This window comes from Cryptomeria japonica, chromosome 3 (assembly GCF_030272615.1).
Source record: "Cryptomeria japonica chromosome 3, Sugi_1.0, whole genome shotgun sequence".
Classification (NCBI taxonomy): domain Eukaryota; kingdom Viridiplantae; phylum Streptophyta; class Pinopsida; order Cupressales; family Cupressaceae; genus Cryptomeria; species Cryptomeria japonica.
The window spans coordinates 319,592,116-319,664,204 of NC_081407.1; the positions used below are offsets into that span (position 1 = coordinate 319,592,116).

Here is a 72,089-nt window from a genome sequence, read left to right on the forward strand (position 1 = left end):
TTGCATCAGACAGAGAACTGATAATAGCCTCCAATGCTTGATTGTTTTCTTGTCGCTCTTTCTTTTGATCATCCGACATAGTCCCACTAGGTGCAACATATTGAGTAACAACATGTTCCCAGTATTGACTTCCAAGACTCTTGATATAGATTTTCATTCTATCACTCCATATTCTGTAGTTCTCTCTATTAAACTTTGGACCTTCTTTCTTCATCATGTTCTACAAGATCTTTACCTCAAGCTGTTAGGCTTAGATCTTAGAGGACTTGAAATGCTCTGATACCAATTGATGGTATGATGAAATAATAAGGATCTGGTCAACTACTGAGAGAAGGGGTGAGTCAGTAGATAGAAAACTTTATAGACTTTCACCAAACTCAAAATCAACCTCTCAAGACAAACTCTAAACTGACTGGTTTAAGCATTGAACTTCAAATACAATAATACTGACAAGTTAAACCGGTTGACTGTTATGACTGACTAACAATAAAACGACATGCAACTCTTAAAACCTTTTAACTTAACCATTCAAATACTTTACTGATAGTAGTTAAAACATATTTCATATTGTTGTCGGTTGTCATAACATATCAAAGTGGATTTAGCAGTTAAGCAATTTAACTATAGTAAACATAACCACAAAAGCATTCACCACTTGACACAATATTTTTGACGTGGAAACCCAAATGGGAAAAACCATGGTGGGGATGAATACCCACAAGTATTTTGAACTCTTCTGAAGTTTGCCTTGTTAGGAGTCTAGCTTGTTAAAGCTTTACAAAAAAGTCCTGTTAAGAACATATCTTGTTAGGGACCACCCGATTAAGGGATTGACTACAATGCCCTATTAAAAGCAATACCTTGTTAGTAGTAATCGCAGTAGAGGGTTTAGAATCCAAGCTAATGGACCACTTGGTTAGAGGATTTGAATAACACTAAGCTTGTAAGAGCTTACCCGGTTAGGTGACTGTTGTAATTGTTAGAAAACAACAAGGGTTTGCTGATCTATTTGAATAGCACTACACTTACTTGTACAGATCCTTTTCATGCTCCTATCTGCCTTTACACATACTGCAGATACATTATCAGGTTTGACAACCACTATCTCTTACTCTCAACTACAATTTGCCAACTCTGAAACAAAACAACTCATCGACCTTATAAACAAATCAACATGTCGGTAACACGACACAAACCTAAACATCTCATAGAGATTACAAACAAATCGATTCAAGTATGACTGTTGGATTATATAGCAAATTACATAGAAATCACTTGCACATCATTCAAAATATCCTTGACCGCTCCTTGATCACTGCTTCATCGAACTCTGTAACTCATCACGTGGTTTCCATTACATGCAATGAACTTGCTCATTCCCAAGACAAAAACTATTATCTCTACGTGCCATGAATCATTTAAAACATTTCTCATTCAACATGCATACGTGTCATAATCTTTACCGTTCATCATTTGATCATAATCTGCTTCAACCGATTCACCAAGCTCCATAGATTACGGTTTGGTCTCATCTACAGATAGGGTTACCGGTTCATCTCTCCATTTCATAAGTAATACCGGTTTCCTTCACAAACTCTCATACCGGTTGCATTTCCCTTTATTAGCTCTTCCTACTGGTTGCAAGACAACATTATAACAACATCATTACAACATTATTACCGATTAATTGACATCAATGACAACATAACATTTCATTAATGCAATCTTCATGCAAATGCCAACACACCCCTCTTGCCTACACTAAAGTGGTAGATTTGTGACAAGGTATTAACATACATCAAAGTATTATTGCATGTGGATGTCTTAGTTACAAGTCTTGTGTTACAGCTAGAAATTTCTAGGGTTTTATTACTCTTCATTAATTTCTAGGTGTCAATTATTCTGCTATCACTAATTATGTGGGCATTATTTGTGTTGTGAACCTTGTAGCACTAAAAATTAGAGCCCAAGGACACTAGTAAGAGGTTGAGGATTCAAAGAAGGGACAATATTGTATCAATCTTATATTTTGTTACATAAGTGTTCAACATGATCATTGGTTGTTATCAAATATGTAAATGCTATTATAAGCTTTTGTTGTTAACTTACCATTTTGTCAATTGAACAATGTTTTGTCAGTGTGAAGTTTTTAATCATGAATTTTTCAAGGGGTTCAAATGCTTTTAAATTTCCTTTTATTTATATCTCTTTAATGGTAAAACTTCGATTGAATTTTTCCTTCTCTCTAATTTTGTATGCTTCTTCATTTTGACTATTTTTTTTTGAAGTAAATTGAAGAATCGTAAATGTGGATGCGTCTTTGTTATGTATATAAAATTACTTCCAATAATTTCATTCAAAGCATGTGGATTATTTTCTTTAGCTGAAGAGAAGGCTAAAAGATAACAGTTTTAAGCAAATGTGTGATTTATTACTAAAGGCTTCATTTGTATTGTGATGAGGAGCGTTGAGTCTTTTAAGAACTGCTAATATGCTATTTTTAGATGTCTATTTTGTAGTTATCTATTTACTTGGCTTTAGTTGGCTCTTACTTTAGTTTAGGAGGCAGTTTGTAGGCTTCAGGAAGCAGTTTAAGGAAATTGGTTGCAATTTATCTTTCTCACTCTGATCTTTAGCATTGCTAATTTTGAAAGTGCATCATCTTTTCTCTTTGGGCTACCTTTGACAGTGTCATTCCCTTCACTTCATCTTTCTCTTAGTATCACCACAATCCTTTTGGATAGGATTTGGAATCCTTCTCTACAATTTCTTTTCATTGTCATATCTTCTTCATTTCTTTCACTATCCACCATAACCTTCTTTGGCTTCATCATAATTCCACTTGTTTTTTTTGTGTGTTGTCTTTTCTTCATACCATACTCTTCCAATCTACATTCTAACCTGCACCGTCTTTAGGTAACTATCAATAGCTACTCCTATTATTGACACATAACCCCAAATTAAGTGCAACAACAATAAAGGATGCCAAGGAAGTATTCACAGCTCTCATAACAGTTAAGGAAACAACCCAAAACAAGTACACATCTGTTCAAACAACCCTTCTCATCCTTTCTTTTCCTTTCTTTTCTAAATTCGTTCAGAATAAAACATTTTTTTATCACACTTTTGGGAATGTGCCCTTGATTTTGCTACTTTTACTCTTTGCCCTCTCCCAACAAGATTTGCATAAGCATCCATTATGTATAGTTCGAAGTGATGAATTACATCTCTAGGGTGCAAGCAATTATCAAAATCCTATTTACTCAAGATCATAAATTTACACAGATCTCCAGGGTGCACTATAACTGGTATTTCAACATAAAAAGGCTCCTTAACATCGGCTCTTAAAGATGCTTCAAAACTTGGTCGTGACAATTCCAGGTGTTATTCCAGGTTAACACCGACAATTTTTTTCCCCATTTTTTAACTTGTATTTGAAACTTTAGTTAGGACTTAAAAGCCATATGGTTTGAATATACATCATAACATGATATGTAGTCCAATTTGAGTTCCAAGCCTTACAATAAGTCGCTTCAATTCAGCACCCACTAGATCTAACAATTGCTTGGTTAATATACAATGGCCAACATTGTCTGATGTTTCAACATGCAAATCTATTTCTGCACACAATGGATTTGCATCTGAACCATCCACCAGTGAAAAATATAAATCTGTACAATACTGCCTTTGTGAACATTTACAATAAATTGTATCTTTCCATTGAGAAACAATACAAACCATTCATGCCTTTTCCAGAGGAGGCCTTTCAATGCAAGGTATACTTCACATCATTTCCAACTAAATTTTCTCTTCTCAAGCACATTCATAGTCTCTGGCATCATGAATATCCATCTACATTTCACTGCTTTCCTTGGCAACACATCTCTGATCTATACCACTAAAGCTTTTACCCATATTATCTGTAATAAAAGAATGTAGTCTCATTTTAAATATCTCCAAACCTCTCATAGTTTGCTAGGTGATCTTCACCTCTTGCCATTACCTGAAATACAACAAACGCATGCACACCTATTCAATGCAATTATTTGAATGCTAATGCATTAAGCTGATTTCCAATTCAGGCATAGTTGGCTAGGTGATCTTCACCTCTAGCATTAAAGTTATTAGACCACTCATAAAAGTGGCCCCTAATAAACATTATGCTCTAACAAAGTACTTTCAGGTTGAAGCATTGGCTCGATTAGCTCATCCACAAATTGATGTATATCTCAATCTTTCTCACCTCTGCTCCAGAAAACCCCTACAAATCTCTCCAAGCAATGTTATCTTTCTCCCCATTCTAAAACCTAGGAGTTTCTATTCTTTGCAAACTTTGCGGGAATTTCTTCCAAGCTAATTTCCTTAAAATATCACTAGGTTCATGGTTCATTTTCGTCTCCATTTCCCACTCAACGACCCCTCCTCTCTCCTACATCCCAAGCATGCTAAAGCATTTAGCTAGCCACGAGGGGGGTATCATGGTGTTTCAAAATAAGCAACATTTTAATTCTTGGCAAAGCAAAGAATTACTGTGCAATAAGTTGGCAAGACCTTTTATATTTAGAATTAGTTTCATTTGCAAAAACTTAAATGGGAAGGATGTGTTTAGGCATAGACCAGATGAGATTGGACAGTTTACAACTAGAAACAATTGTTTAAACAAATAATGACCAATAGTTATCCAAGAATAAAATTGACTTTGGCATAAGCCGTTTTGCATAGATATTGTCATCTTCAAAGGGCTTAAAAAATGCTCATTGCTGCAAAAATGATATTGTTTTGTGTATCTGAACCCCTATAATCTAAGATTCTAAGATGATCAATACACTTTTGGGAGGCAAATGGGAAACAAATTTGAAAGACTCTAGAGATGACAACAATCTAATTAGTAACGCTTGAGCATTATAGGATACAGCAAGCAACGAGAGGTTTTTAAAATTTGATTATCAGACTAATCAAAACACATTGATTTGTTCCCAATAGAAAATTAGAGGAGCAAAAATTAAACACTCATTTCTATATTGATCTCTGTAAGAATACTCCCCACAGAAAATTTTCTTGTCAGCGTCTCCTATTTTTGACTGGAAGCTTCAACAACAAGAAGAAAGCAGGGAGAACATGCAGCTCTCTAAACATTAACTAAAAGTCCTAATTTTAGGACTTTTATTTAGCTGTAAACGTGCGAAGTGTTACAACTCAATTTTACTAGATTTCTTTGACTTGGAACCAGGCTTTGATCCTTTATACCATTTCCTTATTTTGTTGGATATTGTGCGAAGGCTCCGTTTTGCACTGAGAATTGCACGGTTACTTTGATTTTTCAAAGAAATTAATGTAGATTGAGCTTTGGAAACTAAGTCTTTCTTCCAATCACTTTTTCCAGATTGCACATATCTTTTAGTATTTGCCTGCACAGACAATTTAGTTATGAATAAAATTAGAACACCAAAATGGACAAGTACAAGGAAATTAACCTGCCATATTTGCTTCCTACTAATAGAAAAAAAATTAACTGCAAAATCCTTTCAGCATATCTAACTCAAAGAAGGATGAAATATTATATACAAGAAGCCTGTAAAAGTTAGCACTTTAAAGTAATTCTGATATTGCCCTTTTGAAGGAGGAAGTATACTTTTTGGCAGTCTTTTAAGAGTGTTTGCTAAAGCCTGTAAAAAATTAGCACTTTAAAGTAATTCTGATATTGCCCTTTTGAAGGGGGAAGTATACTTTTTGGCAGTCTTTTAAGAGTTTTCACTAAGTAAATTGTTTTTCAGTAACTCGTTGGGCTGCAGCAGCCAAAATGAACAATGCCCTACTTCATTTCACTTTTACACTTCCATAAAAAAAATTAGAATGCATAATCTCCTTATTGTGCTATGAACGTATAGATTCATCTGTTGAGGACAAAATGACTTACGAACTTCACTTCACAGTAAGCTAACTCCTATGAAAAACACTTCTAGTCAACTTGAAGGTGGCAATCTTTGCAAAATAAACCCACATCGCTGCTGCCATAATAGGTACGGGCAGAATGCATTGTAACGTACCATTACTCCTGTGTTTTGAACCTTTTTGCTTCTCAAATCAAAGATTTATCATAACGAATATTATGTTTCAGTGGATTTCATGCATTTTGAATTCTCTAAACATCTTTCTTTTGAATGTTTTTTTTCTCTTGTACTGCTAGATACCAAGGTAACATATTACTTGTTTCAATCTGCAGAAACCCTTATAGACATAAGCAATTTTTGCATCAAAGAAGCTAGTATGATTGTAATAAAAGATATGCTCCTCTTTATATGCTCCTCTTTATGCCTCCATTCTGCAAATTTGAACAATACATGAATTTGAAACAAAAATCTTCTCTAGAAGCTCCAGAGCCATGGAAAAATAACCAGCAAAAAAAAATGGGGACTCGGGTGGCGAGCTGTCCCCTACATTTCAAGTTCATTTCTCATACATTTTTGGGGCATTTCTTGGTAGAGTCATGGGTGCCCCTGAATTCCTAGAACATCTCTGTACAGGAACACTTGCAAAAGGGCAGGGAATGCATCCGTATGTACCCTTGCAAAACTTGCATTGTTGTTGTCTAATGACTGAGCTTTGGTTTTGTGACTTCAGTCAAAAACCAAGAAAGATAGCTGATAGTAAAGCAAAGATTCAATCAGGTGGACATGCCATATATCAGCTTCCCACTAACTACCTGTGTAGAGACTCTGCGACCAAAGATGAATCACTATTGGCTACAATCTAGCATCCAAAACCTCTCCAATAGACTTCTGGCATATTTGATTTGAATCATGGAAATGAGATGATCATGTTCCTAGAATTCAACACCTAGGTAACAGTGTGGGAGAGTAAATCAGTCAAGTTAAAAGCTGCACATAATTCTGATTTCACTTGTTGAAGAGTAGTGGCCCCACCCCCTCTGATGGAAAGATTGTCAACATATATAATACAAGTCACAATGTCACCACCATCACTTTTGACATAAAGATTCAAGTTAAAAGACTTCTTCTGACTCCAGAATCTTTGAGATGCTGGTCAATTTTTATATATCAGGCTCGTGGAACTTGCTTAAGCCCATATAAAGACTTAATTAGCACTGTAGACTAGATGATCATCACCAGGTTCTTGAAAACTCTTAGGCTGCACCATGTAGACCTCCTTGTCCAAAGTTCCATTCAATAAGGCACCCTTAACATCTATCTAGTACACTTCCCTTCCAAACTAAGTTGCTATGAAGAGAAGTAGCTAATATATGAGCATCTTAGCTGTAGGAGCAAAAGTATAATAGGCTATCCCCTCCAGTTGCAAATATCCTCTTGCAACAAGATGAGCCTTGTACTTATCCAAAGTATAGTCAGTTTTGCATTTGACCTTAGACACATTTACATTCAATGGGTAGCTTATTGGGAGCAACTCCATCAACTCCTAGGTGTGATTCTTCATCAAGGCATCATATTCAACTTTCATGGCAGCTTCCCTTTATGGTTGTCCCCATGCCTCTGACTACTATTGTGTTTTGGGCACCTGAAAAAGATTAATGAAGGAGTGAAATGAACATGCTCAATTGTTGAACCCATGATCTATTTTGGAGAAAATTTCTTGGGTTTCCCCATGAATGCAAGACTTGCAAGGTACTTGGCAAATTTTTCAGCTAAAAACTCACAGAGAAAACTTGCCGAGTTTTTGTGACACCAAATCTCTCCAAAAACTCGGCTGCATAAAAAAAACAGGCCCAAACATGTCAAAACATTATCTAATTTTTTTTTGATCAAGTTTATCTCATTCTCTTCATTAGAATATATGCATGAAATTTAACAAGTATAATGTCACATTTCAATATGTCTTTTTCCTTTCTTATACTTCAAGTAATTTCATGTATATATTGGCAAGATCATAGATGGAATAATCGCAAAGTACTCGGCGAGTTTTAAAAATCTCACTAAGTTTTTTTGCTCGGCAAGTATTTATGCCATTAACTCGTGCAAAAAACTTGCAAGAAAAAACTCGGCGAGTCTTTGGCAAAAACTCAGCTGCATAAAAAAAAGAGGCCTAAACATGTCAAAAAACTCTCTAATTTTTTTTTCAAGTCAATCTCATTCTCTTCATCATAATATACACATGAAATATAACATTTATGTATATATTGGCAGTAGGATGTTTGAGAGTGGTTTCAGATCTCTAGAAGTTATAATGCAAATTCTAGGTTTTATAAGATCTTTTAAATTTTCATTCTCGATCAAATTTCAGTAATCAATAGGCTCCTATCTACATTCTCTCGTGCTCTCTCTATCTCACTCACTTTATCTGCCCCAAATTTTAGACCTATCTATCTCCCTATCACTCTTCCTTTATCCCCTCTCTCTACCACTCTCTATCTCACTCTCTCCTCTCTCCCCCAAGATCTAGACCTATCTCTCTATCCCTCACTCATCCTTAGATCCTCGTGAGGGTTGCTACCCTCAACCTCATTTTGGCGAGGTGGAGGAGCCGCATTGGAGTCCTAGGACTAGACCCTCTAGTTCTATATATCCCCTATTTTTCACTACAGCTGGGAAGCAGACTTCTAGTTTTACAAAAAAAAAATTGCTATTTCATTTTGTTTCAATCTATCAGACATCAGTATTCCACAAGAGGATGCCATTTTGTACCCAACTTGCATTTAAATCAATCAAATTTATCTAGACTCAGATTGTTTCTTTTGTGTACTCATTTATTGACTCATTAGATGCATCTCCTCATTGAATTTTGCAAAAAAAATGCATTTCTAATTAAATTTAAGCAATTTTTTAAGTTGTCGAGTTTTTTGCTGAGTTATTGCCGAGTTTTCACCAAGTTTTTTTTTCGGGCCTTGGCAAGTTTTTGCTTTTGGCGAGTAGTTCAACTAAAGGCAAGACGTTTGAGAGTCTAGGAGTTATAATGCAAATTCTAGGTTTTAGACCTTATAAATTTTCAGACAGTCATTTTTTTAGTAATCAATAGGCTCCTATCAGCATTCCCTTGCTCTCTCTATCTCACTCTCTTTATCTGCCCTAAATTCTAGACCTATCTCTCTCCCTATCACTTTTCCTCTATGCCCTCTTTCTACCATTCTATTTCACTCTCTCCTCTCTCCCCCAAGATCTAGACCTATCTCTCTACCTCTCTCTCTCACCCTCAAACCTCCACGAGAGTTGCTACCCTCAACCTCGTTTTGGTGAGGTGGAGGAGCCACAACAGACTCCTAGGACTAGACCCTCTAGTTCTACCTCTCCCCTAGTATTTACTAGAGTTGGGAAGAGGAAGATGTAAAATGTTTTGATGTAGTATTTACTTTTAGTTTTACAAAAACAATTTGCTATTTTCATTTTGTTTCAGACCATCAGCATTCCACATGAGGATGACATTTTGTACCCACATTTAAATCAATCAAATATAACTAGATTTATCTTGTTTCTTTTATGTACTCATTTATTGATTCGTTGGATGCATCTTCTCATTGAATCTCTGAATTTCCAGAAGTAGACTCATCCATCTCTATTTGCTTCCTTACATTCTTTTTGTAACATGTGCTAATTTTTTTCAAAAGTCAGTGTCAGATTTTCATCCAACAAATTCATGACTCACAACAGGGTGATAAGCTATTGATGTTCAAAGGCACCATATCATCCTTGTATAGCTTTTTATTTGTAATGGTGAGTTGATCCCTTAAATTCTTCATTTTAAGGAGGTAATTCGACAAAGATCCATTCTAACTGAGTTTGGTAGAAAACAAGTTCTTCAAATATAAAACCTGAGCTTTGAAAGTTTGGTAATTTTTCTTCAAATTATTCCACAGTTTGCTTGTATGTTTAGCATTACAAAATTCTGGAATAATGTCATCAGAGAAATAGTTTTAACAACGACAAGGCTTCCCTACGATGCTTGTCATAATCCTCAGGTTTTATTGCAGGTCCGGTTTCATTGATTAAAATTATTTGAGTACGCATTCAATACTTAGCAATAGCATCTTGTAACTTCAGATATTAAAATTCAATGAATCAACTTCAATGACTCCAGTAGAATTAAATTTTGAATATCTGTCATTTGTGAGGCAAACATGAATGCATACAGACCTTGAAATGTTAAAATTTTCAGTCTTTAAAGCCCCTAGACATACTCAGGCATGAAGATTTACTTTTACAGGCCAACTGTGTTTAATTTGCGAGTGTTTCACAGACCATGCATATTTCTACAGACCAAACCAAAATTTAATCTTTTTTATTTGCATCCTCTTAAAAGCAGTTTGAGACATTCAGAACAAGCGATTTAAGTTTGTACTAAAGTGAAAGACTATTGGATTGCTACTGAAGGCATAGCAGGGTAGGTATAGGCTGGTTGAGATTGTAAAGGATATAGGTTATAATGCAAAGAGTGTCTGCAAGTAGGCTGAATATTGTTGGTTGGGTAGCATAAGTTGGTTTTGTTTCCATAGGTTTTAGAGTCACCCATGGAGCATATAATTTTTTTGCATATATTTTTGAGAAGTTTTTCAATTTCTTATTGCTCTCCTTAGGCTTGTTCTTCTATTGTGTACGCTGGGCAACTGTTGGCCGGCTGTTCATTTGATTCACCATTTTGCCGCATCAACTCTTCTTTGATAATGGTGTGCAATAAAAGGATTTGGCCACCTCCACATTCTTTTGCATATACAGTTACACCATGGTACTCCAGATAATTTTCTAGAAGGAAGGTACAGGACAAAGCTGATGTGCTATCAGGTGAAAACCATAGCATTAGCCAATAGAAGGATCCACTACCCATGCTTAGGTCTACAATAAAATGGGCATGTTTATCCATCCCTCTAAAAATATACCTTCAGCTCTTTTTTAAATGGTTACGTTGCCCCATAGGTTATATTGTGAAGATATCAGTGGATGCATTTTACAAGTTGTAAATCTGATAAAAAAAGTTACAATATGAATAATCAATAAATGATGCAATTGCATAAGAACACCAGTTATTAGCCTAGCTAACTTATATGACCAAGACCGCTGTATTTTCCCTTTGGGTACCTTTTAACACAGCTACTGAATGTTAATCTATGTGGTTACAATATGGAATTATCCCCACCTTGACCATTTTTGTATAAAAGGATAGAAAAGCCTCAAAGCTTAGAGTTCTTTTGATTTTTATCAAGAAAACATGTAGCAGTGCTCGACTGCAACATGATGTTGTTTACTCACCCAAGATTCAGAACAAAATTTATGTAGTACTAAGCTTTACAAATTTACTCATCAATGTTCATACTTACAAAGGTTGAGGCAATGGGATTGTCATCTTCATCATCTTCATCCTCGTCATCACCTCCAAAATTCTGCATATTCATTATATCATCCTTGGAATACATTTTCATATTTGGTGCTCCAGGCATGTCCTGTACCAACAATTTAGCATATGAACAAGATTTCTATCTGAATTTCTTGTCCTAAAAGCAGCTGTCAAACTTTGTCACAAGAAAAATAAAAAATAAAACTATACTTACAGACATAGACCTCAACATCTTTTCCATCTCAGCTTCTTTCGATGACTTTGGAACAAAAGGTTCCCCTGGTGCTCTATCCTGCGATATAAGTAAATGTCTCATCTCAATCCCATGAAACAAGTCTCATCTCAATTTGATATAATATTTCAAAGGATAAGAGTTAGGACCCCTGAAAATAGATAGAAGATAACTTTAAAAAAGCCTCTGCTATCATAATATCAGGTTTACAAAGTAAAATGAATTGGATAGAAAATATGTCAACAAGTCAGAAGGCTACACAAATGTAAGAATTTGATTCCCAGAAATGGATCTAAAGACTATGGATGGGTACAAAAAGTGTTGTGCCCTTCAAAGGACAAAGACTAACGATTAAAAAAGCAAATATCAACCAAAATATGGCAAATACACACAAATAAAGATACGAGCCACAAGCATTTATTTTCCAGCACCAACCATATTTAAATGCTCTGCTCCTCAACCCAGTGAAGCTTTGCAATAACTATCAAATTTGTTGACTATTTAAAGATTAAGTAAAGAGGAAAATATCAAAATATGAACAATGTTGCATCAGGAAATTTTGACAAGACAGGAATCCGAAGTATCAGAATCATGAAACAAGCCAATTTTCCTTACCTTTGGAACAGGAGGTGGCTTGTTTGAGCAAGCTTTAGTAAGATCATTACAAAGGAACTTTGATAATGCAGAATTTTGTGACTCACTTTTGAATAAGAATTCTGCAACATCAGTATCATGATAGCCAATCACCTGCATGGAATTAAAAGGTCAGAGAATCTTGTGCCACGATACCTCTTTGATAAAAATATATTCCCCAAACAAAAAGAAAATTGAAACACATAAGGGAAAAAACAGTGGAAACCATCAAACAATAAATCATCATGTATGTTAATTAGCTAATGAGTCAATGACCTTACTTAAAGTTAAGTACCCTAAGATGGCCTGAGTTTCCAGTGCTGTGCTAGTCTAATGATCTAAAATATAGTTGACCACAAGAATAGGTTCTACTAAAGTTTTACAATTCTTGCCAAAATCACTTTTCACAGAGAACATTTTCTTCAATTCTGTCAAACCTTACAAACCCTAGCTGAATTTTTCCATTTATGATTTTATCTAAGGCACACTTTAAATTCAGGCCTGTCTATGGTTGTGAAAACCCTAAAATATTGCCACCACTTTAGAAGAATCAAGAATAAGAGTCAAATATAATCAAAATTTGACTGGAATAAAAGACGCACAAAAATGTTGCACAGAATTTACACAAGCCTCCGGAATAATTTCAGCAACAGAAAGTGCAATCAGAAAATCAATTTTTTTGCCAATAGTAAATAAATATAGTCACATTCCATTTCGTTGGATTTGAAAGATATAAAAATTTTAACCACAAATAACCTGAAAAAGGTAACTGGGACTTGGGGAGAAAAATAGCATGTGAAGAGGTGGCAAGCACCCCCAAAAAACAAATGAAATCAAATATGAAGCTGAAATACGAGGTTCTATGGTCATCAAAGACTGCCTTTAAGGCTCTAAATGCCAATGGAAGGGCCATGAGTCAATGAGTTCAGGTTTAAATCCAAGCATCTGCAAAAAAATGTGAAAATCATCCAAAGCCAGTGTACTTTTTACTTGAAAGAGCTAAGTCTTAAAAGTTCACAATCTAAAAGGAAGACACAAGTTTTCAATTTGCAGCACTTTTTTAATGTAACAATGCAATCAAAAGTATGCATTAAATTCAATCAGTCAAGATGTTACAATATTTAATCAGGATGCGAAGTGCAAATGATCTCTTAAAAGATATTCATAAAAGTAGTAAGGTTGTGTTGTCTTGGTCCTCTTCTAACAAGAGACGTCCTATCCACTTCAAATAAAATACCAAAATAAAATGCAATCCAATAATCATAAGTCTATATCCTTCTCTAATAAGAGATTTCCTATCCAAATCAAGCCTAGATCGCTACTTCTGATTTCAATGAATGATTAAAGCTTAAGGGATTTTCAAGCTGTGACAATAAGTACCATTTATCCTCTAAATGGCATATAGTACTAACATACAACTCTTCTTCAATGCTTTGACCATATCTAGCACCTTGAGATTACTTCCTCTGAGCCTTGCCTTCTCTTCATCTATTGCATATTCACATTTGAATCATAATAAAGGTCGAGAACTTATCACGTGGTAATTTGTACTCGAATTTGAGGATTTAATCTAGTTAAAGAGGTTTACAATGCTATTGTACAACAATTAAATAGAGTTTACTAATTTATTTAATTAGTTATGCATTTGTGATTTTTAATTGCAAGATGATGTCTTCTCTTATCTTGATATCAAGCTCGGTGTAAGCTGAACTTGAAGAAGCTTTTAAATCTTTCTCTATTGTTCTATTGCTTTCTTGTTTTATTCTTAAGTAGAGCTTGTGGGATTTTATAAGGAAGAACCTAGGGCTTCTTGGTTTGGAACATGCAAGAAAAAGAGATTGCCTGTAAAGCTTTGATTCAGAGATTTTTATACAATTTGATGGTGCGATTTTATGCCAATATTGAATATTCTGTCTTATTTTGTAAGCTTGCTCCAGTAGGTTACATATTTAAGATCCTGTTACACTTATTTATACCAAAAAAACATAGAAAAATTCAACTTAGAAGTAGAACAAACAAAATAGGTTAGGAGACTGCTCAACTTTTTTTGAGATTGGTTATGTCTTCCATTGGCTCATGATTAATTATTGACCAAAAAATATGACACAATGATTCCTTAAAGTATTTAAAACCTAACATGCAAGTACATCAAGATAATCATACCTCTTGACAAGCCCGTTCTATTGTCTTGCATTCTGTATTACACTCTCCCTCTTCTTCTTGTTCAACAAGCTGAGACCACACAATGTACAGCCAAATTTATCAATCTTAATAAACAATAAAAACATAATGCAATTTATATCAAAAAATGCTTATATGTATACATTAAACTAAGAAATTCACTAATGACATCAGATAATGGAGAAATATATACTAATAGGTTAGTGTCCTAAGTTACAATGGGTTTTTCATTGACAACAAGGACAAAAGTCCAAAGAATGACAGCCCACATTTTTAGAGGAATTTTATTATCAGCAAGAAGGCGTGATTGGAGAAATATGGTTTATCAAGTTTAACAATATTACTTTGACTCTTCAAAGATCTTTAACATATCCTGAAATTTCCTTGCAAAAAACCAATATGAAAATATGGTTTATGGTTTGAAATTTGAATATAACAAAAAAGAATTTATAGGGAATATACAAGGCTTGACATGGTATATTGAAGCTTCACATCATAAAGGCAATAATGTATTAAATAGATGCCATTCATGGCATGGTGTGATGGTTAAATCATGATGTTGTTGTAGCCACCAAAGTTCAAACGCTTGCCGGGCCATTATGATTGCAAGCATTGTGCCCTCACTGATCCATTGTGCTCACAAGTTTACACCTTGGCGTTGATACTATTGTCATTCATGCCAAGTGGCTTGGTGCTCCAAACCCTTGTTGGGCTGGTGTGCTTACAAGATTTGTGCTCCTACTGAGCTACAATGCTCGCGGGTTTGGACATTGGACTATTCACGTTAATGTTGTGCATTCATGTTGGGGATAAGGTACCCTGTTTGTGGCTTCACCTGGCTCAGTCCAAGCTAAAACTCCCAAGGTACCATTCAAAAAATAATAATATTGTATTAAATAGATGGAGTGGATTATTAAACTCAATATTCTATTTGACACAGCCCAAAATATGTCCATTTATCAAATATTGTGCCACATGAGATATAAAAAATATAATGGGACCTAAGTTACCAATTGAAGTTTGGAAAAGAGTACAAGGATCCAATACAAGGGTTCAGTAAATCTTTTGAACCCCAGGTTTGATATGATTATACAAAAAATATAACAATTATAGCCAAATAGATAAAACTGGTCATATTATGCATGAAATAAACAAAATTGATCATAATATTCATAAAATAAACAGAATTAACTACAAAAAAATATAAAAATTATAGCCAAATAGACAAAACTGATCATATTATGCATGAAATAAACAAAATTGATCATAATATTCATAAAATAAACAGAATTAACCACAAAATGCTGGTAATAATTGATTTTGAATTTATTCATGAAAAGAGGAGGAATGGCATTGTAGGTCTATGGATTTCCTTGTATTGGGAGGAAGTTGGGACTCGACTTAGTTGTTAAAGTGAGAGATGCAATAGTACAAGGGAAAAGATTCAAAAGACAAATACGAGAAATTAGCATCTCGAAATTAGGCTCAACTCAAAGTAGTTCTAGGGACCACAAAGCATGTTCAACCTATGAAATGAGGATTTAATCTTGAATCATTAGGGGTCTAAAAGCCCAAACAAAAGGAAAGACTATTGAAGAATAAATTGTGAACGAAAAGACTATTGAAAAATAAATTGTGAACGAAAGAGCAGTGTTCATTTTGTTCCAGGAAACCAAACTTGAAGAAGAGATGCTAAAGTAGATGAGTTAAGGGATCATGCCCAAAGTCTATGAAGTGAATAGTATGGGTTCTAGAAGAATGACTATCTTCAATAGTCCCTACAAAATCGATATTCAATGTGATGTTACTCATACATGCTTAATGAAGTTGGCTTTTTAAATTATAATTTACACAGTTAAAGTGAAAATTATATTGGCCAAAATTGGTTACAAATTTAAAAGAATATTATATACAAAATTGCAAAATTTGTCAATATACAAATGGGAAGAGGCAAAATACCAGGTTAAATCAGCCTTTACCTAGTCCAAAGAGGTCATGGAAGGATGCAAGTATGGACTTTGTTCTTGGGTTACCAAGAGCAAGGACTCGAAGAACTAAAGATCGCATTTATATGGTATTAGATAAATTTTCCAAAATGGCATATTTTAATCCATGTAAAAAGTCAAGTGATGCCACATACATTACCACCCTATTCTTTAAGAAGATAGTTCAACTCAATGGATTGTTAACAAGTATAGTCTCGGATAGAGATATGCTAAATTTGTGAGTTATTTTTGGTGCACTTTGTAGAAGAAATTAGACACCAAACTGAATTTCAGCTCAACTTATTAACCCCAAGCCAAAACCAATGGGCAAACAGAAGTTTAGGCAACCTGTTGAGATGTTTTGTTGGAAAAAAGCACAATCAATGGGATTTGATCTTGGCACAAGCAAAAGAAACAATGGGCATGGCAATTGCCCAAAAAGGAACAAAATGAGGTTAAAATAGTAATAGATTTGTAAGTAGTCAAGGAAATGAGAAGAGAATATAAGGTATACTTGGTCAAGTGGAAAAAGGCAGCAGACAAACAACCTAGATGAAACCATTTGAGGTTGTCAAGCATATTTTCAATTCCAAACTTTAAAACATTTCCACTCACTAATCATGTCTAATGCAAGAGCATCTGGATCACTTGCAATCCTGCACTACCACAAAAATAATGGCTATGAACCTACTACAATCATCCAAATTGCAGATATTTTAGGGTAACACCCCATATTTATCCAGGATGGATGGAGGTAACAAAACACAGTGGTACTGGAGGATTCCACTGCAGATCGAGTTGCAAAGCTGCCTGTTGGAGACTCATCAGATTGAGTTAAAGTTCGAGGGGCAGATGGCGCAACTATTGATCAGGTTGCCCGGATAGGGAAGAAGGGGCCCAGCAGCGAAGGGAGTTTATCACCCAGCAGCAGGGTGAGCTACAGAGGCAAGAGTAGAGTCAGGATAGGAAGAGCACCCATAATCACCAGAAATGGGGATAGGTGCGGGGGTAGTGGGAATGGTATAAGAGTTAGCTCCTCGCCCATCATATCCAAATCCAAAGATGAACCCAGTTTCACCCATTCAACACAAGGTTATTACGAAGTAATTGGTAAAATATTTGCTTGATATTAACAGAGATCAATAGATCTTTATATACAAGAAGAAAGATGATGTTTCCTTAGGAAACAATCGTGAAGAATAGAAACATTCTATTCTAGCTAACAGCTAATTAAGTATTTACAAAATATTATAGTAGATAACCATTAACAATAAATAGAAACTATCTATTATCGTAATACTCTCCCTTAATGGTTAATCTATCCACTACACCAAGCTGTCCTCTGAATTTGACAAACTTATCTAGACCAAGTGGCTTGGTGAGAATGTCTACAGTCTGATCCGCTGCAGGAACATACTGCAAGTCTATGATCCTATCTTCAACCAGCTGCCGTATGTAATGACAATGAACATCTACATGCTTGATTCATTCATGGAAGACTAGATTCTGTGCTAACTTGATAACGCCATTGTTATCAACAAACAAGGTGGTCGGTCCTGCTGGTGATATCTGCATATCCCCAAGCATCCGACGAAGCCAGATAGCTTCACAACCTGCCTTAACTACCCCTCTGTATTCGGCCTCTGTAGAGGAGAGAGAAACAGCCTGCTGCTTCTTACTGGTCCATGTGACGGCACCGGATCCCAAACTAAACACATATCCAGAAGTTGACTTTTTATCGTCAACAGAGCCAGCCCAATCTGAATCTGTGAATCCACGGAGTCTAGGATTAGAACACCGAGAGTAGAGAATTCCATAATCAGTAGTGCCCTTCACATAACGAAGCACATGCTTTGCGGCTATCCAATGATCACCCTTGGGAGCTGTCATAAAGCGTGAAATGTAGCTGACTACGAAGTTGATATCAGGTCTAGTAGCAGAGAGGTAGATGAGACTACCTACTAGTTGCCTGCATGTAGTATCGTCAACGGGAGGAGAATCAGACTGGGCTGATAACTTTAGACCTTTCTCCATAGGTGTAGATGCAGTCTTGCAATCCTGCATACTAAACTTGTCTAACAGAGCCCTAGCATATTTAGACTGAGAAATGAATATACCAGAAGGTTGCTGCCAAACCTCAACACCTAGGCAATAATGCATGAGCCCAAGGTCAGTCATGTCAAAAGACTGCAATAAACTCTGTTTGATTCCCTAAATCAAAGATGTCGAACTGTCGGTGATGATCAAATCATCCACATAAATGACCAGAAGGATGATATCACTGTCAGTAGTTTTGATGTACAAGTTTGAGTTTGAAGAACTCCTCTTGAAGCTTTGACCACTGAGGTACTTATCAATTTTCATGTACCATGCCCTAGGGGCCTGCTTCAAACCATAGAGAGCTTTCACCAGTCTAAGAACCTGGTGTTTTTTAGCTGCAACCTTGAAACCTGGAGGCTGCGTCATGTAGACCTCTTCTTGTAGGGCACCATTCCAGCCAAACTGTACTCTTGACGTCCATCTGATGGACCTTCCAGCCAAACTGTGTTGCCATGGCTAGGACTAATCTGATAGTGCTCATCTTTGTTGTAGGAGCAAAGGTCTCCTCATAATCAATGCCCTGACGCTGAGAAAAGCCCTTTGCAACTAAGCAAGCTTTGTACTTATCCAAAGTACCATCAGACTTGTGTTTGATTTTGTAGACCCATTTGCAGCCAATGGGTTTCTTCCCTAGTGGAAGATCAGAAAGTTCCCAGGTGGTGATTCTTCAACAAGCTTTGGTGTTCAGATTGCATAGCCTGTTCCCACTCTGGAATACCTTTGGCCTCGAAGTATGTCTGAGGTTCAAACACACTGTGAATGTTGGCCATGAGAGCAAAATTAATTGTCCCTACAGGTTTGCTCTTTTTCCGAGCAGTTCTCCCATCGATGAGTTCGTCATCCCAAAGATTAGCAAGTGTCTTGGCCCACCATTTAGGCCAAAGAGGAGAAGGACCAACATTAGCATCAAGAGATGCTCTATGATTAGGTTCCTCATCAGAAGAATCCGGATCAAAATCAGGTGAAGCATCTGCAAATCTGGGTGATCCTGCAAGAGAAGTCGGAGGTGTACGTACAGGAATCACCGAGATAACTGGAGCTACTGGAGCTACAGGAGTCCTCCCATCAGGTGGACCTAATGGAAGTCTAACTCCCAAATCATGAGCCTTCATAGGTTGGTCTGCTGAATCAAGAACAGGAGAGACAGACATGAAGGGTCCTCGCTGCTCATCAAAGACTACATCGCGACTATACAGGAGACGAGATGTCTCAATGTCGATCAAGCGGTAGGCTTTGTGAAGACGACTGTATCCAGTAAGCATAAGTTTTTGGCTCTTGGCATCCAACTTGGTGCATGAAGTATCAGGGATCCAAACATAAGCGAGGGAGCCGAAAACCTTCAGATGACTGATTTTGGGCTTGCGACCTGACCAGGCCTCTTTCGGAGTCTTGCCTTTGACCACCACAATGGGTGACCGGTTCAAAAGGTAGATTGCAGTGTTAACTGCTTCTGCCCAAAACTGCTTTGGAACATGTCTGTGGTCGAGCATGGATCTAGCCATCTCAGTGATTGTTCTGTTCCGACGTTCAACAACATTGTTCTGTTGGGGTGTGTGGGGTGTGGTTAACTGGCGCTTAATGCCATGAATATCACAGAAGCTAGAGAATTCATTAGAACAAAATTCCCCCCCCCCATTATCTGATCTAAGAGCAATAATAGATTTCCCAGACTCTTTTTCAACTAGAGGTTTAAACTTCTGAAATACAGTAAACGCTTCTGATTTCTTTGCAAGAAAATAGACCCACATTTTTCTACTGAAATCATCAACAAACAGCAGAAAATACATGGACCCAAGAACAAAAGGAGTAGCCATAGGGCCGCAGATATCAACATGAACAAGCTGAAGTACTTGAGAACTCCACCATGAATCACCACTTTTGAAGGGTGTGCGATATTGCTTCCCAGCCTGGCATGCATCACAAACTCCAAGCTGTTGAGTTTGAATCTCTAGCAATCCGAGGACAAGCGCGTCTCGAGCAAGCTAAGCAAGATAGCGCACATTTAAGTGCCCATATCGTTGATGCCAAAGTGTACTGAGAGAAGACTGTCGAGCAGCCATAGCTAGGTCTTGAGAAACACCAAAATCTGCAAGTCTGAAAAGACCATGATCCTCAAGACCAACTGCAACAACTAACTGAGTCCCCCGATTAGTGATGGTGCACTGATGTGAACTGAAGGTGACATCCAACCGTGGAGAGTGTTGCAACATCTGACTGACTGAGAGTAGATTGAGTTCCATCCCTGGAACGTGGAAGACATCGAGGAAAATGAGATTCCTCCCAGCAGACTGAATCTGAATGTTGCCTTTGCCGACAACCATGTATTCTTCCCTGCCACCAAATATAATAGAATCTGAATAAGGCTGGTAGTCAGTGAACCAGTCTCGACGGTGGGTGAAATGACGAGAGGCACCTGAATCAATATACCAGGTAGACGATTTGACATGATCTGCGGGTCTTTTAGCCATGAAGGCGTAAAAGGCAGATTTTGTCTGCTTAGTGTGCTCTGCACTGTTCGCTTTGGGCTGCGAACTAGATTGCTTAGCTTGGGCAACTAAGCGCTTCCAACATTCAACCTTCATGTGACCATACTTGTGGCAGTAGTTGCATTGAATGTTCTTTTTCTTGGAGCCTTCTGATGCAGGAGCAGAGGGTTTCTGCTGGGAAGATTGCTGAGAATGAGACTTGCCCTTATCCTTGTGAAAAGATTTAGCAGCAAAGGCTTGTTCTGCGGAGGTGGAGATGGAACTGCTACCAAACTGTTGTGTCCACCAATCTTGCTGAAGCAGAAGTGTGCAGAGATCTATGAACTTTAGATCAACACCAGTAGAAGTGATGTTGAGAGTTTCGATAAAATGCACGTAGGACTTGGGTAAACTTTTAAGGGTGATTACCACAATGTCCTCTTCCTCCATCTTGCGTCCAATGGCAAGCAACTAATCACAGATTTCCTGAATCCTATTCAGGTGGTCCTGGAGCGATTTCCGCTCATCCATGACAATAGAAAACAGAGTGCTCTTGAGAAAGAAGGCCCTGCTTTTATTAGAAGTCTCATGGAGGGTTTTGAGATGCGCACATATCTCAACAACTGTTTTGCCGGATGGAATTTGAGGGAGTTGATCATCAGCTACGGATAATTTGAGAAGCATCACTGCCTCCTGATAATGCTGGTCATATGCAACCTGATCAGGACCCGCTGTAGCCGGACGCTGGGTAGTACCCAAAACCACCTAATCGCTGCCACGATATTCGAAGATGGTTAGCATCTGTTGCTTCCACGTGCTATAGTTCCGACCATTGAACTTTTGATTTCCCTCAAGCAGACTATTCGTCAGAGATGCCATGGCACGAATTTATGTGAAAACTAAGAAGGCACGTACTTCGAGGCAAAATGTCGGAGAACCTAGAAAAATGAAGAGGCATCCAGAAGAGAGCTTGAAAAACCCAGAAAGAATATGTTGTCGAAATCTAGATCCGTTGGCTCGAAAATGGAGGCACCCAGAAAAACGAACGATAGCCCAATTGAGCTCTCGAAAAACCCACCACGAATCTGTGCTCAGAAAAAAAATTGACTGAATCTAGAGGGTCAAAACCCTAGCCGAAAGTCAGAAAACGCGGGTTTGACCAAGTTGCAGGTTGTAGAAAAAATGGCGGGTCTGTACTGCGCCGAAAAACCCTCGCCAGACAAACGCGCGGGGTCGCCGCGGCAGGCAGAAGACGCGCAGGGTCGTCGCGGCAGGTAGAAGACACGCGCGGGGCGACGCGCGGCATAGACAAAACCGACAGCGGAAGTATCAAACAGATGTCGTGGGAGGTCGCCAAAAATGCAGGTCGCATGACAGTCAATCGAGCAAGCCACGCAAAAATACTCCGCGATTTTGCAGATACAGGGAAGTCACGCTAGTACGACCCTGCAAACAAGAAGAATCCCGTTACACTGGATGAACACAATCCTAAACAACCTGGCCAAAAACAAATTTCAAAAATAGAAGATTTCAAAAACACGGAAAAAATTCTTCACAAATTTTTGTTTGAAAATCTTTTGAAAACAAAAAATTTCCGAAAATCTGCAGCAAAACCAAGAGGCCCGAAAAATCTCAGAAAAAGAATTCACAAATTCTTTATTCAGGCTCTGATACCATATTACGAAGTAATTGGTAAAATATTTGCTAGATATTAACAGAGATCAATAGATCTTTATATACAAGAAGAAAGACGATGTTTCCTTAGGAAAGGATCGTGAAGAATAGAAACATTCTATTCTAGCTAACAGCTAACTAAGTATTTACAGAATATTACAGTAGATAACCATTAACAATAAATAGAAACTATCTATTATCGTAATAAAGGTTTATTTCCAATTTTAGTTTTTTTTTGTCCTAATTCCGTGTGTTCTCAAGTTGTCACTTGTCTATTTGTGGTTCCTAGCTGATTGGTTTCGGCAGTTTCCTTGTTGGGGCCCACATGCTGACTTGGCTGTTGGAAATTCTATGGAGGTTCCATCTACACTACACTTCTTCTCACATATGTTACTAGGAGCAGCAACTTTCTTTGAAGCAGTTGTAACTTTGTGTTGGAAACAATGCTGTCTTGTGTGGGGTCCACCTCTAATGACATGGACTTAGTTTATCCCTGAGGCATTTCTTCCTTCTTTGTTGGGTGATTCAAATGGAGTTGTGGGTATCTATCACCCACAATTTCTGACAAGCAGATACCATTCCCTGCAACTGCTGACAGGTGTTTCCGATTTGCCTATTAATCATCATTGAATTACCATTCACTGCAGTTTTTTATCAAGCATTTTCCTTCATTTGCCTATTCCCGATAATGGGTAGAGCCTTTTATGGCTGGCAGCAGATATCCTCTATTAAAAACATGTATGAAGATCAAGAGACGAGGAGCCATGGGAATAAGGAGCTGAGAATTATTTACTGCTGACCTTCACGGAATTATGATGAGGCAGAAATGTTGGAGAGATTATTATTTATTTTGAAGATCCCTGTGACTGGACTGCATGCCTGTAGGCAAGTTCTAATCTAAATTCTGATCAAATTCTAGAGTTTGTTGTTATTTCCATGCTGTACATTACAGATTGATTGTATCTGTGTGAAGCTGCTAGGATCAGCTACCTTTCACTGGGATCCCATCCTTGTCTGTATGACCATCAGTCCTCATGATGTAGGTTGTTATATTTTTTCCCATTAGGCACCCATCACATAGGAAGAGTCTCTTCTTCTTCAGCTCACATGTCTATGAACGAAATCATCCTCTGAATTATCATGTTTTATGTGCTTCACATAGTTAATATGGACATACTGTGCATGTGATTGTAGGCATGACAAAGTGCATCCATTCTTTTTCTTTTAATGTATTGGCAAATTTATAACTGGTGCAGTTATATTGATTCATTTTCTTATTTTCATAAGTTTTTATGGGAGTGATGGTAGAGCTATGAAATCAATAAAAAACGGGGCATGAAAAAGACGTTCATAGGGTTGTCTTTATGCTATTAACCAGTAGGAAAAGATCTATTTATTTTAAATTCTATATAAATATCTTAATTTTAATTTTTAAAATTCACAAAATACCAGCCTTTTGATTTGAGCTTTTCTGCTTCTGCCTTATGTGTGATTGAGAGTACAGAAAATATCCCAAAGCAAGAACTACAACGAACAACATTCCATTCAAGTTTGAATCATGACCTGATTAAACTAATAGAAATCTCAACAACATTAGACAATTTTCATGTATATGCTCAACAAAAAAACCACCATAATTTGATGTAAAAAGATTAACTGCTCAATGCGTCTTCCACACTGACCAGAAGCAGAAAAGCTCAAGTTAATAGGCTGGCATATACTGATTTAAACTTAGAATTTATTTATTTATTTGCAACTTTTAAAAGCAGTAAGCACCAGCTTCACCTCGGCTGTCCGGGATTCCTCTACCTGGGTATGAAGTAGGTTAGTCAGTAGCCACATTTGACATGAGACCAAAACCCAATTTGAACAAGGTAAGAGTAGATTTATAGGAAGGTGTTGGGGAAAGAACCCGATAATATAGAGTGGGACTATTCCCAATTGTTTAGTAAATCATAGTAATCACCAAATAAAGGAACAATGAATTTGATTCTAGATTTAGATCTTGGAGCTCATCCAAATCAATTAGCTATCATTTACATATAAACCTTAATGAGGATTAAACTACTCAATGATTATTGAACAATGTTCCCTGAGAATGCGTCCCCTGCCATAAATGCCACCATCCTTTATAGGGGATGTTTTAGGGACACAAGGACAGATAGGAAACATCCCCTCCCTATCTCCCTTTTTTTGAAAAGTAGGAAGCATCCCTAGGACTTCCAAAAAAAAGGGGGATGTAGTGGACAGCTAGTCGTCCCCAAGATGACTAGGGGATGTCCAAATCATCCTAGGGACAGCTAGCAATTCCCTGTGTCCCAAGCTACCCCTCAACCCCATTGGGAGTATTGCCGCCAAACCCCTACCTGAGGTGCTGCCCCTTGACCCTACTAGGTGTGTTGTCCTCAGACCCTTGTGAGGGGTGTTGCCCATCAACCCCGCTGGGGGCATTTCACCCAAACGTCCACCAACTTATGAATATAACCAAGTAATAGACCAATGATTAATATGATCACGACATCTAGAATAAATCTCCTTTGTCATAGATCTATACATCTTCATATTAGAAGTCAAAATCAAGAGTGATTATCTTGTTTCATACAATAATGAGCTTGTTCAATATACAAGGATTGCCACAAACAAAGAAGGCATGTTATAGTCATTATATTGCTAAATACAAGTTAAGTAATAGTCCGCAGGAAATGCAACTTTTAGAATACAAAAGATTAAAATATATGAATCATTCTCAATAGAGGGAAAATTGGAACAAAACCAGTTATCTTTTATTTTATCATTCCTCTTTGTTAGTTAGTTTGACCAGATAACATACAATCTTGAAGGATTCAAGAAAACTTTGAGAATAAATCCCACCTAAACATACACACCAATTAGGCATGTCTTTATTAACTCATGCTCACACACACACACACAACATCATAATTCCTATTCAATTAACCATACTCACAAAGGTTCTATAATGTCTATAATGAATGCTTAATCAATGTTATCATATAAATATTTTAAATTTTCTTATATTTTAAAAAATTTCCTATTTATTAATAGCCATCCCCTAAAAAATGGCCTTAAAAATATCCATCCTAGAAACGTGTTCCCTTATCCCTACCATCCCCACCCCGAAAAATTGGTGGACCACAGCTATTGAATGATTTGTGTTGTGAAATATTGGCATTTGTTTCATGGCTCTTAATCATGGTATGATTAATGGCTCAAAATTCAATTTGACCACCTTGATCAATGGACAAAACTATTGTTTATCATCTTTTATTTTGCGTGATTTACAAGCATGGATCAAGAGAAGACAAGTTCTTCTCCATATTCATCAAATGTATTCCTTATCATTATCACTTGTGATTCTCATTATCTAGTAAGCAAGAGAATCCTATCATTTGGAACAATAAATGTCTGTTTTTCTGTGGTGGAATTGGTTATTTATATTGACTCAAAATAATGAGAACCAGGCAAAGAACTCAACTTGAAAATACCCATAAAAACAAAATTGAAAAGGAAATGGAAGAAGAAATGAGTTCAAAGATGAAACCCAAATTCATTGCACAAATGGAGTAATAAATGAACTTGAAGCATAACTTGGAAAGAAGATAACTTACACCTCAAGACATGGGATGGTTCGATTATAAGAAAAATAATGGAGATAAGCATCATGAAGAAGAGAACAAGAAAATGAGACTTGCATACAAAATTCTCTCTAAGTTGCCGGTTCTGGTATGCTGGCACAAAAACTACACACGCACGCACGCACACACACACACGCACACACACTTGAATAAATATAAATGTCAATTAATAGTTCAAATTTGCAATATTATGTCATATACCATATATGTCTAGGACGATTCAAATGAAAATCATTACAATTACAAAATTTGAAATAAATACAATAAAAAATAGATGATTAGATCGTCTTTGTGCAAGTTATCTTCACCCCTTTGGACTTTGTGATCGGTCTCCTTCGAAAAACAAGCTACCTTTCAACATGCAGAAATAGCTTAGCAAGGGTGTATTTGAGAGAAATGAAGTTGCATTCACAATGAGGGCAAATTTTAAGTGAATGTGCTTTTTAGGGTTTTAGGTTAGTTTTGCATTTAAAAATGTTCTTTTCACCAAAACTCTTGCTCATGATGCATTGGTGCTTGTAGGAGTGCTTGGAGGCACCTTGACTGCCTTGACACGCATACCCACAGGGAACTTAGCGATAGGGGTGTTCTTGGCGCTGCTTCTGCTCTTGAGCCATTTTGGAGCAAGCACAGGACCTCCAATAAAAGAACCCAGTAACATAGAATTCTCTCAATATCAGACTCTTATATCCCAACCCACCATCTTCTCGGTTTGGAAAAAATTGGCAAGAGCAATCGCAGAAAAATTCTTGAAAAACTTATACCTCAACCTACGCTGGATGATTTTGAACATATCTTTCAAGGCAATTGGATCTAATCCACATGAATTGTTTGGCACTGATCAAGCTTTTAAAAGGTTTCAAAATTCAGCAAGATGGAATGCAAGAAATATTGTTCATCTTCAAAGGAGTTATCTTGGAATGTTGAAATTAATCAAGGAGATCAAGAACACATCAGCATTCTGGTGACACACAGAACTGTGGCCATGAACAGCACTCAAGCTATCCCAGAGCTTTACAATGTTTACATCAATGTTAATCCAGCTCATTGCCAAAGTCTCTGACCCTGTAAAATCTTGCTTATATTATCTAGTTTATTTTAATTTCAGTTATGTTGCTTATGGTTGATTTTACAGGTTATGAACATTAATTATTTTAATATGACATAGCCTCCAGAACATCATTGAAATAACCTGTTCGATTTATAAAATCTTAGGCAGTGGTATGTCTCTTTAAATTCATTTCAAAGAGGCAGATTTTGGTTACAACTTAAGCATAGATATGGTCACGATCATTTCCAGGTTGAAACTTCTTTCTGAGATCAGACTTCGGAATATTAAAATAAAAGCCTTGTTCATGAAAAGAAATATTTTAAATAACATTTAATGAATAATATAATTACAAATCCAGCTGTACCATCACACCTTGATACTCAATGTTAAAATAAGCATCACTTTTTGGTGGCACTTTCAATGCTGATAAATTAAATGCATAAATCCAATGGCTTGCAGCATACTTCCAATCAACAAATCCCACAAAATAACAAGCAGAAGCACATGTGGAAGACCAAATGCTAGTTTGGTGGCAGGCAAATTAGCAAATAATCATAAAGCTCCCCATTCAGAGATGAATTTAGCAGATTCAGGTTTAGAATCAGCTTTCATGACATCTATGTTGCCAGTTCAGGTCGAGCCTAGGTTCTGCCACAGTTCAGCCTAGGCTAAATGTGCAGGTCAAAGACAGAACCCAGGAAAAGTGCCTGGGTTCAAAAAAAGTGCAATTAACAAAAAAAAAGAAAAGAAGAAAAAGAAAATTCAACTATGAATGATAATTATTGATTTATAAGTTTATATTGATTTTCCATGTGCAGTTGCACTGGTATTAAAACATTTTGATTTGTCTTTAACAATTATCAATTATTGATTTATAATTTTATATTGGTTTTCCACGTGCAGTTGCACTAATATAAACCATTTTTATTTATCTTTAATATTTTTCATTTGGCAATTGACATTGAATCATCAGTAACTGGTGGTGTAATCAATTCCACATTTGATTTTGTACATTTTGTGCAAATTGTGGTTAAATATTTGGTGTTAACAATTCCAAAATTATAACCATTATTTACACAAAAATGTACAAAATTAAATGTGGAATTGAGAAGACCATATATATAACCATAATTTGCACAAAATGTAGAAAATTAAATACAGAATTGAGAACACCGATTATGCATATATATATACACACACACAGCGTTTGTACATAAAGATTGATAGATATACAGCTGCCCAGCTGTGATGAACCCAAGGAAATTTTTTTGGCAAACTGCTGACCCTTGACTGCGAACATAGATATCAGCCAGTGTTAGGGTATAGTTTGGTTAAGCTAGTTATTTGGGTTTCTAGTTTGAATGGTATAAAATGATTTAGGGCAAGATCAATAGATCTTTAAGACTGAATTGATCATGATTTTGTCTTTTTACTTTTCCAGAGGTTTACTTATAAAACTATGCTTCAATTTTTTTGTCTTCCCGAGATGTAGAGGTTGAAAAATTGTAATCAGATAACACAATTGCTTGAAAAAAAATGAATAACCAAAGAGAGGCACCTTCAATTTGTCACCATCTTCCACAATATCAAGATGAAGGAGCCAATCACCTTCATGCTTCTTCAAACTACAGATATTCTCTGCTACTTCTATAATTTGGTACTCTGAAAGCTGCAAAGAAAACAAAAAAATCCAGAATTATATAAGATGATTTTGTTGATGCCAACCTTCAATAGTTTCGCACCCTACATAATCAACTTGGAAGCCTAAAAATTAATGTTTGAACAGTTAAAAAAGTAAACCAAAACCAATTAGCAGGCACAAAATTTCAAGGATTCGACATTTGATTCAAGGTATATGACATTTGATTCAAGGCATATGCACAATTGTTTTAATATTTGACATTACAATTAAGCAAAATCTGCACAGCATACACAAATCGTCCAAGACTTAACATTACAACTTGAGCAGTGGAGGTGTCTATCCAATTAAACTCAAAGCCTCATAATTCAACAGCAATGTATATTGGCACCAACATCAAAAACTATTCATCCTACATTTGCTCAATTTTGAATCCTGGCATTGCCATTTAGACAGTAAAACAGCACTTCCACACAATTTCATAGGCATTCAATTTCTGATATTAAATATTAGATCTTCCAGAACTTTTATGCACAAATTTCCCAACATTGGATATTATAATTTGAAAATATTTATCCACAAATTTCAATGATTTAACATCATAACTCAGGAAGATTAACACACAAAACTTCCAAAAATGTAAGATTAGAACTAAGAATTTGTACATAATTAAGAAAATTGCCAATAAAAGAGTATTACGTTTGGGGAGGTTTATACTAAACAAATCCCAAATCCCAAATCCCCCATAATCAAAGAACACTGATGCATTGGAGCCAACTTCAAACCTAGTAATATTATTATTTTAATAATAATAATATATCCATATCGTTTACTGTACAAAACAGGTCTGATACTCAACAGTAGAACTGCAGGAGCTTTACCCACAAAATTTCTGGGATTTGACATTAGAGTTGAGGGAGATCTTCTGCAGAAAACTATTAATATATGATGTTAGAACCTGGGGATATCATGTGCAAAAGAAAATCTGAGCCTTGATGTTAGAAGTCAAGGAGATCCAATGTTAAAACTTCTGAGACTTCCTTTGATCAATACTGTAATTTCCCAGGGCTCAAATGAGACTTGAACGTTGGAATTAGACAAACACTGCACAGTGGCATCCAGATACATGATACTTTGTCTAAATGTGAAAATTTGGAGTCTTTAACTTCCAAATTTTGACACCAGAACATGAGAAGATTTATGCACAATTACGCAACTGTTTTATATTGATGTCAACATCAAATATATGTCATCCTACATGGTTTGATTTCATATCCTGTTATTTTTTAGAAGGTGCAGCGTTTCCGATATACAACGCTACAACTCAGAGACTTACAAGATAATTTCTGAAAATTGCAATTAAAAATCGAGGAAATTTAAGTATAAAGTTTGCCAACTTAAAACTATAATTTGACGAAATTTGTGCATAATATTTCCAAGATTAAATATTATAACAAACTACAAAGGGAGATTTATGCACAAAAAAAATTAGATTTAGAATAAGAACATTACAATTCAGTAGATTCAACCACACAACCATTATTAAAAATTATACTCAAGGATTCATGTAAAGAAACTTTTGAGATTAAACATAAAATATTGAGGAGATTTATGCACAAAAAATTAAATGTTCAACATTAAAGCACAAGGATATTTATACAAAAAATTTATGAGATTCAGCTTTTAGAACTAGGGGAGATTTATGCCAAAAAATTCTAATATTTTAACTTCGTAAATACCAGTGCTATTATTTTATGTTCTAACAGTTAAAAGAAAATTGGAAAATACTAATAGTAAAATACCGTTACGTTAGCACCAACTTCAAAACTAGGCCATCCAATATTATTTGCATTCAATAACTGATATTATTTTTTTTACAGTGAAAATAAAATATTCATACCACTTAGTGGGCACAAAATCTAGTACCCAAAAGTAGAAAATTGGAAATCTATGTACCTAATTTCCTAGATTTGACATAAGAATTCAGGAAGATTCATGAAAAAAATTGCTCGAGGTGCTTTTGTAATTAGAATCTAGGGAGATCAATAAGCAATAGCTCCTATATTTGATATAATACTTCTTCATTTTAACATAAAAAATCTGGCATCTATGCCTTTGGGAAAGACCCATGCTCAGGTTTTCTGATACTCAACCCTATAAGTCAAAGAAATATATGCAAAAAAAAATTAAAAACTTAAATTAGAATTTGGGAAGACATGCACAAAATTCTAAGATTTGGCATTAGATCTTGAGCAGATTTACACAAAAACGTTAAGATTTGACATAGGAACTCACAGATATTTGTGCGGAAAAAATATACATAATAACATTATAAGTCAAAGGAACTACTACAGAACAATTTTGAAGATTTATTACAATTATTGAGGAGACTTATCCTAAAAGAGTTCTGAGATTTGACAGAACTCAATAAGATTCATACACAAACTTTCTCAGAATAACAGAAAATTACAGGGATAATTATGCACGGAATTTCCAGTATTTAACAGCAGAGCTAAATGGTATTTATTATATATGCACAAACTTACTAAAATTGATATTAGAACTCAAAGAATTGTGAACAAATTGAAATATTCAAAGACTTGAGACTAACACTAAGGGAGATTTTTGCCAGTAATCTCAAAACTAGGGCATCCTAGAAATGACTTCAAATTATATTCAAATAGTAAAAATAGCATATATCCCATATTGTTGAGACTTGGACTCAGCAAGCTGTTATTTGACCCAGAATTGATCAGAAGACATAGTCAAAACCTGGCAATTAGAAAAACATAACATATATGAAGAATATTTTTAATGGTTTTGTTTTTAAAATGTTTGAATTGATTTTCTTTCTTCCTTTTTGCAGACTCGGCCAAGTCTGAGTTAAGGCTGCAGACTCATCAAGTATGCAAATCAATGCTAATATTCAACATGACTGACTCAGACTCAAATCCGCAAGTTATTGCCAAGACATCTCAACACTATGGCATATCCAAACTACTGAGTAGATTGAAAACTTCTACTACTCAAATGCTAAAAATTCAAGAGATCTATGCACAAATTTTCAAAGATTTAAGATTAGAATCCAAGGAGTTTTAGGGACAAGCTTTATGAACTAGGAAATTAGAAATTGGGAGATTTGTCATTTAAGTAGACAAGTACTGACATTTAACATTAAAATGTAAGGAAAATTAAAGCACAAATTTTCAAACATTTACATTGAAACTCAGGCATATCTGAGAAAATTACATTAAAACTTTGAAAGGTTTATGCACCAAATCTCTGAAATTTAATATCATGAAAAAAGAGATTTATGCATAAAACTTCAGAGGTATGGCATTCAATTAGGGAAGATTTATGCATGAACCTTCTTGATTTCACATTGAACTCAGCGAAATTTATGTACAAACTTTTAATTTGACATTAAAACGATTGGAAGCTTACACATAAAATTTTCAAGAATGGGGATTATGCATAGATTTTTCAACTTCTTAAGTTTGCAAATGTTGAGAGATTTATGCACAAATCTTGAGATTCAACATTATAACTTGAGTTACTAATATATATATTAAATTTCTCAGATTCAATAATTATAACTAAAGAAATCTATGCAAATAAAATTATGAAATTTAAAATTGGAACTTGGGAAGATTTATTCACAGAATATTTTGGAATCTAACATTAGAATCCTGTTAAAACACTTGCGTGCATAACATTAAAATTGTGAAAAATTGTACACAAAACTTTCAATATTTTAGGACATTTATGATATCACCAAGGAATTGGGAGAAGAGGCGAAGGCAGTGGGGGGTTTCCCAGAATGAAACACCAAATGAGCAGGCATCCATCCATTCATGGCATATTCTATATGTACATTTGTGGCATGCATAAAATCCTAAATTTAACATAAAAAATGGTGGAGACTTCTGCACAGAATTTCTCACATTTAGCATTAGCATACAGGAAGACTTATGCCCAAAGTTTCTGAGATTTAATGTTACAACAAAGGAATTTATACACAAAATCTAACAAATTTGATATTAGAGCAAATTCCAAAGATTGGGATTATAGCTTGGGGACATTTATGTACAAATTTTCTGAAACTTAACATTAAAAATGATTAAAATTTGAGCATAAAATTGCTGAGTTTTTTGCACAAAATTTGAAATTTAACAGTAGGAACAAATTTAATATTAGAGCGAATTCCAAAGATTGGGATTATAGCTTGGGGACATTTATGTACAAATTTTCTGAAACTTAACATTAAAAATGATTAAAATTTGAGCATAAAATTGCTGAGTTTTTTGCACAAAATTTGAAATTTAACAGTAGGACTTGGAGAGCTTTATGCACAAATCATGTGAAAACGAACATGGAATCAATGGAGATTATGTACAAACTTTACAAGACTTCATCACGACTGGAGCAGATTTATGCACAGGCCTTCCAGGCTTGACCTTATAATTCCTAAACACTAAATTTCTAGGAATTATATAGGAAGATTTAGGAACCAAATTTATGAAAATTCAATAGTTTTAAAAATAAATTTCAAATGTCAATTCTCTAAATTTCTCACACTGCTTTTTCCAGAAGTGCTTCATGAAATCTTTTTAAACATTAACGTTACTTTTTAGGTTCGATTTTAACAAAGTTTCTGAGATTTAACAGTATGCCTTCAAAATATTTGATAACAATAAATGATATTTCTTAGATATGACACTGGCAGTAAGGAGATGTATACGTGAATATCCTGAGATTCAACATTAGAACTAAGGTGAATTGTGCAAAAATTTCTGAATTGAACAATAAATTACAAGTAAATTTGTTAGTAAATTACCAAACAACCTTCGTAACATAAACAGCCCAGAATGGGTGGATTTAAGCCTTTTGTCAAGTAATTAAAAGATGATGGCTTTCACAATAAAGTCCCGGGTTGAAATGCCCAGAGGACCTGATAAAGTGTTAAAATTGGATAAATTACAGCATCCAACAAACTGACTGGAGCACACGAGCCCAAACCAACGGGGCCAGGTGCACATACAAGGAAAAGATATCTTTGTTGTGACATGTAAGACCACAAGGAAAATTTACCGAACCCAAAAAAAATATTAAGACGGAGAGGAATTATCTGTACCATACATGAGATTCAACCTTAGATCCTGAAGATTTTTATGCATAAAACTTTCTGAAACTTCATATTAAAAATCCAGAAATTCATTCACAAACTTTTTGCAATTTTAGATCAGAATTTGGGAGTGCATAAATTTATGAGATTTAACATTGGAGACCAAAGAAGTCTATTCACAAACTTCAGAATACTAATAGTAACACAAACTATGGAAACTTTATGCATAAAACTTCTAATATTTGTGCACAAATTTTCTAAAATATAACAATACATCTGAGAATATTTATCAACACTTTTTCTTAGTTTTAAGAATGGAACCAATATATACACAGATCTTCTAAAAACCGAAATTAGATATAAAAAGTCAAATGAGATGAGCTCAAGTAGTCAAAGTATCGTAGCTTCCAAAGTAGAGCACTGTATTAAAATCCAGGATTTTGAAAATGATAAATTGTTAGTGTTAGATAAAATTTTCTGTCCATTTGGTTGGGATGTCGAGGACCATGAGTATGCAAGTCTCTGACAACTTTGACAGAGAAGGTCCCTAAGTTGTAACATCTAAATTAAATATCACAATAAGAGAATTTTTACTTAATGACATAAAAAACGAAAAACTCGTCATAAATTCTGATACTTTAGATTGGAAAATAGGAAAACGTTTATATGATAAACGAATAAGATCAATAACGTTAATAGCCGATTGGTAAAAACTTCAGAGATTTAAAATTAAAACTGAGGAGATTTAAGGGCAAATTTTCACATACAATTTAATTCCAGATTCTTTGAGATCTAACAATAAACCTAAGTCGAAGTGAACTCAATAACCTACTGCAAGAATTAAGCCTAAATTTCTAAAACAGAGGAGAATATGCACAATAAATTATTCAATGAATATCTACCTTCTGGGGAGCGACTTTCTTGCGCTTTTCTGTTACTTGACGGTGAAGCTGCTGAGAGAGTTGTTCGCAAACTCCACATTTGATGTAAGGAATATCTTCCTTTCGAGCGACTGCATTTTGATTTTTAGGACCTCCAAATGCTCTGCCAGAAAATACTGTAACAACTATAAAAAATACCAGGGGAATTAATCTCAACAAAGCCATTGCCTTTGCCAACCAAATCTTCCCTGCTACAGTTAAAATTCTCTGTGATGTATATTCACTATATATATGCACTTCTAGAGTACATTTTTTCTGTATATCTACTTATGGCATTTTTTTATTTTTCCAAATATATGTTGTCTTTGCTTTGTATTTTGAATACGTGTTGACTGCTACGGCTATCGTGAGTCCAGTCAATGGACTATTTGAATGTCATTAATGTTACGGCTATTGGTTCCCATGAACTTGGAGACTTTGTGATTGGTAGAAAAAGGTGGCGGTAGAAGATAATTGGTTCCTGTGTATTTGGAGTCTTTCCGATTGGTCAGGAGGAATTAGTATGATGTAAGCAGGATGCATTTGTGCCTAGGCCCTTCTTTTATTTTACATGACGATGAGTTCTATGTTAGGAGGATGATGTTATTTCGAAATAGAAGTGCCACGCAATGGGCCCCATGCAAAATTTGTTTTTATATTTTATATTTTTTTAAATCGGTTGAGGTTGTGTAGGTTAGGTTAGAAATGGGGACCTCGAATTATTTAGGAGGGATGTCAACATATATACATGTTTGAATGATATATATATATATATTGTCTTATATTATTGCAAGTTAAAAGTTTAAGTTGTATCTATTTTATATATGTCAATTTTATTTGCATTTTTTCTAATGAGAAGGGGTATAGGGAGTTTATTTTGACATGGAGACGGTTTTTTCTTCTTCTTTTTTTTGAGTGAAAGTTTAAAGAGTAATTGTGTCATATACATAAATTCTTTTTGAGTTTTTAATGTAGAAATGATGTCTAAAGAGTATTTGAGTTGCATGTAAGAATTATTATTTTTCATTCTTGATTTGAAGTCAATGCTTAAGGGTAGTTATGTCTCATGTGGTAATTGTTGTTGTCAACTTCTTAGAAATGGGGTTTCATTGTATCTATATCTCAAGTCAAAGTTATTTCCTCTATACTTTGTTGTATTGCCCAAATTTAAGGGGTATTTTATGTCACACATTGATATTGTTTTTATATCCCTCTACATTGGAATACAAGTCAAATGGATAACTATGTCACACATGAAAAATGTTTTGCATTCCTTGAACTTAGAGGTATAATTTATCATGTCCCATTTTCGTAATAATCTATTTAATGAACCAAATTACCTATTTCATATTTCTCATATCTTCCTTGGTCCAATATTGTGTTCATTATCTTCCTCTTCTTTCCCTAAAGTCTCTAAGTTTGAAGGCATGTCCAATCCTCAAAGTGTTTTTCAATCATTGGAGGTTGGGATTTCCTCATCCAAGAATACCTTTTTGTCTAAGTTTGACTTTCCCTTTGTCCTCACCAACCTTTCAAACTTCCACCATCCCATCATGTTTCTATACTCAACTCCACTTTTCCTTCATGCATGTCAGAGTGTCAAACTTATCCATCAACGTATAGTTCACATTCATTCTTACTTGCATTTCCTTCTCTTGTTGGGTTATCAAAGTTGTCCATCTTGACATCCCTTTCCTCCAAACCCCATTTTTCTCCCTTTCCTTGTTGAAGTTTCAAACTCGTATTTACTATCATGCATCCAACTTGAACTCCAATGTTTATTCAACGGTAAGTTTCATTAAGTATCTCCAACTCACAAACTTTAACACTCATCTTTTTTTTTGTGTTCACCTCACTAACCTCCTTGTACAACTACACCACCATTAATGCTAAGATGGGTGAAACATTTTTGAAAAGGTTTTTCATTTCAATAAAGAACCTTTTAATAATGGGGATGTGGATTAACATACTTCCAACACTACAAATGAATAGCAACCTTGGTTGGCATTAATGCATTAGCTAGATTTCAAAACCTTATGGGATCTTTCACCATTATTATAGAGTACATTTGCGAGCCACAAAAAATATTTCCTCATACTTGTTGTGTACATCTAGGAGCATGTGGCACAATTTCTAAGTGTCGATCAAAGGAAGATATCACTCATTAGGCATGGTGTTCTTCGTTACATACTTGACATCAAATATTAGCATTTAATGTAGATTTGGGCATTCCTTTGGGGTATTAAGGATTCAAAATCAAAACAAAGGATTATTAAGAAAAGGATAAAAAATACATAAACTAGAAAATTATTCTAAACACTTGTGTTCAAATGATCAAATTTGAGGACAAAGCTTGTGGATTTGTTGAAAGTTAAAGTACAAAAACCCTAAAGATTTCACATGCTAAAGGATAAAAACCCTCTTGGTTGAAGGAGTGATCTCACCTAAAGGTCATATTGGACTTTAATGGTGACATATACCAGTAATATCAAGTTTGCATGACACTATAGCTATCATGGGTTTCTTTTATTATATTTCCAACTTGTAATAGTGATAGTGAGGTCATTATTAATATTATTAGTGTATATTGTTGTATCTTCCATCATTGTCATCGCCATAGTAGTGTTTTTAATGTATTACAATCCCATCCAAATAAGATATATTCTACAACCTATTTTGCATCTTCATGGGACTAATTTATAACCTAGGTAATATATGTTGATGTATAAATCACGTTTTGTGGTTTGGGTTTGTGTTAGATTTGGCTAAATTACATAAACCCAAAATCTCTACATTGGGTTGTTATGTTAATGTGTGAATGTGAAGGCAAATTCTTGGGTTTGCTAAATTCAAGTAAAATAGGTTTAGAGATTGAGTTGTATTATAGTCTATTGTGGTTGTTGTAGCAGTATAGTAATTTTGTAGAACCATTTAACGTAATTTTCATAACATCTAGTTTGTGTCATTTGTTGCTTGTTGTGGCTTATGTACATATTATTTTATGTGATTATATTTGTTATTGTGTATTATATTTTGCATTCAGTAATATGTCAACTCCATGTATTTCAAATGATGGTATTCAACATCTATTGTGGTACATTTTTGTAATCACCATTGTGTAATGGATGCGTTCAATTTTAGGGTTGTTTGTATCCTCTGTGTTGATAGTTCTACAAGTGATACCATTAATGCTTGTAAAGTAGAAAGTTAAACTAAAATATGAAAGAAAATTTAATAAACTTAGCATACATAAAATAAAAAAGTAGTAGAAAAATAAATAAATTTTATCGATATTAATGAGGTTTACAAAAATAAGGAAGCATTTTATTCATATTTTCCTTCTAGTTTTTCTAAAAATGTCTCAAAACAAGAAGTTTGCCTAGAAATGTATGTTTCATTGTTCTAAATTGTCACACTTTCTAAGTTTATCTAAAAGTAGTAAATTAGAAGACTTTTTCTTTAACTTGTTTCATATCTAACATAGATTTTTCCCTACACCATCATTGTGCAAAACCATATTTCTTGAAACAAAAAACCTTAAGTTGTCTAGAATGTATCCCTGGCTCACTTCAAAACATTAGATTTTGGATTGAGCTAACAAAACTTCACCATTTCTTACCATTTTCATGTGATGATGAAAATAGGTGTTTACAAGTTTAGCTATGTAAACTAGGAATTAGACCTATTTTACACACATTACATTAAAAGGGAGAGTGAACTCAAGAGATCCAACCCCAATGAGGAAAAGGGTTGAATACTAATTGAACTATACTCTCCTTTTTGTTTTTAGTTGCTTGGGAGATTTAAAATTGAATGCTATATCTAGGGTAAATAATAGGAATTTGGCATAAAATGGCATAAACAACAAGCTACGAGTATAGTATGTAGACATGGAGCTAGATTTGGGTAGAAGGAACAAAGAGGAACCTATGCCTAAGATTTTTGCTCAAAAGTGCAGGATTGAGACAATAAAATCGACCTGGTCCCCAAATATTAGGTGTGGACAAATAGGAAACTTTCAAAAACAAAATGTCGCCCAGTTCCCGTTCCTCAAAGCTCGTCATAAATTCACAAGACTAGGATGCAATAATCGACTTGGTCCTCTAATTTTTGCTCATACAAAAGTCAGATTTGGTCATCGTCAAATTCTCTACTAGACTCTCCGTTCACAGCTCTTGAATCTATCACCTGCACAAAAAAAGAAGGAAAATGGTGTTGTTGATAGGGGTTAGGTCAAACCTTGGGTTTGGAACTAACATTTAAATTAAATTGAAATTGAACTTGAAATGAAATTAGATTAAATTGGAAAATATTGCCTTTCGAGAGAAAGGCTAAACCTAAATTGAAATGATTGAATTGGAACTTGATACCTTGACGAATCTTTCTTTGAAGTCTTCATGCATAAATGATAATGCTATGTAGAATGTCTTCATAATTCTTGATCGTGGATGTCATCATGTTTGCTTTAAATCTGAACTTGACCTCTCCTTTATTAGCTTGATGATGCTTGATTGCTTTCTCACTTAAATTTGCAAAAGTACAATTGAGAGATTGATAGATTTTACAAAATGAGGGGGTTAGGCTTGCTTTTATACCTATATACACCAAATATGTTTGAAATTTTGGGCCAAGTCGACACAAAGAATGTTTTCTCACCTTTGAAATGTGATTGTTGTAGGGTCCAAATTTGGGCCCCTTTTAGGAGGACCATGGTCCCCAGGGCATCTTGGTCTTGGGATCATGGTGTCCAAAGCGTCTTGGTCCTACCAATTAGGGCTCAAATTTGAACAGTGTCTCATAGGAGCACAAAAGATACAGATTTTAGATGGTTGTGAGTAGAATCAAAGCGAAGTCAAAGCACAGAAGGCTGAAACATAGAAGTGAGGCCTAGGTGAGGATGAAATTATATAGGGATACAATTTATGACACTACATTTCCTAAACACGAGTTAACACTAAAAAGATTATTAATTGCAAAATTTGGTTACATCGCTTTATTTAGTTTAAATTTTTTGGGGGGGTCTATTTAGGACTTAATAATCTAACTTGGATTTAATTTCCTCTAGGTCTTCTTCCTCCAACACATAAGCACTCCTCAATTGTTTCACTTCTCATTAAAAGAGCATTAGACCCACTACCAAAAAAAAGTCTCATATGTTGACAATTATCTATATCAAGTGTAACTACTTGACTATATATAGCTTGTTTGCCTTTGTAATCCTAATCTAGTTTAAGGCCATGGAAAAAAATTTAGTATATGATAGCCATATAACTTCCTTTTCAACCTCTTGTGAGAGATTTTTCCTCTTATTTTATTAGTTTTTAAGTAGATGCTTTATTTCCTTGGTGCTTACCATTTAATATACCCATGCTAAAATCATGAGTAGCAAGAAGGATAAATTACTAAAGTTGACACATAAAATATGTAGCAAGTCTTGGGTTCAATGTGTTGAACTTGGTGCCAAAGGTTTGTGTTGAACATAGGGCTTTGACACCATATGCCATAACTTGAAGTTGTGAGTTTTGAAAAGTTACAAATAATTGTCCATATTTTTTTTACTAATCTATTAAAATTGGAAACAACATTGCAAAGTATAAATATTGGGAGAGATTCAACTATTTAGTAAGAGGTTTCTAGACTAACTTGTTTAGGTATTCATATTTTGTTGAGGTGCAAGTAGAATTACTAGTTAGGTACTAAGATGTAAGAGCAAGCTTCATCAATTGTGTGTCTATATCCTTGACTTATCATGGTTGGATGTATTGAGATTTAAGTATAAACCAACTTGTCACAATTATCAAGTTATTTTAGAACAACAATTTGAATCCACCTCCATATGTGTATCATATTAAAGCTCATTATAAAACTAAAATATCAAGTCAAAAGTAGACTCAATATATAAGAATTTTGTATCATAATTAAAATTCATCCTAGTGCCATATGTGTATGTGTATGTGTATGTGTATATACATACACACACACACACACACACAATTTAAAACATTAATATTTAAGCCCCCCCCCCTTTTTTTTGATTGGCAATGGGCCGAAGCCAATAAGGTGTACATACCCTACCCCCTTGTGGGATTTGAATTTGTGACGTCTCTTTCAAGAGCACAAGTTCTCCACCACTAGGTCAACTCAGGTTGTACATTTAAGCCCCTCTTTTTAATTAAAGAGACAAGATTATAAATTTTTTTCATTTATAAATTTTTTTCATTTTCTCACCTTTCAATAGAAAACTTTTAACATGGCAAGGTCATATTCCAATTACTAAAATAACAAGTAAAAAATTGTTGGTTTGATTGTTTATAGGCATTCAATATTACAGTTGTCTTTCAAAAATCTTCCAACATATAACTATGGATATCAAAACTAATATCCTAAAGAAAAATATAAACAAATGAAATGAAATAGTTATTCCTACAAAGGATTGAGTCAAATCTTATGACAAAAACTATGAAGTAAATGAATAACTACATCAATTTATTACCTTAGATCTAATATTTGTATTATATGAGAACATGTAGCTAAATTAGGAAAAAAAGAGTGTGAGAGAGACCATCAGGATAATATTTCCCCACCAATGCCCGTTAATAGGCTTTCTCAGGTTGATCCAACGAGACAAGACAAAAGCAAAGTGGAATGGCTTAAACCGGTTCAGGGATGGATAAAAATAAATTTTGATGGCGCCTCAAAGGGGAATCCAGGTCCTTCTAGTGTGGGATATGTTGCATGTAACTGGAAGGGGGACATTTTGGCCCTTGGTTCCAGATGGCTTCCAAAGGGGTTCAATAACGAAGCATAGGCCCAAGTGGCTTTATGGGATGTGTGTGATGGCCAAAAGATTGAAGGTGTCAAATTTGCACCTTGAGGAAGATCTGTTGATCATTGTGAATGCCATCATTAAAACAACAACATCATAAAGGAAATTGAATAAGTTAATAGAAATATTATCCAAAGAATTAAATGAATTCAAAAATATTTAAATATCTCACATTATGGGAGAGGGCAATATAGTGGCATACACGCTATCAAATGTGGGGGCATCATTAAATGGAATGCAAAGGAGGGAGAATTGGGAAGATTTTAAGGCATTGAGTTGTCACACAAAGAGAATAGTACACTGAAGCTCGTGTGGGAGTGATGGATGTGTGTGTCCAGGATGGGTCGTGTGAGATAAAGGTATCTTTGGGTTTTTCTATCCTTCCAAAGCAAGCTATACAAAGTGAACATGAGGGTATTCGTGTAGTGCTCGCTCTCTTTTTTGGCTTTTCATATTCTAGGGCTTTGAGTTCTTATTGGTTTAGACCCTATATGGTGTTGGTTTGATTATGACACTTGATATGATACACTTTATGTCTCATAGATTTATATGTGGTTATTTATGTTTTATGCTTTTGGATCGATGGATGATGTTTTACACGATGATGACCATGATGTGCTTATATGATGTTAGCTATGTTCAATTAGTCAGATGAATTCTGTAATGAATTATATATGTGCTTGTTATAATTTAATTATTATGCTTATTGATGTTTATTGATCTAATGTACATTGATTCATATCTTTGGTGTGCTTGGGTGAAAGGGAAAAGTGCTACACTACTCTTTACAAGTAAGTTGTGTTGCTTCCATTCCCTTTTCATGGTAGGATGTTATATGGATTATATGTATATGCTTGATAGTTTGTTTATGCAGTTGTAGGTACTGAGCATTGACTCCACCTGAATCTTCAAGTCTAAGCATGCTCTATGACCCAATGGTAATGTTGAAAATTTGGAGTTATCAATCAGACCGTTGACATGACCATCATTCCTACGGGAATGAGATTCTAGTTAGGTATCCTTGTGTTGTTGGTGGTCATGTGGTTGTCTGGTGAGTTGTTTGTCTTGTAAACCTTTCGTGTCTTTGCTAGTATACAATTCATCATTTCAGAGTGTAGTTTAATGGTTATTTAATATTGTTATTAAGAGAGAATTAATATTAATACATTGATTGTATTTGTGTATTAATTTGAATTAATAAATTGAAAATTTGTTGCAACATTAAATTAAATAATTTAAAAGAGGTAAAAGTATTTAATCATTTTTATTCTATTTTTTAAAATGTAAATGTGGATAAATTTATATTGAGAATTAAATATTTGATTTGGCAATTTTAAAGTGCTTGGAAAAATTAATGAGAAAATCAATTAAATAAATTAAAATAATTTAAAAATTAATTAGTGGAGAGGGGAGTTATAAATTATGGCTATTTGTGGGGGTAGTGGAGTTTTGCATGCTGGGTTTTATGGGAGGTGTTGCTTTTTCGAAAAAGGTCGTCCTTGCTTTTTTAAAAAGACAAGAGAGAAGAATTCTTTCTATAATTCTGGAAGAAAAAAAAACTTGGTAGGGGTTTTGAAAATTGAATGGTGGATATTTTCTTTGGGGTTTTGGGTGTTGAATTTGGAAATTAAAGGGGCTCTTGAATCTGGTGATTGGAAAATAATTGTGGATTGGCTGCAATGCTAGAGATTTTCTCCTTTGAGTGTAGGAAACTAGGTTGGAACCATTCTATGTATTTGTTTACTTTCTGTAGATTTAAATGGTTAATGTTTCAACAGAAATTTAATTAAAGTATTCTTGATTTTCTCTGTATTTCTCCCCAAATTCTTAGCTGCAGCCTAGATTGGAATTGTTATTGTTCTGAAAGCCATGCCTATGAATTTCACTTCTTGCATTGTGTCATGTTCTTTTGCAAATTTTAGTTGTTTTGGTCTTTGTATTTACCCATTATTCAAGTCGGTGCTCATGCATTCCTTATCCCCTATTCTTTTCTAAATTTTGGGTATGTACCCTCTTGATTATTGATTAATGCAATCTGCATGCCCCATTTGTTAGTTGAATTTTTTTTCTTTTGTACCTATCTGATCATATGTTAACTAATTCTAAATCGGTATGGATTTCCCCCTGCAATCATGTTCTGTGTATTGTCCTTTGTTTTATCGGATGTTATAATCGGTACTCATTCATTTATCAGTCGAATGATATTATTGGTATTCATTGATTTATCGATATGTATGTATATGTTCACCAATTAATACAATTGTCATGTTTATATTTGTGACCAATTAATACAACCGATTTGCTTGCTTTGTTTAACCAAATAATGAATCGATGTACCTCCTCGTAACTCTACTGCTTGTGTGTAGCTATATATTGTGTCAACCCATTGTTTACACCTCTGTTTTCACTTGGTTACAGACGTTAGTTCCTTCCCTAATCTGGGCGTTACATAATTCTCCCAAGTTGTTTGGTTCTTGTTCACAACATTAACCGTATATCATAATGCACCCACCCTTTTAGCTTGCATTGCATGGTTTTAAATCGATATTCATGTATTCCTTCCTTTCATGCATAGCGTATTTTCTTCTTGTATATTTTGGCTTGCTTGGACTCAATGTTAGCCGATTATTATCGGTATGCCTACATTGATTTTATTGTTGTTTCCTTTTATTTGGCAGATTACCTAACCTTCTTGGTTTTGTGTTTTACCTCTTGTAAACTTGGAGTTGTTTTTTGTTTGTTTGCGTTGATCAATTAGAGGACTAAAATTAATTGATTTTTCAAATCGGTTTTTACGCATTTGCTTAGGCAGGTATTTAGGTAGCTTAAACTGTGCGTCGACCTCCCCTCTCTTGTATGGATCTAAGTTTAGCGATTGTGTTCTTCCTAATCTCTAGCCACTCTACATTTTGTGTTCTACAATAGTCGTCTATTTATGGCTATGCCTTCACTTTTCAACCGTACCCTTGTATCACTTTTTGAGTTTCTTATTTTGGTGTGAAAGTTGTCTATTAATTTGGAAGCATGGGAATGTTGTGTTAAATGTATTTTGGTTCCAAAGGCTAAGGGGGGGTTGTTTGGATCCTTTATTGTGTTATTATTCTTGCTCTCTAGATGTAATTTGATTAGAGTCTTTGAGGTCGTTTAATGCTATATGGTCATTCCTAGTCAACATTTGTAACTTCTTGTTTTGTAACCTGGTATCTAGCAAGTGAGTCAAGTCATGCTATGGTAGGGACCTTGTCAACTCGTGTTTTTGGGTGTCATAGGTCTTGTGATGTATTTTAGATTCCTAAGTGCAAGTCAAGGGGGAGTGGCTCTCATTGGGATCGAGACCCAAAGAGGTCACTAGGGTAACTCAATGAGGATTTTGTAATCAAGTGGAAATTTAAAATAAAGATCTTGGGTGTGTAGCTAGATCACATTAAAAAGATTAAATGTTGCCTCTCTTACTCTCGAGTGCTCATTTAGGTTCGAGGTAAGTAGAGAATGCCTGGAATGGAATCCATCAATCTTGTCCCTTTGAAAGGTTGGTGTTGTCCACTAGTGTTTCTATGGGGGCTGGGAGTCGATAGAGGTCACCAAGATAACCCAGGATGAGGGTCGAGATCTAGTGAAGACTCACCGAGGTAACCCATGACAACCTAGTGATGATACTCTTCCCTATTGCATACCTAGTGGTCTCTTATTGTTATCTATCTTGGATTGCTTTTGGGCCTCTGAAATTGGTTGGGATTCTTATGAGTCTCTTGTGATAGTAGTATTGTAAGTCTCATGTGAGACTTGTGTGTATCCTTGTGTGCTTGCTTCTATCTTGTGGGTTTGGCTAATATCTCCTAGCGCGGGGGGTGGACCTAATGGTACCACATGGTTGGGTGGAGTTCTTTTTGCACCCATTGGGTCTTGTCCATCCTTCTTCATGTTCGTGATGGCTCGAGTAAATATCGGAGACTTTCACAACGATCCAAATTTATATACTCATTGTATTATTGTACTCTTGGAGATTATATCCCTATGCATACATTGTAATGTAATTGATGTTTATATATTCTCATGACATTGTATTGTTTATCATGATCATTTATAATAAATGATGTTGTAATATTTAAATGATGACTCGTATGGTTATTTATATTGGGTATATTTTTTAATACTCGAGTAACGACGTTGTGGGGCCTTGAGGACTTTTGCTGGTTATTATTTGTGCATCTTTTCTTAATCACGTTATATGTAGCTCAATGCATATGTATAACGTATCCTTTAAAAAAATTATTCACATTTTCATTGATTTATTTGATTATGTCCTCTGGGCCTCATAGCGAGGTGTTACACTTGGTATTGAAGCCCATGCTCAAACACTTGGTTCTTTGCGTGTTCTTGGGTTCCTTTGTTGCTTGTATGTGTTTCTGTGTGTGCTTAATTCTTGTCATAAGTTTTCCTCTTACGTGTTGTTGTATTGTCCAGAAGGATGGCGAGAGCATGAGGTAGAGGCTATGGAGGAGGAAGAGGTAGGGGACATGGCAGAGGGGTTGCATCTGATAGCACCTTTTCACAGAGTTCCAAAAGGGATGTTGGGAATCATAATTGAGAGAAGTCAGCTTCGACAGGACATCAGTTGCAGCTTTTACTTGAGCAGGTCCTCACCAGGACAATGGGGCTTGTGAGAGGTCGCCTGTGAGGCCTCTTAATGACATGATAGAATGTGAGGCTTCTTATATGAGGGATTTGATGAGGACTCAACCTACTAAATTCAATGGTGTTGGTATTGGTTTGGAGGCAAAAAATTGGCTTATAGAGCTACACTGATGTTTTGTAATGCATCCCTTCAGTACCAATGCTAAGGATAGATGTGCAACTATGCAACTGGGGGGTTTCGCATCCACTTGGTGGCAGTTAGAAGAGAAAAAGATTCATTTGGATATTAGCACTATTTCTTGGGAGTTGTTTTTGAAACATTTTTGGGTTTGTTTCGTATCTGATCATTGGAGGCAGCACAGAGAAGATGAGTTCCATGATTTGCAACAACTAGCCATGTTTGTTGAGCAGTGTGAGAGTCGTTACTATGAGCTCAAGAGATATGCAGGAATCAAAGATAATGAGACCATGTTGTTACATCACTTTGTCAAAGGCCTCAATGCTCAGATCAGTGGAGGCGTGCGGGTTTTCAAACCTAAAACCATAAAGGTTGCAGTTGAGAAAGCCAGTTTGGTAGAGGAGAACCTTGTTATGGGGCTTAGGGGCCACACTAGAGTGCAGATTGGTAGTGCACCTATTGGAGGTTAGGGTTCAAGAACAACTCAGTCTCAGGGAGAAAGATCATCCTGTGGTTAGCAGTAGCATCAGTCAAAGCACAAGAACTCTTTTTATCAGCACGAGAAACAAGCATGACCGCTATGACCAACCTTCACACAATACCTGATCAACAACTAGTCAAGGTGGTCAGTAGTCAAGTGTACCCTGTAGTGGTGGTGGTTTTGGCCATAGTACAAGATGTTTTTCATGTGGCCAACAGGGACACATTACTAGTTATTTCCCTCAGAAGGGTACACAAGGATCCAGTTGTAGGCCAACTGCTTTGGTGCCTACAATTGGAGATGTAGGTAGGAACCATAGGATTCATGTAGTGGTTGATAACTGCCAAGCAAAGCATTAGGGTACTGTGGTGGAGTCATCAGGTGTGTTTTGTGGTAATATTGTTTTTGTTTCATTTGATTCTAGTGCATTTGATTTTTTTATTACACCTTCTCTTGTGAAGCAATGTGGACTAGTAGCAGTAGAGCAGGGTGTTAGGTGGCAAGTAGAATTAGCTTCAGGAGCTAAGGCTGTGGTAGAATCCTTGGTCCGTGGATGTGAATTGTAGATTGGTACCCTCCATACCTCTGTGGATCTGCGTATCATGCCTTTGGGTTCTTATGACATTGTCTTGGGCATGGTCTGGTTGTCAACCAATCGAGCATTCATAGATTTCCGAAATAAGTAAGTTAAGTGTTTGGACCAATCCGGTAGTTTGGTGGAAGTAGTTGGCGTCCATAGACCTGTTTCTTTATGCATGATTTCAGTGATGCAGCTAAAACGATGTATGCGCTAGGAATGTCAGTTGTTTGCTATGACAATAAATGAATTGGAGTTGGATGAGAGTTAGGAGGTATCCCTCAATGATCATCCCTTGTTAAAGGAGTTTGCAGATGTCTTTTCGAGTGAGATTTTGGGAATGCCTTGTAAGAGGGACATTGATTTAGTACCTGAAGTTGAATCAATCTCATGCACCCCATATCAGATGACAACTCAAGAGCTTGAAGAACTCCATTTGCAATTGGAGAATTTGTTGGCGAAAGGGTTTATCCATCCCAATGTTTCTCCTTAGGGAGCACCTGTCATTTTTGTGAAGAAGGATGGGTCTCTTCGCTTGTGCATTGACTATCGACAGTTGAATAAAGTTACAATGAAGAATTGATACCCATTTTCAAGGATTGATGACCTATTTGATCAGATCAAAGATACAAAGGTATTTTCTAAGATTGATCTCAAGTCAAGCTACCATCAGTTGAGGATATCCACTCATAAGATAGCTTTCCACACTTGCTATGGCCATTATGAGTTTACTGTTGTGTCATTCGGATTGACCAATGTGCCATCCGTTTCCATGAGCCTTATGAACGACGTGTTCATAACTCATCTAGATAGATTCATTTGTGTGTTCCTTGATTACATATTGATTTATTATAGAACCATTGAGGAGTATGAGGAGCATTTGAGGCAGGTTTTGCAATGTTTGAGGGAGAACCGGTTTAGACAGAGATCAAGTATCTTGGACATTTCATTTCTGGAGATGTTATTTCACTAGATTCTTCAAAAAACTAAGCTATTCTCGAGTGGCCTTCACCCACAAACGTCTCTGAGGTTCACAATTTCATGGGTTTGGTAGGTTACTATCAGAGATTTGTTTAGGGATTTTCGAGGATTGCTCATCCTATCACTTCCCTACAGAGAAAAGGGAAGAAGTTTGTATGGTTTGAGAAGTGTCACGAATATTTTTTAGGTTCTTAAGGAGAAGTTGACCAGTGCTCCTATTTTGGCAGTTCCCGACCCATCTGGTGATTTCATGGTCTACATAGATGTGTCCTTGGAAGGGTTAGGAGCAGTTTTGATGTAGGATGGGAGAGTGATTGCTTATGAATCTTGTAAACTCAAGAACCATGAAATAAACTATCCCACACATGATATTCAATTGACAATCATAGTGCATGCTTTGGTTCATTGGAGACACTTCCTTTGGGCATCGGTTCGAGTTGCATATAGATCATCATAGCTTGTAGTATATATTCATGGAGTTGAACTTGAATGCTAGGTAGAGGAGGTGGATGGAATTCTTGTGCGAGTATGATTTTGAAGTTAAGTACATTCAGGGAAAGGAGAATGTGGTTGTAGATGCCCTTAATCGTCGTCGGCATGATATTTCTATGGTAACTCTTGGAATGGATTTGAGAGGATATATTGTTGCAACACTCCTTGTAGATACTTGGTATTAGGATGTTAGTTCTGAGGTGGAGTCTAGTAGAGCCTTGGAGGGTAGATTCGCAGGTTATTCCCTTGTTTGAGATGGTCTTTTGCGACATATGATATGTATGCGGATCTTTGGCAGTTGTACTTTTGGCAAAAAATGAAGAGGGATGTAGCGTATTTTGTGGCACCGTTCTTAGAGTGTCAAAGGGTGAAAGTAGAGCATCAACATTTGGTAGGTCTTTTGCAACAACATCTTGTTCCAGAGTGGAAGTGGGATGTTATTTCTATGGATTTCATTGTGGGATTGCCTAAATCCTCACGTCATCGTGACACTATCATGGTTACTGTGGGTAGGTTAACCAAAGTTGCACATTTATCTCATGTATGATCTTCTTACAATGCAACATCAGTGGCCATCATTTTCATGAAGGATATTGTTAGACTTCATTGCACCCCACGAAAGATCATTTCTGAAAGAGATCCCGTATTTACTTCAGCCCTTTGGAAATCTCTTCAACAAGCATTAGAGACTCAACTAAACTTTAGTTTGGCCTATCATCCTGAGACTAACGAGGAGAAGGAGAGAGTCAACTAGGTGTTGGAGGACATGCTTTGGATGTACGTCATGGACCAAAAGTCACATTGGGAGGACTACCTATACTTGGTGGAATTTGCTTATAACAATGGGTACCAAAGTTCCACCTGTATGGCTCCCTTTCATGCATTATATAGACGTCCTTATCGGACACCCTTGAGTTGGGACTGATTAGAGGATAGGGTGCTTCTGGGTCCAGATATGCTTTGAGATATGGAGCAACAGGTGGAGAGGATCAGAGAGCATTTAGTGGCAGCGCAGGATTGGCAAAAGAAGTACCCTGACATGCATAGGGTGGATTGCCATTTCTCTGTCGGTGATTGGGTGTTTCTGCATGTGCGTTCATAGAAGAATCCAATCCATTATGGAAAGGGCTCTAAGCTTGCACCACATTTTTTTGGTCCGTTTGAGGTTCTAGAGAGGATCGGTCCAGTCGCCTATAGACTTGCTATGTCACTTAGTCTCTCGTGCATTCATGATGTCTTCCATGTTTCAATTCTTCGTCAGTATTATCCTGATATTTTTCACATTCTTGATTGGATTTCTCTACAGGTCGAGGATGGGTAGCTAGCTCTCGAGCCCATCGGTGTTCTAGAGCATAGGCATCAGGTTCTCAAAGGTAGAGATATTGAGTAGGTCAGGATCCAGTGGGATCCTAATGACGAGTCTTCAGTTACCTGGGAGGAGGCTTCTCGTATGCGTGAGCTCTATCCTTACCTCTTTGCAGGCTTCTACGAGTAAGCCTGACATTAGGGGAGGATGATGTAGTGCTTGCTCTCTTTTTTGGCTTGTTGTATTCTAGGGCTTTGAGTTCTTATTGGTTTAGACCCTATATGGTGTTGGTTTGATTATGACTCTTGATATGATACACTTTATGTCTCATGGATTTATATGTGGTTATTTATGTTTTATGCTTTTGGATCGATGGATGATGTTTTACATGATGATGGCTATGATGTTCTTATATGATGTTAGCTATGTTCAGTTAGCCAGATGATTTATGTAATGGATTATATGCATGTTTGTTAAAATTTAATTACTATGCTTATTGATGTTTATTGATCTAACATACATTGCTTCCTATCTTTAGTGTGCTTGGGTGAAATTGAAAAGTGTCACACTATTCTTTACGAGTAAGTTGTGTCACTTCCATTCCCTTTTCACGGTAGGATGTTGTATGGATTACATGTATATGCTTGACAGTTTGTTTATGCAGCTGCAGGTACTGGGCATCGACTCCACCTGAATCTTCAAGTCTGAGTGTGCTCTATGACCCAATGGTAATGTTGAAAATTTAGAGTTATCAGTCAGACCCTTAACATGACCATCATTCCTACGAGAACAAGATTCTAGTCAGGTATCCTTGTGTTGTTGTTGGTCATGTGGTTGTCCAGTGAGTTGTTCGTCTTGTAAACCTTTCATGTCTTTATTGGTATGCTGTTCATCATTTCAAAGTGCAGTTTAATGGTTATTTAATATTGTTATTAAGAGAGAATAAATATCAATGCATTGATTATATTCATGTATTAATGTGAATTAATAAATTGAAAATTTGTTACAACATTAAATTAAACTAGTTAAAAGAGCTAGTTTTTTTTAAAATGTAAATATGGATAATTTAAATTGGGAATTAAATATTTGATTTGGCAATTTTAAAGTGCTCAGGAAAATCAATTAAATAAATTAAAATAATTTAAAAATTAATTAGTGGAGAGGGGAGTTACGGATTATGGCTTGGGGGTAGTGGAGTTGCATGTTGGCTTTTATGGGGGGTGTTGCTTTTTCGAAAAAGGCCATTCCCGCTTTTTGGAAAAGACAGGAGGGAAGAATTCTTTTTGTAATTCTAAAAAAATGAAAAAAAAGAAATCTTGGTAGGGGTTTCAAAAATTGAATGGTGGATATTTTCTTTGGGGTTTTGAGTGTTGAATCTAGAAATTAAAGGGGCTCTCAAATTTGATGATTGGAAATAATCGTGGATTGGCTGCAACGTTGGAGATTTCCTCCTTTGAGCGTAGGAATCCAGGTTGGAACTGTTCTATATATTTGTTTACTTTCTGTAGATTTAACTGGTTAATGTTTCAACAAGAATTTAATTCAAGTATTCTTGCTTTTCTCTATATTTCTCCCTAAATTCTTAGTTGTAGCCAAGATTGGAATTGTTATTATTCTGAAAGCCATGCCTTTTCACTTCTTACATTGTGTCATGTTCTTTTGTAAATTTTAGTTATTTTGGTCTCTGTATTTACCTATTATTTGAGTTAGTGCTCATGTATTCCTTATCCCTTGTTCTTTTATGAATTTTGGGTATGTACCCTCTTGATTACCGATTAATGCAATCCACATGCTCCATCTGTTAGTCAATTTATTTTTTTCTTTTGAACCTGTCTGATCATATGTTAACCGATTATAAATCAGTATGCATTTCCCCCTGCAATCTTGTTCTACGCATTTTCCTTTGTTTTACTGAATGTTATAATTGGTACACATTAATTTATCAGTCGAATGATATTATTGGTATTTATTGATTTATTGATGTCTATATATGTTAACCGATTAATACAATCGGTATGTTTATATTTGTGACTGATTATTACAACTAGTTTGCTTGTTTTGTTTAACTAAATAATGAATCGATGTACTTCCTCACAACTTTGTTGCTTGTGTGCAACTATATACTATGTCAACATGTTGTTTACACCTCTATTTTTCGCTTGGCTACAGATGATAGTTCCTTCCCTAATTTGGGCGTTACCTAATTCTCCCAAGTCGTCCGCTTCTTGTTCAAAGCATTAATCGTATATCACAATGCATCCACCCCTTTTAGCTTGCATTGCATAGTTTTAAATCGATATTCCTGTATTCCTTCCTTCTGTGCATAACATATTTCCTTCTTGTATATTTTGGCTTTCTTGGACTCAATGTTAACCGATTATTATCAGTATGCCTACATTGATTTTATTGTTGTTTCCTTTTATTTGAAAAATTACTCAACCTTCCTGGTTCTTCATTTTACCTCTTGTAAACTTGGGGTTGTTTTTTGTGTCTGCATTGACCGATTGGAGGATTGAAATTAATTGAATTATAAACTCGATTGTATTTTTGGGTATGCCATCTTTTATTAACCAATTTTTCAAAACAATATTTATGCATTTGCTTAGGTAGATATTTGGGTAGCTTAAACTATGTGTCGACCCCCTCCCCCCTCTCTCTTGTATGGATCTGAGTTTAGCGATTGTGTTCTTCCTGATCTCTAGTCGCTCTACATTTTGTGTTCTACAATAGTCATCTATTTATTACTATGCCTTCTCTTTTCAACTGTATATTGCAATTCGACATGTTTATTATACATTAACCAACTAGTATCGGGTTGATTTTCCTTTTTACCAATTGATATAAAATTGACACTTATGCATTTCTTTGGTTGGTTGAACAACTATATCAGGGGCGTCAACCCTGTATGGGTCTAAGAGTTCTATTGCCTCAGCTTTCGATTGCATTTTATATAGCAATGCAAATGTGTGTGTGTGTGTGTGTGTGTGTGTGTGTGTGTGTTTTCTTATATTAATCTTATGATTCCTAGAATTCTCATTAATAATTATGCCCATGGATTTAATAAATGGGTCATATAGTCTATTAAGTTGTTAATGGCGGGTTATCAGTCATAGTATGACATGAATTATGAAGTATCAAGGGGTTTATAGTTTGTTTCGATTTGAATTAATAAAATTTAATTATCATTAAAATGTTGTGATGTGGCCCCCACAGGTTAGAGTAGTTGGTCTTAAGTCTCAGGTATGCTCCCTGGGGTCTTGGGTTTGACTCTCTCGCCTGGATGTTATTTGGCCGCAGACACCAGGGGGCAGGTGCTGATTGCACTACGATCGCAGGGATTAGTCTCGCCCCTTGCCTAAACCAGAGTAAGGTTGGGACACTGGGCTGGGGTCGCGGGGATACCCTGCGACATAAAAAATAAATAAAAAAAATAAAAATGTTGTGATGTGAAAAGTTAAAGTTGTTCATCATGCAAATTTGTGAATTAGTACCCTTGTATCACTTTTTGAGATTCTTATTTTGGTGTGAAAGTTGTCTATTAATTTGGAAGCATGGGAATGTTGTGTTAAATGTATTTTGGTTCCAGAGGCTAAGGGGGGTTGTTTGGATCCTTTATTGTGTTATAATTCTTGCTCTTTAGATGTAATTTGACTCGAGTTTAAGAGGTCGTTTAATGCTATATGGTCATTCCTAGTCAGCATCCATAACTTCTTGTTTTTTAACCTCGTATATAGCAAGTGAGTCAAGTCATGCTATGTTAGGGACCTTGTCACCTCATGTTTTTAGGTATCATAGGTCTTGTGATGTATTTTAGATTCCTAGGTGCAAGTCAAGGGGGAGTGGCTCTCATTGGGGGTCATGACCCAAAAAGGTTGCCAGGATAACTCAATGAGGGTTTTGTAATCAAGTGGAAATTTAAAATAAAGAACTTGGGTGGGTAACGAGATCACATTAAAAAGATTAAATGTTGCCTCTCCTACTCTCCGGTGCTCGTTTAGGTTCGAGGTAAGTAGAGAAGGCCTAGAATAACATCCACCAATCTTGTCCCTTTGAAAGATTGGTGTGGTTCAGTAGTGTTTGTATGGGGGTTGAGAGTAGGTAGAGTCACTAGGGTAGCCCAGGATGGGGGTTGGGACCTAGTGAAGACTCACCAGGGTAACCCATGACAACCTAGTGATGACACTCTTCCCTATTGCATACCTAGTGGTCTCTTATTGTTATCTATCTTGGATTGCTTTTGGGTCTTTGGAATTGGTTGGTTTTCTTATGAGTATCTTGTGATAGTAGTCTTGCAAGTTTCATGTGAGTCTTGTGTGTATCCTTGTGTGCTTACTTCGGCCTTGTGGGTTTGGCTGATATCTCCTAGTACGAGGGGTGGACCTAATAGTACCACATGGTTGGGTGGAGTGTTTTTTGCACCCAATGGGTCTTGTTCATCCTTCTTCATGTTCATGATGGCTTAAGAAATGATTGGATACTTTTGCAAAGATCCAGATTTATGTACTCATTGTATTATTGTACTCTTGGAGATTATATCCTTATGGATACTGTGGGCAAGAAAATACTCAAAACCATGTAAAGTCGGGCACATTCACAACAAGGTCATCAAATGAAATAAAATAAACTAGAGAAAAACAAACCAATTTTTCTCCATTTGACGAAGGCCTTGCTGCTCCTTCTTTCTTCTCTAATTATGATGGTATGTTGGCTCAATCCATTATGCATTCAAACAAAGCAAGGGAAAAAGTGTGATAGGCGAGAATATCAGAATATATGAAAATGAAAGCAAAAGTGTGAGAATAATCGCAAAGTGTTTGAAGTTGTTTAATATGAGGAAAATGGCTTTTATAGACGAAGAAGATCAAAATGGATGGATGTGATAGAAAAATGATCAATGGCTCACGTAAGTCAGGAAGAAGATTTAAGTGAAGGTAAATGGGAAACCTTCATTTTCAAACAAAAAGCAAAAAGAGAAGCTTTTATTTTCGAATGAAAAGAAAAAAAGAGAAAATTTCATAAATGAAAAGCGAAGTGAGGTGCTTTTTGGAAGGTGGAAGAGTTAAGTGAAGAAAGGAAATGAGGTGGAAATTAATAATTATAAATTATTAATTTTTTCTCATTTCCAAATTAGCCAATTAAATAAATAAATCATTTAATTGTGAACTTAGGATAAGAGGAGTAAATGAATAAATTCATTTACTTAGGAAGATATGTTAATAAAGATAGCATGACTGAAATTAAGAAATTGATGAAATAATTACATGAATCCAACCCCAATATTGAATTAGGTCCAAATTATGATTGAAATAAAATGACTGAGTGGCAATATTGACAAAATTGATGACAATTGACAAGGAAAAATGATTAAAAAAAGACCATAATCCAAAGGTGGTTTTATAATACGAGGAAATTGATAATGATGATAATGACAAGATGATTGAACGCAATAAAGGCAAATGAGATGTCAAAATGATTAATTCTGACATTGCAATTGATTTAAATTGATAATGTTGATTGACAGAAGATTGATGGAAATTGATTAAAGATAACAAAAAAGGGTTTGATAAAAAGATTGAAGAGATTGATAATTAATGATTGATTAATTATCAATAAAGGTTGATTTAGGAGCAAATGATAAATGATAAAACTGCAAATTATGATGATTTAGGGCCAAGTATGATTGAATAGTTTTGTTAGGGTTGGAAAGGAATCAGATAGAATACAAAGAATGATCCAATGTCGACACATGATGAAAATCAAATGTGACATAGAAGACATGTTAAAAATTAGGGTTAGCGATGGAGGAGTGATGACCAATGTTTAGTGTCTACATTTTGCCCCTCTTTGAGACAATGTGATTATGAGCATTGTTTCAAAGAATAATAATGTTGCCCCAACGATAATGAGGTATATGGGTGCCCCCTCAAGAAATAGGGTGAAAAATCCAAATGAGAGACCAATTTATTGACATGTAGATAGACTAAAGAAATACTAGACGAAGAAGAAATTAGATGAAGAAAAGTTAGTAAATGATGAATTGCTTCTTGAAGTGCACAGTATGGAATAAGAGCCTTATTCTGGTGTAGAAAAATGGATGCAACACACCTAACATGCAAGGTCAGAGCGATAATGCAATCCATTTGCGTAAAACAAACACATTGCAAACAAGGAATGAGTCAAAACATCCTAAGACATGAAGTGTGCCAAGGATAGAGGTATGTGTGGCGTTCACAAAGCGAACGTACTTATCATAGACACCCAAGACATACTTGCCCCAAAATGCTAGAAACACTCCACAAATAGAAGACAAAAACAAAAAAAAGACCATGAGCCATCCCTGTCACTCTAAATCACTCAGTGACATCATCGAGCAACATAGGAACACAGTCAAAGCCAAAGATGAATCAATAAAAAGATAAGACTCGCAAATTCAAACAAGTCAAACAAACATTTTGATCTTCATTGTCAAAAGGTGATAGTGTTGGGATAAAGGGACGATCATGTTGTATGGTTTCAAGGAATGCAGTACCCCGTCTAAGACAGTACACAACCTAGTTTCGAGTATACCACACCCTGTATAAGACCCATGATAATGTTTGACAAAGGACTGATGATAATGTTGATGTTAATCATTGATGTGATAAGACAAGTTTGATTAGTTTGAATGCTTGATTGGTTGAATAGTTTGTCGATTAAAGCGTGATTTTGTTTAGCGCAATGTTTACGTTTGACACCTGCTAAAATGTTTGTCTATGTACAAAGGGGACAATTTATTGACAAAATGAAACAAAAGCGATTGTTTATGTACAAAAGGGATAGTTCATTGGCAAAATGAAATGCAAAGGATTGTTTTTGGATTTTTTTATGTTTTCAAATTTTTAAGGTTTTTTAATTTTTTAATTTTTTTGTGTTTTTTTCAAGATATTTTACAAGAAAGAAAATTGATTATTTCAGGACATTTTTTTATTTTTTTTATTTTTTAGGGATTTTTTAGGAGTTTATTTGTTTTTTTAGAGATTTTTTCAGGACATCATTTGATTTTTAGTGATTTTTTCAGGACTTTATTTGCTTTTTAGTGATTTTTTTAATGATTTTATTCGGTTTTTAGGAATTTAAGTATTTATTTCACTTTTTGCATTTTTTTTTCTTTTTACTTTTTTTCACTTTTTGACTTGCATCAAAAAATGGACACCTGGTAGGGGATGGAAGAAGGACTCAAGCATCTTGTTGTTTGGATAATAGCATTGAAAAATGAACCATGACTATTCAAAGTATGCTCAAAGGCGTTGGTAGGATAATGACATGGGAATGAGATGGAACTAAAGATTTAGGCCAAGGATTGGATAGGATGTATGAAAGGATGGAAAAGAGGTGCAAGATAATGGATAGGGTATTGGAAGATTTGGGCTTGGGCAGATGGAAATGTTGGCAAGATCAAAGTTGGCACACACCTTGAGGGGTGGTGGACTAATAGAGGAAAAGTGGATCTTAGATTTTGAGATTTGGATGGAGGAAAGGCTAGGGAGTTTGGGACATAAGGACCCAAAATGGATGAAAGAGGTGATGAAGGAATAAATTTTGGAGGTTTGGATGGAGGAATATAAATTTTGGATGCCAATCTGGATTTTTCTTTAGATTGTTGTGCTTCAAGGAGCCGCTTAGGGATCCACATAGTTTTTTATTTTTCATGCTTTTGTGGTTCATTGGAATGCATTGCTTGCACAAGAGATTTAGGAACCCATATAGATTTTGTACTTTTCTTTCTTTTGCTCAGTGGGCCTTTGTGGCCTTTTGGACATTTCTTTTTCTTTTTGGATCACATTTTTCTTTTCTTTGACATGTCAATTAGATTGGACATGTTGATCCTTGAATACATGTGGATTGTTGGACTTATAAATTTTATGCTTAGCATCCCAATTGATCAAAGGGGGAAAGAAATGAATGGATGGATAGGAATGATATGAAGGTCTTTTGGATGGATGGAAGGTTCTCAAAGATGTGTGCCTTTATTGATTCTGCATAGGGGATGAAGGGATATAAGGACATAAAATGGATGTAAGGGATGAAGGGGAAGGCGTATATTTAGATTTAGGCTTTGCATGTATACCAACACCTTGAGGAATGTTACTGAGGCCAGGACCATTAATACTTTCTTCGATATGGAGGGGTTCTTTCTTGTGAAGGTCTACCCATTTTCCTTTATGATCCGTATGATACTGTTTTCTCTAAAAGAAGACGTGAGTCCATTATGAGGTGGACATGATATGAAAGAAATGATATGATTATGAAGTGGATCGAACTGAACCAAAGTGGAAGAATGCATCTTGTACAACATGTTAGGATCATGAGGGGGACTAGGATTGTGAGGGGGATCAGGATCATGAGCTGGACATGGATCAATGATAATATCTTCATGAGATGGAATGGGAGGAATAATAGGTTCTTCTCAAGAGATGGAATCTTGCGGGGGATTTAAAGAGATAATAGGTTCTTGTGGTGGACATGGATCTAGAAGGATACTTTGATCTTGACAAGGAGGATCATTGTATTCCTAATTAAAGGTGCTCTTCTCTTGACTTTCAATGGGATCATCATAAAGAATGGAGGGGATATTTTGACCTTGTTCAGGAAGTGGAATGTCAAAGGGGTTTGAAAGGACATTTTGTTCATGAAATGGAAGGGGATCATTTGTGATAGGATGGACTCGGATATCTTGATCTTACTCAGGGGGTGGAATGTCAATAGGACCTTGGACAAGATGGACAAGAATAAGGGAATCATCATGAGTGTCAGTGAATATGGGATCCTGGTCAACAATTTTACATGGAATGATAAGGTTTCAAGATCTTGATCTTGATTTGTTTTAAGACACATTTCTTCATGATCCAAATTATCCTTTTGACATGGGGTTGGACTTTGGATATGCATGGGGGATTTTGGCAAGGAAACAATGCTTTGACATGAGGGGGGAGAGATTTGAATGGGATCCTCTGAAATAGGTTTGATGGGAAATGAAGCACATGGTGGCATTGGATGTAGCATTTTTGAAGCATGGCAAGGATGTGCATCATGCATTGGATTAACTTGGCAGTCTATTGTGGATAGCCCTTGGGGGATTTCATCCTTGGGTGTATTGTTTGATGAGGATATAAAAGGTTCTTGCAAAACTTCGAAAGGTGTAGGAATAGATGCCACTAGAGATTCAATTTGTTTATGGGGGGATGAGCCATTGCTAGACATGGGTGTATGATTTTGATATTTCTTGTAAGAATCATCAAGGAATATCTTTAAATTTTTTGTAATAGAGCCACCTTTCTTTGGAGATGCATCTGAATCCTTGCAAGGTTTTTACATGGTTGGGTTTTGATTTTGGACTTGCTTTGGGACATTTTTGAATTTGTCTAACATGCTTGAAACTTGACCTGATGTGAGTTGCAACTTTGGTTTTTGAATGTTTGATTTGTTGACTGAGTTTGTTGGTTGGACCAATTGTTGACATCATATGGTGTATGTTGGACCATTGGTTGAACATTTTGTTGAAATTGCAAAATTGGTTGTGTTGGTTGTAAATGTTGGATAGGTTAAGCCATTGGTTGTGTATGTTGGATCTTTTGCTATTGTTGAATGATTGGTTGTTGTTGGATGATTGGTTGTTTATGGACCATTGGTTGTGTTGGTTGAAAATGTGTGATAATAAACACTCTCTCGCTCTTCTTGTTGAGGCACATAATGTTGTTGGCTCATTGCTTGAAATTGTTTCATCATCTCTAGTTGTGAGAGGAGAGCAGGTATGTCTGATTTTTCAATGAGAGACTTCACAACAAATGGCTCAAGGTTTGTATTTGAAATTTGAAAATTTGGAAGTGCTTTCATCATTCGTGATCTAATCTTGTAACTATTTTTCGCTTTTTGTTCTACAATATCTCTTTCTCGAGCCAATTTTTCATCTAGTTTTCGTATTTTGACATTTAAATCATCACGATAAGTTTTATCCAAGTTTTGAGACATGTAGAAATTGGATTGACATGATTGAATGTTCAATTATGATGACATGGCTTCATAAGAAGGTTGGGAGCTCATTTCAACAAACATGTCACTATGCAATGCAACTAATGGAATTGACAAATGCGACCTAAAAGGATGGAAATGCAATTTATGTTTTTGTTCTTTTGAATTTTTGGGATGACAATGAAATGCAACTAAGTGTGACTTTAGGATATGAACATGCAACTTAGGGCAGGAATGCAACCTGTGTTTTTTGTTGTTTTTGAAGATTTGGACATACTTTAAAATGCAGCCCTAAAGATGTGACCCTTAGGAAATTGAAATGAAGTCAAGACCTTAAAAGGACAAATGGCAAAATGAAAATATCTCACCTATACTCTTGGATACTAAGCTAGGTTTGACAAAATGATGTTGATGACAAAAGGACAAATGTTGGACAAGGTCAAGACTCCCTAACAATGACTTAGGGTTTAATCTAAAGTTTTGAATTTTCAAGTTTGGCAAAACCAAAATTTGAAACTACTATGCAAAAGGACAATAATAATGACAATGACCTAGGGATATGAACACAAAATATGATATGAAAATGATGTCAAGATGTGTTATGACTTGGAGATATGAAATGATGTGACAAGATCAAGCTAAGACAAGACTAGGGTTTGTACTATGCAATGATAAAGCCAATGTGATATGGATATGTGAGGACCAATGACTTTGGAAAGGCAAAATGCAACCTAAGCAAAGACCTAATTTTAGTATGGCAATGATAATGCAAAAATGCCACCTAAGTGAAAACCTAGTTTGGATATATTAATGATAATGTCACCTAAATGAGGACCTAGCTTTGGTATGCAAAATGACACTTAAGTGAGGACCTAATTTGGGTATGCAAAATGACAATGCAAGACCCAAGGAAAATGATTTTAAACCTAAGTGCAAAATGAGGACACTACAAATGAAATGAACTAAAATGAAGAGTAATGATTATGTCCTAAGACCTAAGTTTGGACTATGCAAAGTCTAACCCTAAGTGACATGTATTTTGATGAGACAAGGATTTCCATGTTTTTACAAGTCATGTTTGAATATTGGATGAATACTTGGACAAGATTTGGACCTTTGTTTGAACCTTGTTTTGAATTTGGTTTGGAGAATGTTTGGACTTGCTTGAAAATGACTTTTTGTGACACGTGTTTTTTTTTCAACTTTTGGCAAAACATAGAGGACAAAATGTTTGTTGGACTTTGACCCAAAACAATCATTCACCTTCACTACATTTCCTAAGGCTGGTAAGGACAATATCTGTTGAATCCTCTTACCATAAAATACCACATTCAACCGGGTAGTTAGAATCTTGGTAGCACTGGCTCCACTCCATGACACTCACTTCTACAAGCATACCAAGCTTTGAATTCAAGGGGCATCACTTCCCAATAATTTACTATCTTTAATTAAGGGATACATGAGAGGTTTGTTCAACATGCACATATCACAACTCCTGAGTCAACAAATAGAGGGATTTTGGTCTCTAAACACAAGAGGTTTTAGTGAAGGCATCAGTTTGGGTGGGCATAGATCTAGTGAATTCAATCGTCGTTATGCCATTCTGGCACCCATTGTTTACAACTTTTATTGCAAACACAGTTATTTAGAGTGGTTTGGAAGAGCTTGGCCTTAGCTCGTCACCACTTTGGGTCGTTCCTTCTCACTAATGTCTATGCAAAGTGCCAGACAAATTGGGAGGTAGACCCACTTCTAAGGGCAAAAACACACATGCAAAATGAAAGAAAACATAGCATACATGGTATTCATTAACCCTTAGAAAACGAAGTGTGAAACTATTCTAAAAATCGCAAACACTTAGTTTCAATTGTAATGCTTTGACCGTGTCCTGCACCAAATTTATTAGTAGTTTCAATGTTTGTCTTTAACACACGAAAATGGATGCCATAAGAGAGAACTTACAGAAGCAACAAAGATTAGTCACAAAAAGAAATCAAAACACATTGACCTTAACTAAACATTAGCCTAATTAACAAAAATAAAAAAATAAATCTAATTGACACATTAGCAATCTAATTCTAATCTAAAAATCAAAATCTAATCTAAACTAAAATTAAAAGTTTAATCTAATAACAAAATTAAAATTAATCTAATTAATCAAAATTAAAATCTAAATCAAATCTAATTAAAAATCTAAATGAAAAATCTAATCAAAATTAAAATCTAAGTTAAAAACTAATGTTAAAAATCTAATTCTAGAAATCTAACTTAAAATTAAAAACTACATTTAAAAAAATCTAAAACTTAAAAAAACTAAAAACTAAATTTAATAAAACTAAAAAAAACAAAACTAAATAAAACTTAAAAAAAACTAAATAAAACTCAAAAAAAAAACTAAACTAGGAAAACTTTAAAAACTAAACTTTTTTTTTAAAACATAAAAACTAAACTTAAAAAAACAACTAAAAACTAAAAATAATAAAACTAAACTTTCTTAAAAACTTATTAAAAACTAAACTTCACTGCATGTACAAAACTTTGCACAATCATTTAATTGTATTGAAAACGTATTAGTCTTGTCCAACGTTTTATCCAACTTATGCAGTAGCGTATTCATCATATTTTGAAATGTATTTGGAATAGATTTTGGAATGTATTTCTTAGATTTTGAAACGTTTTGACAGAGTTTTGAAATGTTTTTTTTATAGATTTTTGAAATGTTTTTTTTCATATTTTGAGATGTTTTGACAGATTTTTGAAATGTTTTTTTTTAATTATTTTTTCAGCAGTCTATATAGTGATTTCCAACATATTTTAGTAGAAAATAAAATGATTTTTAGATTATTAAATGTTTTTAGCAAGTGAAATGCTTTTTTTGAGCAGATTTAAAACATATTATCAATTATAAAAAAACCAAACATCAAATCTGCCAAACACCAGACACGTTAAAAATTCCGTAAAACACCAAGAAGATGAATCTATGATCTGCAACCACCCAAAAACATATATCACTAAGAGGTTTCATGTCAGGTTCACCAAAAAATGTGGGCAAGAAAATACACAAAACCATGTAAAGTCAGACACATTCACAACAAGGTCATCAAACAAAATAAAATAAACTAGAGCAAATCAAACCAATTTTACTCCATTTGACTGGCTCAATCCATTATGCATTCAAACGAATCAAGAAAAAGTGTGATAGGCGAGAATACTCGAAGATATGAAAATGAAATCAAAAGTGTGGAGAATAATCGCAAAGTGTTCGAAGTTGTTTAATAAGAGGAAAATGACTTGAATATATAGAGGAAGAAGATCAAAATGGATGATTGTGATCGAAAAACGATCAATGGCTCACATTAGTCAAGAAGAAGAGTTAAGTGGAGGTAAATGGGAAACCTTCATTTCCGAACAAAAAGCAAAAAGAGAAGCTTTTATTTTTGAACAAAAAGCAAAAAAGAGAAACTTTCATAAATGAAAAGTGACGTGCTTTTTGGAAGGTGGAAGAGTTAAGTGAAGAAAGGAAATGAGGTGGAAATTAATAATTATAAATTAATAATTTTTTCTCATTTCCAAATTAGCTAATTAAATAAATAAATTATTTAACTGTGAACTTAGGATTGTTAGCTGGCCTTTTTGCCAGTCGTTTTGTATGTGGTTCTTAAGCATTGGACTTTTAATTGTCTTATCTTAATCTCCTTTGTTAAAGGTTTCGGGTCCTAAGAACCTGTTTTTCTAATTAATCAGAACTTAAGATTACTAGGAGCAATCAGGAAAGAAGACTCAGAGGGGGGGAGGGGGGGGTGAATTACTCTTTACCGGAACAACAAACAAAACAAAACGCAGATCTGATAAACTGCAACAATAAGACAGATAAGCAAATGAACAACATAACACACAACACTAATAATTTGATGTGAAAACCCGGTTAAGTGAAAAACCACAGTGGGAACCTACCCACAGTAAGATGATACTTTGCAGTAGTATGTGAAAATATTACAATGGGGAATGCATATGCATCTAGGCACACTGCCTAGAGCTCACTGCTCAAATAATATTTTCCCAGAAGGCTACAAGCCTAAGGGAAGTCTCATTGACTTACAATAAGATTCAAACTACAATCTGGAAGAAATAAATTGAAGAAATAACATCTCCAAATGCTTGATTACAGTTCCAGTTAAGCACAAATGTCTACTCAGCAATACCAATCTCACCACAAACTCAACACCAAAGGATAAATCACTTGTTCACACATAAACCTCTCTCTGCTAATGTAGACACAACATTGACACCAAAACTACATGACAATATCACCTATATATACAATTCATCAACCTTGACAACAAGGTCGACTAAACCCTCAACCCTCAATTACAAAATTATATCACACAATGCAAAGATTGACCACGAGACCAATATAATGATTTACATAGCATAGCATGGTCCTAAATCAAATTCCCAAATGATCACATCCACTTGAAATCGTGCCAAGATCAACCGCAACACGCTACACCACCAGAAATACCGCATAGCACGCAAATCATCACCGGTTGATAGAAACCACAAAAAACTTGCACAATGATCAATGTGGATTGACAAGAGAAATAGGACATGATTAAGAAACAACAAAAAGAATGCTAGAATCACTAGGAACAACTGCACCAACACCACTTTTCAAATCTTCATTGGTCAACGTCTGAAAGATCAAGAACACAACCAATCAACAACTGTCACAGAGAAAGATAACTTGCAGAGCACCAAATCATAATCCAACTGAAATGAAGATACACAAGATCATCCAAAACAATATCCCAAAAGATCAACACCGGATCTGATCACACCAGAATATGCCAGAGGAAATATCAACCTCTGTAAAATAGTGACCATCAAACCAATACTACAAACCGGATCAGAGAATCTTCCCAATTTGAAGTCATAGGAGAAAATTAAAGGAATATGTTGACAACAACATATCCTAGTAACAATGATGACCAACTATATCCAACAATCTCCCCCTTGGCATTGATGGCAACATATGAATGTGAAAAACAATCAATGCAAAGAAAAAAAGATATCTCTAGCAAACTCCCCCTAAGATCAAGACTTAGAAAGAAGTTTTTCACATGATCTCTCTCCCCCCTTGACAACAATGCCAAAACTCTCAAAACAAAAAACCAAACAGAAACATGAATCTCTCACCCCAAAACACATACTACTCCAGCAGAGGAGCAACACCAACTCAACAATTTGGATAAAGAGATAAATCTTTGAAATCCACCAGATTGATGCAACTTAATGCATCTAGTTCTCATCACGAGGGGTGGATACCCCTAACTTGTCTCTCAAATAGAAAAATGTATTTGTAGACAAAGGTTTAGTGAAAATATCAACAATGTATTCCTTTGTAGATACATACTCCAGCTTCACATTCTCTAACTGACTTGCTCTCTCAAGTAATGATATTTGATTGACACATGTTTAGTCTTTGAATATTGCACCAAATTCTTTGACATGTTAATAGCATTGGAAATATCACAGTTATAACCATATGCTCATCATAAATAACTCTGATATCCTTCAACATTTGTTTCATCCAATTTACCTGAGTACAATTACTAGTAGCAATAATGTACTCGACTTCAAAAATAGATAAAGACACAAAGCATGAAATCAACATTCCTAGGATGCCATAATCCATAATCTACAATTCCCTTTAGGTATCTGAATATCCTTTTAACAATGGTGACATGACTCTCTTTTGGATCAACTTGATATCTAGGAGCCATGCACACATCATGCATAATGTCTAGCCTAGTCTGAGTAAGATACAACAATCCACCAACCAAATATTTCTACAAACTCCTATTAGCTTTAGGAGATTCATCATTCTTGGACAATTTACAACCACTCACCATAGGAGTTCTAACCATTTTGGAGTCATCTAATCCAAACTTTTTGATGCAGTCAAGGTAGGGAGATCCAATGAAGGACATCCCATCCTTGCAGCCTAACACAAACACCATGTAAGATATACCAGTAACGGGTAGCACAACACCAGATAAAGCAAAAAGAACAACCAGTGACAACACAAAATATATAATCGATAAACAATATGATTAATTCTTATAACAGTTTGAAGAATTACATATGCCACATGTTGGATCGCAGTTCATGATACAAACAATGCTTACAACACAAATACAAGATCCACAGATCATCTACACATCAAATCGGTCTTCCGTAACAGTCTGCCCATTCAACCCTAATCCAGACCTCAACCCTTCCGGCTTCAATCCTACCAGACCAAAATCTTGTTGGTATCTACATCGTCGCTTGATCTCTAGCCTCTGTCCTCTATTTTCCGCCTTCTGTCCTGAAATGAATCACTAAACTTTCCCTTTATACCATCCACAAATAATAATAACTCGATCAATTCGGCCTAAGACCAACCGGTTCATAATGAAACATGTAAACAATAACATGTCGGCTCAAATCACTAAGAACATCATAAAAAGCATAAAACATCACGTGGTTCTCTGGGAACATCGAACAAGGCACACAAAACATAAATCAATGATCCGCAAGTCACGAGAATCAACCGCAACTCGATTCAAATTTGCTCAACACTCTGCAAGACTAACTAGTAAGAACACATCAATCAAGCCAATACCGGAATCCATATCTCATCAGAATTAAATCCAAATGTCATGAATCTCGAACACAATAAAGACAGCGAACTCAAGGGAATAAATCCAAATCCACAATGCTAAACTCTCAAACATGAAGAAATGCCACGATCACCAAGCAATTCCACTGTTAACTGTTCAAACCGGTAAGAACTACATCGGTGCTCCTGCATCACTTCATCAACAATTTCTTCACATACTTAGTTTGAGATATGAATATACCTTTTCCAGTCTGTGCAATCTACAAACCTAAGAAGAATTTCATCTCACCAATCATAGACATCTCAAATTCTTTTTGCATATCATCGAAAAACTTCATGCTCAAGTTATCATCACCATCAAAGATTATATCATCAACAAAGACTTTAACAATCAAGATGTTATCATTTTCTATCGTAAAGTACAAATTATTGTCAGCAACACCTTTACTAAATCCTAATTTCATCAAGTATTTATCTACTCTAGCATACCAAGTTCTAGGAGCTTGTTTCAATCCATAAAGAGCTTTCTTGAACTTACATACCATGTCTCCATCATCCGACGGTGAAAATTCACCAGGTTGTTTAATGTATACTTCTTCCTCAAGATCACCTTTCAAAAAGGGAGATTTGACATCCATTTGATATACTTTGAAATCTTTATAAGCAGCATAAGCAAGTAACAGTCTAATAGCTTCAAGTCTGGCAACCGGAGCAAAATCCTCCTCACAATCAATTCCTTCTTGCTATGAGTACCCTTTGTAGACCAGTCTTGCTTTATTTCTGACAACTTCACTAGCTTCATTCAATTTGTTTCTGAATACCCATTTAGTACCAATAACATTCTTATCCTTAGGTCTAGACACAAGTTTCAAAGTGTTATTCTTTTCAATTTGATCTAGATCTTCTTCCATAGCTCTCATCCGACTTTCATCTTTACAAGCTTCAACAACATATTTAGGTTCAACTTTGGAAATCAAACATATTTCTTCAATAACTAACCTTCTTCTAGTCATCACACCTTTATTCTTATCACCAATAATCTGATTTTTAGAATTATTCAATCTTACATACCTCAGAGTCTTTTGATTGTTCTGGTTTTTAGGTTCCTGCAGTCCTTCACGAGCAACATCCAGATTCACAATCTCTACCGGATCATACTGCTTGGGCTCTTCAAGTTTAATAGGCATTAAAACAATATGTTGACCATCATCATAACCACACGTTCTAATCTCTTTCCCAAGGTTCTCATCCACCTTCACATTTGCGCTTTCAACTATCTTTCTCAGTCTTTTATTGTAGCACCGATACGACTTTCTCTTTGTTGAATATCCTTAAAAAGTACTAGCATCAAACTTTCCTATGTCCTCATCTCTTTTGATATAACATTTGCTACCAAATACTCTGAAATATCTCACAGTAAGAACATGACCAAACCAAATCTCATAAGGGGTCTTACTGGTATCACCTTTGATGTGATCTTTGTTGAATGTGTAAACAACAGTGCTAATGGATTCTCTCATGTAAATATTTGAAACATTTCCTTGAATCAACATAGTTTTAGCAGTATCCAAAACACTTTTGTTCTTTCTCTCAATAACTCCATTCTGCTGAGGGGTTCTAGGAGCAGATAATTGTCTTCCAATCCCATGCTTCTGACATAATGAATTGAACTCACCGGAATAGAATTATCCACCTCTATCAGATCTTAGACACTTCACCTTCAATCCAGACTCAGTCTCAACCTTGGCTTTGAATATCTTGAATTTGTCAAATGCTTTTGATTTTTCCTTCAAAAATACAACCAACATCATCCTAGAATAATCATCAATTAGTAGCATACAATATCTATCACCTTGCACACTTCTAACATTTGTAGGTCCACATAGGGTAGTATGCACAAGATCTAGTAGTCCTTGTGATGTATAGTGTTTTCTTTTGAAACAAATTATTGTTTGCTTACCCAACTGACATTCCTTACATACTAGATTAGCAGACTTAACAATCTTAGGTAGATCTCTAACAACATGTGTAGAACAGATCTTAATCATTGAATCAAAATTTACGTGACACATTCTCCTATGCCACAACCAACTCTCATCAATTTGAGGAATCAAACAACATTTTTCACTAGAATTCAAATGAAAAATGTTACCTTCAATCTTAGTTCCATATGCAATCTCTATACCGAAGGCATTCAAGATTTTGCATTTACCATCTTTGAACTGTAGATCATAACCCCTGTCAACCATTTGTCCAACACTCAAAAGATTATGCTTCAAACCTTCAAGATACAAGACATCATCTGTTATTCTTACCATCAAAAGAAATAGAACCTCTCCCACGGATTACACAGGCTTTGTTATCCCCAAATCTAACTATTCCACCATCATAGCTTTCCATACTCACAAATTTGCTTTTATTACCGGTCATATGATGTGAACAACCACTGTCAATTACCCATTCATATTTCTTTTCAACTTTAGCAACTAAAGCCTTCTCCTCAATAATACAACTAGTGGAATCAATAGGTACATGTCTATCTTCCTTAATGGAAAGGAATATAACTTCATCTCCTTTAGGTTCTTCATCTGTAATACCTTCATTAACAACATAATAATAGTTTTGATTTCTAAACTTCTGGTTAGGATTGTAAGACTTGTCATACCTATCTTGCTTGTCATATCTATCATTCCTATCATGCTTATCAAACTTATCATGCCTTTCATACTTAGTCATTCTCTCTGGGCATCTAGAAGCAAAATGTCCTATCTTATTGCAAGAGAAACATTTCAAATGCAACTTTCCATCATACTGACCAACACCTTTAGGAAATCTTCGGGCAATCAGAGCTTCAAGTTCATCTAGCCCCCTTTCTTTCTCTTCCATCTCGCTTCTCTCTCTTTCATATCTAGATATTTTTCACTCATTAAGATCATATTTCTACTTTTCGGATATAGATGCAGATGCTCTGAATGTTGTCTTAGAATCTCCATGTGATTCTCCAAATTCACTGAGCTCAAATGCAGCAAGATTTCCAACCAGCATATCTCTTGTCATAGTAGTCACACTTCGGATCTCATCAATAGCAGCAACCTTATGCTTATAGGCAGGAGGCAAAGATCTCAACACCATAGCAACAATTTCATCTTCTTGAATAGTTCCACTAGCACATTTGATACCTAGAACAAGGTCATTCACCTTAGCAATAAAAGAGTGTATGTTCTCATCATCTCTCATCTTCAATGTCTCATACTTTCCTTTCAAACTCTACAACTTAGAAACCTTCACTTGTTTATCACCTTCATACAACACCTCAGGCTTCACCTAGATCTCATGTGCAGTCTGAAGTCCCATCACATTAGTTATCTTAAAATTAGTCAAGGCACTAAGTAATGCTTCCTTCTCTCTAGTATTATGTTATGCTTCCTTAACCTCATCAAGAGTAGAAGGTCCATTTTGAGGAACAACATAGACATTCTTTGTAATCTTCCAATAATCTTCACCAAGACATTTCAAGTGCTTCCATCTGGTCCTTCCATATAGCATAGTTACTTCCATCAAATCTCAGACTGTCCTTCTTAAATATTACACCTTAAGATGCAATCTCGAATCTCCTCAAGTGATTAAGCTTCTACAAGAGGATCGAGCTCTGATATCAATAGTTAGCATCAATCAAGAAGGAAGACTAAGAGCGGGGGGTAAGGGTAAATCAGTCTTCATCAGAACAACAAACAAAACACAGATATGATAAACTGCAACAATAAGATAGATAAGCAAATTAATAGCATAACACACAACACCAAGATTTTTGACATGGAAAACCCGGTTAAGGGAAAAGCCACGGTGGGAACCTACCCATAGTAAGATGTTACTCTACATTAGTATGTGAAAATATTACAATGGGGAATGCACACGCATCCAGGCACACTGCCTAGAGCTCACTGTTCAAATAATATTTGTCTAGAAGGCTACAATCCTAAGGGATGTCTTATTGACTTACAATAAGATTCAGACTATAATTCGGAAGAAATGAAGTAAAGAAATATCATCTCCAAATGCCTGATTACAGTTCTGGTTAAGCTCAAATGTCTACTCTGCAACACCAATCGCACCACAAACTCAATGCCAAAGGATAAATCACTTGTTCACACAGAACCTCTCTATCATAATACAAACACAACATTGACACCAAAACTACATGACAATGTCACCTATATATACAATTCACCAACCTTGACAACAAGGTCGTCTAAACCCTCAACCTCAATTACAAATTTACATCACATGATACAAAGATCAACCACTAGACCAATATATTGATTTACATAACATAGCATGGTCCTAAATAAAATTCCCAAATGATCACATCCACTGAAAATCATGCCAAGATCAACCGCAACACGCTACACCACTAGAAATATAACATAACACGCAAATCATCACTGGTTGATAGAAACCACCAGAAAATCACACAACGATCAATGCAAATCGCCAAGACAAATATGACATGACTAGGAAACACTAGCAAGCATGCTAGAATCACTAGGAATAGCTGCACCAACACCACTTTTCAAACATTCATCAGTCAACATCTAAAAGATCAAGAACACAACCAATCAACAATTGTTTATGAAAGTATATGGATACCACTTTGTCCTCTTAATTCATTTTAGGCATAACGATAAGGTGAATTTCCCTTACTTCTTGCTCTGTTCTATGAATGCATCCCTAAAAGCATATAAAGAAAATCCTCGGGGTGACACTGCAATGCACCAGGGACTTATGGTCCTCATTTATGATCATCTAAAGGCCAGTAAAATCAATCGAATGCAGCTCTCCGTGGATTCGGAAGAAGAAATGTTTGATTCTGATTTCTCAGAGGAGGAGGATTCAGATAATGATTCCTCAATTGATAATGAGGAAAGCTCTGATGACTCAGAGTATGAGAGGAGCAAGAAGAGGAAATCAAGACCCTCTTCTTCTAAGAG

At 35.5% G+C, this 72,089-nt stretch overlaps 1 protein-coding gene across 1 annotated transcript; it reads right to left on the bottom strand.

Annotated features, from left to right (window-relative positions):
* Positions 1 to 4,992: 4,992 nt before the first annotated feature.
* On the bottom strand, positions 4,993 to 35,251 carry LOC131035952 (uncharacterized). The gene is made up of 7 exons (XM_057967740.2): positions 34,936 to 35,251; positions 28,828 to 28,938; positions 14,324 to 14,392; positions 12,143 to 12,274; positions 11,510 to 11,587; positions 11,279 to 11,401; positions 4,993 to 5,408 (listed from the first exon to the last, which is right to left on the bottom strand). Exons 1-7 carry the CDS (start codon positions 35,137 to 35,139, stop codon positions 5,190 to 5,192), a joined length of 936 nt encoding a protein of 311 aa, XP_057823723.1. The 5' UTR covers positions 35,140 to 35,251; the 3' UTR covers positions 4,993 to 5,189.
* Between the last annotated feature and the right edge of the window lie 36,838 nt (positions 35,252 to 72,089).

Coding starts and splice junctions, on each gene's coding strand:
- LOC131035952 (XM_057967740.2), bottom strand. CDS start 35,139: ATGGCTTTGTTGAGATTAATTCCCCTGGTATTTTTTATAGTTGTTACA. Junction 14,393..28,827: donor AAGATGGTGACAAATTGAAG/GTGCCTCTCTTT, acceptor GTGTGGTCTCAG/CTTGTTGAACAAGAAGAAGA. Junction 11,588..12,142: donor AGCCACCTCCTGTTCCAAAG/GTAAGGAAAATT, acceptor CTTATATCGCAG/GATAGAGCACCAGGGGAACC.